At 42.1% G+C, this 71,613-nt stretch overlaps 4 protein-coding genes and 1 long non-coding RNA gene across 12 annotated transcripts; 4 read left to right on the top strand and 1 right to left on the bottom strand.

Moving 5' to 3' along the window:
• Positions 1–39,094: 39,094 nt before the first annotated feature.
• bloc1s3 (biogenesis of lysosomal organelles complex 1 subunit 3) lies at positions 39,095–40,267 on the bottom strand. Its single transcript, NM_001160596.2, is given in 2 exon segments — positions 39,095–39,832; positions 40,191–40,267. A coding segment is annotated over 1 exon segment (600 nt). The 5' UTR covers positions 39,820–39,832; positions 40,191–40,267; the 3' UTR covers positions 39,095–39,219.
• A 175-nt stretch (positions 40,268–40,442) lies between these two features.
• Positions 40,443–44,477, top strand: LOC110503580 (uncharacterized). Of its 2 annotated transcripts, none has more exons than XM_021581984.3 (4): positions 40,443–40,715; positions 41,654–42,123; positions 42,240–42,506; positions 42,715–44,477. In XM_021581984.3, exons 2-4 carry the CDS (start codon positions 41,712–41,714, stop codon positions 43,233–43,235), a joined length of 1,200 nt encoding a protein of 399 aa, XP_021437659.1. In that variant the 5' UTR covers positions 40,443–40,715; positions 41,654–41,711; the 3' UTR covers positions 43,236–44,477. The 2 variants fall into 2 exon arrangements, with proteins under 2 accessions (XP_021437659.1, XP_021437660.1); XM_021581985.3 differs by having other exon boundaries at positions 40,637–40,743.
• Positions 44,478–47,303: 2,826 nt separating this feature from the next.
• LOC110503446 (RRP15-like protein) lies at positions 47,304–48,782 on the top strand. The gene has a single exon (XM_036961775.2). It carries the CDS (start codon positions 47,451–47,453, stop codon positions 47,946–47,948), a length of 498 nt encoding a protein of 165 aa, XP_036817670.1. The 5' UTR covers positions 47,304–47,450; the 3' UTR covers positions 47,949–48,782.
• Positions 48,783–48,905: 123 nt separating this feature from the next.
• LOC110503578 (uncharacterized) lies at positions 48,906–57,771 on the top strand. 5 transcript variants are annotated; one of them, XR_016491294.1, is made up of 6 exons: positions 48,906–49,019; positions 49,277–49,366; positions 49,515–49,581; positions 49,787–49,834; positions 55,656–55,834; positions 56,007–57,771. It is a non-coding gene; the product is annotated as an uncharacterized LOC110503578 (long non-coding RNA). The 5 variants fall into 5 exon arrangements; XR_016491296.1 differs by having other exon boundaries at positions 48,928–49,023; XR_016491295.1 differs by lacking the exons at positions 55,656–55,834; positions 56,007–57,771 and having other exon boundaries at positions 49,519–49,581; positions 49,787–52,337.
• A 7,059-nt stretch (positions 57,772–64,830) lies between these two features.
• LOC110503577 (mRNA decay activator protein ZFP36L1-like) lies at positions 64,831–68,421 on the top strand. Of its 3 annotated transcripts, none has more exons than XM_021581978.3 (2): positions 64,831–65,031; positions 66,118–68,421. In XM_021581978.3, exons 1-2 carry the CDS (start codon positions 64,960–64,962, stop codon positions 67,243–67,245), a joined length of 1,200 nt encoding a protein of 399 aa, XP_021437653.1. In that variant the 5' UTR covers positions 64,831–64,959; the 3' UTR covers positions 67,246–68,421. The 3 variants fall into 3 exon arrangements, with proteins under 3 accessions (XP_021437653.1, XP_021437652.1, XP_021437657.1); XM_021581977.3 differs by having other exon boundaries at positions 64,853–65,031; positions 66,115–68,421; XM_021581982.3 differs by lacking the exon at positions 64,831–65,031 and adding an exon at positions 65,189–65,289.
• Positions 68,422–71,613: the final 3,192 nt, after the last annotated feature.

The following is a 71,613-nucleotide window of genomic DNA, read 5'->3' as shown; positions in this document are numbered from 1 at the left end:
CTGGTTGTCTAAGGAGTTCCTAAAACATTAAACAACACGAATTACAAATTTCATACTCATGTCAAAACACCCATAAAGCTAGCTAGCTAGATGGCTAATGTTAGCTAGTCAGCTAGCTTTCTAAAAAGCTATTTTTGTGAATTAACTTTATGAAAAAAAATGAATTAACTAACATATTCCTCTTAACTGCACGTTTTGCATGATTCATTATGACGTTAGAATTACTTGTATTTGCTTCCATCCTGGAATATTTGTGTTCCAGCTTTGGGTTGCATAGCATCAAATTCGTCATGGGAACCACTCGATATGATTGGTCATTGCCCAGCGCCGCTGGTGACTTGCATGAAGTTTGAAATGCTGAACTTTTTTGCTGCCTCCCACACCACGTTCATGCTGCCCAACGGTCCTCGCCCACTCCGCTTCTCACCACTTTCCTTCCATTGAAAATTAATGGGAAACAGTATTTCACCCCACGGTGCCGCCCTAAGTGTACATGGGCAGTAAGCCAAATAGGTTTTCACTGAAGCCTACACTTGGCCATCTAAACCATGGAGCAAATTAAAATAGGGGGTGCAAACGTATGTTTTTGCTCCTCCACTTTACTACACAAAAATTAAAATAAACCATTGGAACATTTTTACAATTTTCACTTATTTTTGAGCTAGTTTGTATTCAAAATAAATATATGACCATTTTATAAATGTTATAATTGCGTGATGATTGCATTTTGAAACCCTGTTCCCCCCATCACCTCAAGATGAATGGTTTTGACCCTTTAAGTCATTGTAGCCTGTACCTTCCCCTGTGAGAACCATGAAGCAAGGGCTGAATTGGCTTTGCTGTACAGCAGCCACTGAATGTAACCTGGTCTCCAAGCATTTCAAATTATTCTATACACAAATCTGAGACAACCCATTTAGTATATGTTAGGCGTATGTTGCACGTCACTACTTTACAATTCACATTTGAACGTAAACATTTATTTTTTATCAAAATGCATTTTTTGGTAGAAATGCCTTCTGGAACATATGAACTTTCATGTGCCTTAATAACAAACTTGTATTCCATCCATAAATATGAATACAATTGTAAGTTACGATCCTTGTTGGCTTAGCCAAAGAAAAAGTCAGGAACCTTCCCACTAGCCATGATCGTCTGAAATAATGGAAAATTGGACATGCCGGGAGATGAGTTTGGATTGGTCTGCAATGTGAGATGCTCAGTATGTGTTGACAGTCCTTTCTACTGCACCGTTTTTTAAAGATATAACGTTAGCCATCGAGAACTACAAAGGTTTTGCTACTTTTCTCAACAACATTGATGCCCTGAATTTAGCAGGGGCTATCGACAGATCAGTAGGAAAAAGTGATGGGCTGCTTTCTGCACACGCCACATTCAGTGTGAACCGGAGTGACTTGACATAAAGCTGGCCAAACAAGATGTAGCATCAAACAAAACCGAGTTAGATGTTTCCAGTCTGCTGCAAAGTGTTCATCCGTGTATATAGGTAAGAATCTAGCTACATTTTCCAGATAAGACTTTCAATTTTTTCAGAAAGTATTTTTTATTGCAAATTAAAATGTACTGTTAGTTAGCTAACAAACGTTAGCCTGCTGGTTAGCTAGCCAACGTTACATGTATGATCTGTGTAGTAATATTATTTGAATCAGAAATCCATTTGCAATGCTAGTTATAGCCTAATGTTAGCTAGCTATTGAACCTAGTTTGTTAGCTTTAGCTACCAGCAGATTCTTACTACAGCTATGACACTGTTTGTTTTAGATGTGGCTGGGGGGTGGTTATAGCATTTCCTTCACATGACCCATCAATTTAGACACGTGTGTTGGGTAAGGGTCATCTGTTTTGATATTGCTTCTATGCAAGTATGCAAGTACTATCAATGTACCGTTTACACCTTCTGTATCCTGTGCATGTGACAATTCAACTTCGATTTTATTTGATATAGTGTGTGTTTGCCACATGGCGTCACATGTGAATCTTTAAAGAGATGGGTGGGACTATGGCTTAAGTGGGTCTGAACGATGCCGAATGGGTGTAGACAAAAGCCAAAAGCGTTGGCCTCCCGAGTGGAGCAGCGGTCCAAGGCACTGCATCGCAGGGCTAGAGGCATCACTACAGACCCGGGCTGTATCAAAACTGACCATGATCGGGAGTTTCAGCGTTGGCCCAGAGTCGTCCGGGTTAGGGGAGGGTTTGGCCCGAGTAGGCCATCATTATATATTAGAATGTTTCTTAACTGACTTGTCTAGATAAAAACATATTGTTTTTAAGTCAGAGGCGCCATTTTCTCAAAAGTGGGGTTACAAGTTTATCAACTTTCAAAGCAGAATAACATTTCCCATTGTTCCTCAACTGCAGTGTATGATATATCATTTTCTAGATCTGAGTCTCTATTTTATCCAATGTAATAAACACTATTTCAAATTTTGCTACATAAGACCGAATCAAGGCGTTTGGTCACATATGTTACAAATTTGCTAAATGTACAGTTGAAGTCAGAAGTTTATATACACTTAGGTTGGAGTCATTAAAAACTCATTTTTCAACCACTCCACAAACTTCTTGTTAACAAACCATAGTTTTGGCAAGTCGGTTAGGACATCTACTTTGTGCATGACTGTCACGGCCATCAAAAGAAGTGGACCAAAGTGCAGCGTGGCATACCTTTTCTTTTATTTAAAAATGTACCGACCGACCGACCGACCGACCGACCGACCGACCGACCGACCGACCGACCGACCGACCGACCGACCGACCGACCGACCGACCGACCGACCGACCGACCGACCGACCGACCGACCGACCGACCGACCGACCGACCGACCCAGTTAACTACCCACACTGAAGGAGGGTAAAAAGGGCTACCTAAGTATGATTCCCAATCAGAGAAAATGATAGACAGCTGTCCCTGATTGAGATCCATACCCGGCCAAAACATAGAAATAAAGAAACCTAGAAAACAAAACATAGAATGCCCATCACACCCTGACCTAACCAAATAGAGAAATAAAACGGCTCTCAAAGGTCCGGGCATGACAATGACGCAAGTAATTTTTCCAACAATAGTTCACAAACAGATTATTTCACTTATAATTCACTATATCACAATTCCAGTGGGTCAGAAGTTTATATACACTAAGTTGGCTGTACCTTTAAACAGCTTGGAAAAATCCAGAAAATTATGTCATGGTTTTAGAAGCTTCTGATTGGCTGGTTGACATCATTTGAGTAAATTGGAGGTGCACCTGTGGATGTATTGCAAGGCCTACCTTCAAACTCACTGCCTCTTTGCTCGACATCATGGGGAAATCAAAAGATATCAGTCAAGACCTCAGAAAAAAATTGTAGACCTCCACATGTCTGGTTCATCCTTGGGAGCAATTTCCAAATGCCTGAAAGTAGCAGATTCATCTGTACATACAATAGTACGCAAGTATAAACACCATGGGACCGCGCAGCTGTCATATCGCTCAGGAAGGAGACACAGTCTGTCTCTTAGAGATGAATGTACTTTGGTGCGAAAGTGCAAATTAATCCCAGAACAACAGCAAAGGCCTTGTGAAGATGTTGGAGGAAACAGGCACAAAAGTATCTACAGTATATACACAGTAAAACGAGTCCTATATCGACATAACCCGAAAGGCCGCTCAGCAAGGAAGATGCCACTGCTCCAAAACCGCCTTAAAAAAGCCAGAATAAGGTTTGCCACTGCACATGGGGACAAAGATCGTACTTTTTGGAGAAACGTCCCCTGATCTGATGAAACAAAAACAGAACTGTTTGGCCATAATGACCATCGTTATGTTTGGAGGAAAAAGGGGAAGGCTTGCAAACCGAAGAACACCATTCCAACCGTGAAGCACAGGGGTGGCAGCATCATGTTGTGGGGGTGCATTGCTGCAGGAGGGACCTGTGCGCTTCACAAAATAGATGGCATCATGATGGAGGACAATTGTGGATATATTGAAGCAACATCTCAAGACACCAGTCAAGAAGTTAAAGCTTGGTAGCAAATGGGTCTTCCAAATGGACAATGACCCCAAGCATACTTCCAAAGTTGTGGCAAAATTAATTAAGGACAACAAAGTCAAGGTATTGGAGTGGCCATCACAAAGCCCTGACCTAAATCCTATCGAAAGTGTGTGGTCAGAACAGAAAAAGCATGTGTGAGCAAGGAGGACTACAAACATGACTCAGTTACACCAGCTCTGTCAGGCGGAATTGGCCCAAATTCACCCAACTTATTGTGGGAAGCTTGTGGAAGGCCACCCGAAACGTTTGACCCAAGTTAAACAATTTAAAGGCAATGCTACCAAATGCTAATTGAGTGTATGTAAACTTCTGACCCACCGGGAAATGTCATGAAAGCAATAATAGCTGACATAAATAATTTTCTCTGCTATTATTCTGACATTTCACATTCTTAAAATAAAGTTGTGATCCTAACTGACATAAGACAGGGAATTCTTACTAGGATTAAATGTCAGGAATTGTGATAAACTGAGTTTAAATGTATCTGGCTTAGGTGTATATAAACTTCCGACTTCAACTGTATGTTACAAATTCTAGCTAGGTGGCTAACGTTAGCTATCTGGCTAACATTAGCTAGGTTAGGGTTTAGAGTTAAGCTTAGGGTTAAGTTTAGGAGTTAGGTTAAAGGTTTAAGGTTAGGCTAAGAGTTAGATAAAAGGGTTAAGGTTATGGGAAGGGTTAGCTAAAAGGGTTAAGTTTAGTGGAAGGGTTAGCTAACATGTTAAGTAGTTGTAAAGAAGATAAAAGTAGTATGTAGTTGAAATTGTTGCTAATTTGCTAAAATGCTAAAGTTGTCCATGATGCAAGGTGAACTCGCAAACTTTGGGTTGCTAGATGTTTGCGTTATACGCCCATCCATCAACCACCATACTATCCTTTTTGTCCTAAGTAACCATCCTTGTTATGTAACCCAACCAAACGTAACATATACTAATAATTTGAATATCCTGGATTCACATTTACTATGTTATGTCTAGTCTATGAAACCAGACTGCGCAGCCGAAGACTGCCAGCAGCCTACCTACCAAAGGTTATATAGTGTCCATTACAATGTAGAAAAACACGTCTCTTATGGAAGATTACAACATTTGGGAGATAACAATAGATTACAAAGTCAAAGATACTCGATTGCATCTATGGCAAAGTTTTCCCTATGCTTATGACAAATCCAGAACCAGTTTAGCCAGTTAGCTAATCTTTTGAATATGTGGTAGCAAAAAAATAAACACCAACAATAGATAAAAATAGCTAGCTAGATATGAGCAAAATAGCTAGCTAAGGTTACCATGCTCTCTCGCAATCACCGCTGGTTTTATTTGACTGTTCACCGTTTCCTAATTGACATCATTTGGGTTTACTGGCTGAGATACATGATGATCCTGTGATTAAGAAAGGAGATGTTCAATGGCAGATGAACAGATGCTGTTCCGTCAGGTTGCTGAGAAAGCAAAAAAACAGCTGAGTCATTTAACAGACAGGAAAAAGCAAAGCATTAACACACACTGTACATACACTGCTCAAAAAATAAAGGGAGCACTAAAATAACACATCCTAGATCTGAATGAATGAAATATTCTTATTAAATACGTTTTTCTTTACATAGTTGAATGTGCTGACAACAAAATCACACAAAAATTATCAATGGAAATCAAATTTATCAACCCATGGAGGTCTGGATTTGGAGTCACACTCAAAATTAAAGTGGAAAACCACACTACAGGCTGATCCAACTTTGATGTAATGTCCTTAAAACAAGTCAAAATGAGGCTCAGTAGTGTGTGTGGCCTCCACGTGCCTGTATGACCTCCCTACAATGCCTGGGCATGCTGATGAGGTGGCGGATGGTCTCCTTAGAGATCTCCTCCCAGACCTGGACTAAAGCATCCTCCAACTCCTGGACAGTCTGTGGTGCAACGTGGCGTTGGTGGATTGAGCGAGACATGATGTCCCAGATGTGCTCAATTTGATTCAGGTCTGGGGAACGGGCGGGCCAGTCCATAGCATCAATGCCTTCCTCTTGCAGGAACTGCTGACACACTCCAGCCACATGAGGTCTAGCATTGTCTTGCATTAGGAGGAATCCAGGGCCAACCGCACCAGCATATGGTCTCACAAGGGGTCTGAGGATCTCATCTCGGTACCTAATGCCTGTCAGGCTACCTCTGACGAGCACATGGAGGGCTGTGCGGCCCCCCCAAAGAAATGCCACCCCACACCATGACTGACCCACCGCCAAACCGGTCATGCTGGATGATGTTGCAGGCAGCAGAACGTTCTCCGCGGCATCTCCAGACTCTGTCACGTCTGTCACGTGCTCAGTGTGAACCTGCTTTCATCTGTGAAGAGCACAGGGCGCCAGTGGCGAATTTGCCAATCTTGGTGTTCTCTGGCAAATGCCAAACGTCCTGCACGGTGTTGGGCTGTAAGCACAACCCCCACCTGTGGACGTCGGGCCCTCATACCACCCTCATGGAGTCTGTTTCTGACCGTTTGAGCAGACACATGCACATTTGTGGCCTGCTGGGGGTCATTTTGCAGGGCTCTGGCAGTGCTCCTCCTTGCACAAAGGCGGAGGTAGCAGTCCTGCTGCTGGGTTGTTGCCCCCCTACGGCCTCCTCCACATCTTCTGATGTACTGGCCTGTCTCCTGGTAGCGCCTCCATGCTCTGGACACTACGCTGACAGACACAGCAAACCTTCTTGCCACAGCTCGCATTGATGTGCCATCCTGGATGAGCTGCACTACCTGAGCCACTTGTGTGGGTTGTAGACTCCGTCTCATGCTACCACTAGAGTGAAAGAACCGCTAGCATTCAAAAGTGACCTAACCATCAGCCAGGAAGCACAGGAACTGAGAAGTGGTCTGTGGTAACCACCTGCAGAACCACTCCTTTATTGGGGGTGTCTTGCTAATTGCCTATAATTTCCACCTGTTGTCTATTCCATTTGCGCAACAGCATGTGACATTTATTGTCAATCAGTGTTGCTTCCTAAGTGGACAGTTCGATTTCACAGAAGTGTGATTGACTTGGAGTTACATTGTGTTGTTTAAGTGTTCCCTTTGTTTTTTTGAGCAGTGTAGTAAGCGTTCTTTGGGATATGAATGCCATGAAAAGATGGGCATCAGATCAGAGTTTTTTGGTCACCATCAATTCGAATAGTCAGCCTCAGGAGCAGGGCTGATATGACTTTTTGCAGCCTTTGACAGCTCCTCTGAAGCCAAAAGCCTGAGCACCAATTTTAATGGAGATCGTGTGGCAGGACTCCACATATCAATTTGGCATATCATTCTACAGTCTAGGTGAAATGGGAGAATGTACTGAAGAATGCATTGCACTTACATCATGGATAATTCTGTATGTTTCTGTTGTTTAAATGTAGTCTACTCCATCAAAACTGTTTATCTATTCCCCAAATGCACCATCCTTTTTACCAAGCACTTGACCCAAGCTTTAAAGACGGGATACTTTTTGGTGTTTTAAAAGCACTTTTCAATGGGTATAATTACCCAGAAAAGCCATATTAGACTCCAATCAGTATTCATTGCCCCACTTCAGGACCTCTATCTCTTTGTGTCACAGTCTGGAGAAATGGAGGTCAGAAGGACCTTCCCTCCTAAAGTTCCATAAGAGGTATATTGGGGAAATAGAGACTCTCAGCAGCAATTCTTTGGAAGCTGTAAGTTTAATAGCTACACCCTTTACCCTGTCAACAAGTGATGCCCATGTCCTGAGACAGTGTCCAAAGGCCCCATTTTATATCTCTGCCCCAAATGAGCCCATTATTTGTCATCAGCAGCTCATCCCGAGCTCTCACGCTGCAGAATGGTTCTCTGAAAGACGTTTTAATGGAGAGAATATGACAGGTCCGGACAATGCGCATCCACCAGCCTCATCCACCTCATTACTTAGCGTGTCCATAGTAATAAGGGTCTACCAGGACCGTGTATTTGGAGACCTTTCCTCGCTTTTGACAGTTCATTAGGCACATGCAAACAAATAGCACTGAACAGTGCCTGCTCAAGGTTAATGTGGCCATTTAGTCTGCACTAAGTATGGGCCTGATTAAATTATTGGTGACTTTTCAATCTAATTGTTTTTTTCAGCACCGAGGCCTTATCATTCTTCTGTTCTCCACTGTAATTATATGACAAACTTGTTTATTTCTTACCATACTTTTTCCTATATAAAGATACTGTAGATTAGGTGGGTGAACGGGGTTGGCTTGATGAAATAGTCATTCCAGTAAGGGCATTTAATGCTGAATGCAATAATCTGGGCTGAATACAACTGTTCTACTGCAGTAAATATTGTCTATAACACAACATAACACAGTGGTGGTGATGTACACAAACAGATATGTTGAAGCTGAACAAAAGCAGTAACCTATACAGTAAATTTCTCAGATAAAGTTAACAGAAAGCACTGCTTTTGTTTCGATAGCCAACAATGAAACGGTCATGTGCAAGTATAGCAGATCAGTACATTAAGATCCAGGGACACAAGAATCAATCAATCAAACCAATCAAATGTATTTATAAAGCCCTTCTTACATCAGCTGATGTCACAAAGTGCAGTACAGAAACCCAGCCTAAAAACCTAAACAGCAAGCAATGCAGGTGTAGAAGCACGGTGGCTAGGAAAAACTCCCTAGAAAGACCAGAAACTAGGAAGAAACCTAAAGGAACCAGGCTATGAGGGGTGGCCAGTCCTATTATGGCTGTGCAGGGTGGAGATTATAACAGAACATGGCCAAGATGTCCAAATGTTCATAGATGACCAGCAGGGTCAAATAATAATAATCACAGTGGTTGTCGAGGCTGCAACAGGTCAGCACCTCAGGAGTAAATGTCAGTTGGCTTTTCAGAGCCAATCATTCAGAGTATCTCTACTGCTCCTGCTGTTTCTAGAGAGTTGAAAACAGCGGGGTCTGGGACAGGTAGCACATCCGGTGAACAGGTCAGGGTTCCATAGCCGCAGGCAGAAAAGTTGAAACTGGAGCAGCAGGTGGACTGGGGACAGCAAGTAGTCATCAGGCCAGGTAGTCCTGCGGCATGGTCCTAGGACTCAGGTCCTATGAGAGAGAGAAAGAAGAAAGAGAGAGAAAAAGAGAGAGAGAGAATTAGAGAGAGCATACATAAATTCACACAGGACACCAGAAAAGAAAGGAAAAATACTCCTGATATAACAGACTGGCCCTAGCACCTCGACACATAAACTACTGCAGCATAAATACTGGAGACTGAGACAGGAGGGGTCGGGAGACACTGTGGCACCGGCAGACGATACCCCCGGACAGGGCCAAACAGGCAGGATATAACCCCACCCACTGCCAAAGCACAGCCCCCACACAACTAGGGATATACAGTATGCATCCACCAACTTACCATGTTGAGACAAGGCCGAGTATAGCCCACGAAGGTCTACCCCACGGCACAACACAAGGGGGGGGGCATTGACCCGGGACAGGAAGATCACGTCAGTGACTCAACCCACTCAAGTGACGCACCGCTCCTAGGGATGGCATGGAAGAGCACCAGTAAGCCAGTGACTCAGCCCCTGTAATAGGGTTAGAGGCAGAGAATCCCAGAGGAGAGAAGGGAACCAGCCAGGCAGAGACAGCAAGGGCAGTTCGTTGCTCCAGTGCCATTCCTTTCACCTTCACACTCTTGGGCCAGACTACACTCAATCATAGGACCTACTGAAGAGATGAGTCTTCAATAAAGACTTAAAGGTTGAGACCGAGTCTGTGTCTCTCACATGGATAGGCAGACCATTCCATAAAAATTGAGCTCTATAGGAGAAAGCCCTGCCTCCAGCTGTTTGCTTAGAAATTCTTGGGACAGTAAGGAGGCCTACGTCTTGTGACCATAGCGTACATGTAGGTATGTACAGCAGGTCCAAATCTGAAAAATAGGTAGGAGCAAGACCATGTAATGCTTTGTAGGTTAGCAGGTAAACCTTGAAATCAGCACTTGCCTTAAATGGAAGCCAGTGTAGAGAGGCTAGCACTGGAGTAATATGATCAAATTTATTGGTTCTAGTCAAGATTCTAGCAGCCGTGTTTAGCACTACCTGAAGTTTATTTAGTGCTTTATCCAGTTAGCCGGAAAGTAGAGCATTGCAGTAGTTTAACCTATAAGTGACAAAATCATGGAAACATTTTATTGCATCATTTTTGGACAGAAAGCTTCTGATTTTTGCAATGTTACGTGGATGGAAAAAAGCTGTCCTTGAAACAGTCTTGATATGTTCGTCAAAAGACAGATCAGGGTCCAGAGTAACACTGAGGTCCTTCACAGTTTTATTTGAGACCAATGTACAACTATCAAGATTAATTGTCAGATTCAACAGAAGATCTCTTTGTTTCTTGGGACCTAGAACAAGCATCTCTGTTTTGTCCGAGTTTAAAAGTAGAAAGTTTGCAGCCATCCACTTCCTTATGTCTGAAACACAGGCTTCTAGCGGGGGCAATTTGGGGCTTCACCATGTTTCATTGAAATGTACAGCTGTGTGTCATCCGCATAGCAGTGAAAGTTAACATTATGTTTTCGAATGACATCCCCAAGAGGTAAAATATATAGTGAAAACAATAGTGGTCCTAAAACGGAACCTTGAGGAACACCAACATTTACAGTTGATTTGTCAGAGGACAAACCATTCACAGAGACAAACTGATATCTTTCCGACAGATAAGGTCTAAACCAGGCCAGAACTTGTTCGTGTAGAACAATTTGCGTTTTCAATCTCACCAAAAGAATGCGGTGATCGATGGAATCAAAAGCAGCACTAAGGTCTAGGAGCACGAGGACAGATGCAGAGCCTCAGTCTGACACCATTAAAAGGTAATTTACCACCTTCACAAGTGCAGTCTCAGTGCTACGACGGGGTCTAAAACCAGACTGAAGCATTTCATATACTTTTTTTGTCTTCAGGAAGGCAGTGAGTTGCTGCGCAACAGCTTTTTGAGAGGAATTGGAGATTCGATATAGGCCGATAGTTTTTTTACATTTTACATGTGGAAAATGTCAAGGGGTGTGTATACTCTCTGAAGGCACTCATTGTGTATATATTATTTATTTTATTATTATGTATTTAAATGTTCTTTTTTTCTCTCTATTTTCCTTCTCTCTGCATTGTTGGGAAGAGCCCATAAGTAAGCATTTCACTTTTAGTCCACATGCGTTGTTTACAAAGCATGTGATTTGATTTGAGGTGGAACCGCAAAACAAAAATTTCCGCTATTGGTCAGAAATCAAGTCGAAATAGGGCTGACATTGTCTTCTGGTGGGGGCCTTTAAAGACTTGTTCCTTAGAGCTGATAGAGTTATTGATTACTTTCAGTTTAGCTGAGTTTATGATATGTTTCCTGTCAGGTGCCCATCCTGTTTGTCATTTTTCTTGTTAATACATAAATTGTTAATAATACATACATTGTTAATGTACATATTGTAGGCTACATACTTTTGGTGCCTTATTACCACTTTGCTCTTATCCTCACCCTGGGTATTGCACTGAATCTTCTGGTCTGCCTCAGTGGCCTCCTCCACTGCCTCAGAGTGAAACTTCACAATGAGGTAGGACCATTCTTGAGATTATATGATTATTACGAGTTCCATTCATTGCTGTTCTGGAAGTTAAGTTGAAGAGTGTTTTTCTGCTGAGTCAGGTATCTACCTACGTAAACGTCCAGCCATATGAACAGATAATGGGTAAATCTGAAATGTATGCAACATTGCGCTACCAGTGTACTTTGCATTTTGTATAGCAAGCATTCATTAAAGCCAACACCATTTGTCAAGTTGCAACAATACCCTAACTATTGTGTGATATAAAATACTAAAAAGCTAGTTTTTCCACACCATTGATCATAAAAAGTACACAGTTTTCAGATGAGTAAGATATTGAGTCCAAATGAAGCACTGCAACAGACAAGACTATGATGGTGATCATCTGTTTGTTTACTCAGTGATATTGATTACTCTGGTCTACAGGCCCTCAGGGAATTTGGTAGATCAAGAGTACCAGATGCAACCTAAACTATAGATCAAAGCATAAGCACATCAATTCCATAGCTAAAATAATTTGGACGCTATTTGGAGCACCTATAACATCTGCAAGCCTCGTTCCCTCAACACACACAACATAATATAACTATTTGTCAATGTACAACATGGTCTCAGATTTTGGCATAACATATGTGCAAAACCTTCCAAATGTGCCCTTCCTCTTGTCCCTAGATGTAGTTTGCAGGAATTAGCATGTGTAGAAGTGTCTGAAAAAAAGCCAAGCACCGACAGTTAATCTTGTTGATGGCTTCTTCTAGAAATCAATGCACATCTGTAAAGACCATCTGTGTTGGGAGGCTTATACTGTAAATACAAGATAACAAAACCCTCCGTTAGAACAAGGGCCTAGGAGAAGCATCCAGGAAAAGCTGTGGAAATACACACAAGAACCGGTACCTACATATCAGATGGTGTTTTGATAAGACATGGTGGTTGTTCTGAGTGAAGCCTGTGACATCTTTAGCTGTGATTGTACTGTCTGATTGTGCCCTTGTTTTCTGTGAGAGCAACTATTCTCCAGTGGGCTTAGAGAACATGACACATGCCTTTGTGCTCCTTCTCTAATAGACTTAGTATATTACCTTGGGGCTTCAGAGATGTTAGTCTTATTTTAGGTATAAGGGTAGGCTAAGACAGAATGGCACTGTAGTTAATTTCATTGTCTTATCCTCATAATTAAATAGAGAATCAAAATCACAAGATATGCAAACCAATGCAAAAAAGTGAAAGATAATTTATATATAATTGTAATTAGTTGTTATAAAAAATACCTGCATTCAGTGTGCATTTATGGTTATTTATGACTCAGTACTTTATGACATGCTTTAAAGGGATTATTACTTTATCTTGTATTTAAAAGCTAAACCATTTGGATGGTCTGTTTTGTGGGGATACAATGTAAATGTGTTTTATTAAGGCCATAATATTCAGGCTTTTAATAGGTGTTGAGTTGCTGGTTATTTGCGTTCCATTCAACAATCTGAAAATATGTTGTGAACTGATGCTTGAGTCTTATTTCATAAAATTGAATATAAACACATAATTTAGGCCTATGTGTGGTTGCCTCAGTCCTACTTAAACAACAACATTAACATCAAACAAGAAAGTGCAATGTACTCATTTTAGTTTTTAGTTCCATATAGCATTGTTCTCTTAGACACGTAATCAGAGTTCACTCTTTAAAGTTTGACAACCATGAAAGTAAAAATTACTGCACAGTTGCAGATTTGAGATACAATGCTGATATGCCACCTAGAAATATTGTTGTGCGTCTGTACACGAGGAGAACCCAGTGCTGCATGAAGTGATGTAGTATACAGTACATCGTTGTCGTGACTTGACTTTAACATTAATCTGAGGACTGTTATTTATATAATTAACTAACTGTTTAATTGTTACCCAATTAAATGAATCATGTAATTCACTCATTAGGATTTGGGGCACCACGAGAGTGGTTCTTTAAAGAGTTGCCATCTCCCGAATTAAACTCTAAAAGGTCTTTACCTAATCATAACCTTGTATCATATCACCATTCTGAACAGTCGTAACCTCCTTGCATCTGTAAAAATCAGAGGCTTACTTATGATTCAGTACTACACAAATTGGTTATTGGTTTAATTATTTGTTTGCTAGCTATTTAAATGGGAACACAGGATAAACACACATACTCCACCGATATTGACTGGAGATACGCTGAAAACATGTCCCTAGCAGAATGATAACAACATGAATACCTGTTAAAGAAGAGAAGGAGAGGGAGAGAGAGGGACAGAGACACTTAATGTTGCCACATTCATAAACTACTCTCACCAACAATAACCATATATTTTGCACACGAACAGCCGCTCGCTTTGAGCTAGAAATCATGAATGCATTTACTTGAAATGACTGGGTTCACCTGGGATCTCTCGGTGAATGGGCCAGCCTTGAAAAGTGGGTTGGGCCTTTTCACGGCACACAATTGTTCGAAATGGTTCAAACAACTATTCTCCTGTTGTCCTACTTCATAGTTGTCTGGTGTCCGGTGACCTGAACAGAACTACAGAGTTGATTTTCCTTCCATTCGCTCTTGAAGTTGTTTCTTTGAAGATAAGCTAGCCAACCAGTGGGGCGATGAGAGTAACATAATACAATGGTTTGACCAGAGCAACAGGATGGTACTACTTAAATTTTCTTTCAAAGATACCTTACTTAGGACACCTAAGAAGTTGTACCAGTGATGGGATGTGTGTTTATCATCTCCACCTTGTGTTGAGATTCAAAGTTCTAACCATTTTAAACGTGTAGCTGCCGCTTCACTCTTTTTCTACTTCAATGTGTTAATTTCTTAACCCATCATTTATACCTTTTGTTCGAAAGGGGCGGTCTCGGCCGGCTGGCACGCTCCCTGACCTCACTCTCGGGGCGGTGATTACTCACTGTGCAAAGTTATGGAAAACAATTATCTCTTATAACTTCTCAAATCACATCCCTCTCTTAACAAAAACACTTTCATCATTTTTCATATTACATGCACAATTGATAGTTTGGAAACTTCATATATGTCGTGTGTATACTTCCAACTTACAGTATTTCCTTTATAACATCCCAAAATAGCAAACAAAATGACATTAGTGTTCTGTAGTTCGCCTCTGACCATTCCCCACATTCTACGTTAGAAATAATGTTCCAGCATTCCCTTTTGAACGTGTTAGAGTTTCAGCGGGAAAAGGTCTGTTGAGACAAAACACAGTCCTTTGGTGAATTTGGCGAGAACAGGCCTGGATCTTCTCTATTGATTTACAACAGGATGTGAGTGTCAATCCCCACCAGTTCTTTCCTCTCTCCTCTACAGGTGAAAGGTGGTCTGTTTGAAGTTATTCATTGCAAACCTGATCTGAGATTTTTCGATTAGTCATGATATTACAATGTGTGGGCAATTTAACATATGTGACCAATCAGCTCAAATCGGTCTTATGTATCAAAATTTGAAATTGTGTTTTTTACATTGGATAAAAGTAGAGACCCAGAGCTACAAAATTATATATCATACACTACAACTGAGGAATAATGGGAAAGTAATTCTGCTTTGAATGTTGATAAACTTGTAAACTCACTTTTGAGAAAATGACCTTTGAATTTTTTGGTACTACTACTGGAGAGCCCTTCTTTGTTTACACCCATTCAGCATCGTTCACACCCTCTTAAGCTTTAGCCTCACCCATCTCCATTAAGGGTTGATCCGAGCGTTCTGTACTAACAACAGCAGTCAAGCACCCAAGCTAACTTGCTAGCTACTTCCAGACACAAATGAGAGAACAGCTCACTGAACTTTACTTGCCCTAGCAGAGCTGGTTAGGCTGTTATGTTATCCAGAGAGTTGGTGACTGCAACTGTGCTGTCAGACTGTCCATTCCTAAATTCAGAGAGTTTCGCTCTCAGAGCATTCAGAGAGCACACTGGTTGCTCTGGCCGATGAGTAGGGTTGATCCAAATGTTCTGACCTCACAACGGCAGTCAAGCACCCAAGCTAACTGGCTAACAATGGCTACCTTGCTAGCTACTTCCAGACACAATCGAGAAAACACCCCACTCTGACCATTTTCCCCTAGCAGAGCTGGTTAGGCTGTTTTCATGTTATCCAGAGAGTTGGTGACTGTAACTGGGCTGCTGGCAACAATTTAATTGCGTTTTTTTGCTGACATTTACCGACAACGGACATATTCAAAGGGTGTTGAGCATTCATAAATTCATCAGTTATTCTGCGCTCTGGCACACAGATTAGAGCGCTCTGAAATCAGAGTAGATGGCCAGACTGAATTTAAGAAAGCACCGAAATGGTTACTTTTGTAGTGGAGTCTTTTGTTAAGACATGTAGCTAGCTAGCTAGGTACTGAACCATAATCTCAACTCATGATGTTACTACCCTGCATGAATCTGCAGGTAGCTAACCAACCAGGTTCAATGTTAGCTAGCTAACATTAGGCTATAATTAGCCAAGTAAATGGCTCTGAGATAGGAATAAGATTATACACGAAACGCTAGCTAGTGAGCCAGCCAGCTAATGTTAGCTAGCTAACAGTACACTTTAACTTGAAATGAAACCACTTCCTCTCAAAATTAGAAACATGTCATATCTGAAAATGTAGCTAGCTAGACTATCTTACCCGTATATATCGTGGATGGACGCGTCTCCTGTCAGATGCCATGATTGCCCTTAGTTTGAAGATGTAGTCCAGAGAGGTGTTTTCTCCATCTCCTTAGCTATCATACAGATTTCAAAACTCGGTCCTCCAGAAAGTGGAGAGCAACACTTATGCAGTTTTACTACGCAATACAGTTCTATTACCTAGACATACTGACCAGCTCAAATAGACAGAAGCGTAATATATATCAGACCAATCCAAACTCATCTCTCGGCATGTCTAGCTCACTCATCTCAGCCAATCATTGCTAGCGGGAAGGTTGCCTTTCTTTTTCTGTGGCTAAACCAACTAGGCTCATAATTTAACAATTGTATTAGTATTTACAGATGGCTTACAAATTTGTTATTAAGGCACATTTTTGCCAAAAAACACATTTCGATTAAAAAAATTAAGAAAATCTCCTGTGAAGTAGTGACCCGTGACAAACGCCTAGTTTCCTGAAATGGGTCACATATGTCAACATGAGGTGAAATCTGAAACATTTAAATCATCAATTCCAATTCTACTGCAAACATTCCAATGTCCGCCAACAGAGTACTCTGCAACCTTAGTAACAGACACACACTCTATTCCAGGGTTCTTCGTAACATGATGGATGTGATTTCCCCCTACTCCAAAGGTAGCGCCCCCAACAGAATGTCTTCATCAGAGACTAACACAAACTCCCCTTTGGCCTCCTCTCTTCAACACAGCCAGGGGGCTCAGATCTGGGATTAGACTCCAGCGCGCCGGGGCTATAAGTGTTTGCATTATCTGGAGGGTTCCGTATGTCACTCAGCTGCTCTGAGAACAGTCCCCTCACCCCCAGGGAGCTGAGCGTGATTAAAACTGAACCTGTCACTGGGGCGGTTCTGCAGGCGGAGGGTGAGGAGGCGAGAATGGGAAGTGTGGTCCCCCCTGGTGGATTACTGATTAGAGAATCATTTTAAGAATTTAAAATGTATATTATTGTTGGAGGCTGCCTCTACTCTGTTGCCTGGCAGCACCGTTTGCAGGAGAGTGCTTCAAAGGGTTTCGCAGCATAGAGGCTTTTGATGAGGGCAGCCCCTGCGCTCGTCTCATCTCAACCGCTCACAGTGTCTCATCCCCCCTTCCCTCTTTCCCTCCCCTAACCCCCTGTAACTGACAGGAAGCTGACCTAATTAAGACAGGCTCCTGCAAATAAAAAAAACTCTCATTCCAACCAGCCTTTGTTTTGGCCTGTAGTTTAACTTTTATTTAGAACCTATTTGTCAGACAATATAGGTAGTGAATGATTAGTGTGCATCATCACGTCCTAATAGAGAATTGCTGGCTTCGTTCTTGTGTCTTTTCAGGTTACGTTAGATCAGGTTGGTTAAACAAGGTTTGGGGTTGTGCAAGGGTGGAGATGGATGGGCGTGTGGGAGGGATGGAGACAATCAAGGGGTTAGGGGTATGCGAAGCGGCTTCACTTTTGTGTAAAATTTACACTAACTTTCAAAAGTTTGGGGCCATTTAGAAATTACCTTGTTTTTGAAAGAAAATCAGTTTTTTTGTCCATTAAAATAACATCAAATTGATCAGAAATACAGTGTAGACATTGTTAATGTTGTAAATCACTATTGCAGCTGGAAACTGACAATTTTATTTATGGAATATCTACATAGGCATAAAGAGGCTGATTATCAGCAACCATTGCTCCTGTGTTCCAATGGCACGTTGTGCTAGCTAATCCAAGTTGATCATTTTAAAAGGCTAATTGATCATTAGAAAACACTTGCAATTATGTTAGCACAGCTGAAAACTGATGTTCTGATTAAAGAAGCAATAAAACTGGCCTTCTTTAGACGAGTTGAGTATCTGGAGCATCAGCATTTGTGGGTTTGATTACAGGCTCAAAATGTCCAGAAACAAAGAACTTTCTTCTGAAACTCGTCAGTCTATTCTTGTTCCAAGAAATTAAGGCTATTCCATGTGAGAAATTGCCAAGAAACTGAAGATCTCGTACAACACTGCATCCTACTCCCTTCACAGAACAGCGCAAACTGTCTCTAACCAGAATAGAAAGAGGACTGGGAGGCCCCGGTGCACAACTGAGCAAGAGGACAAGTACATTGGAGTGTCTAGTTTGAGAAACAGACGCCTCACAAGTCCTCAACTGGCAGCTTCGTTAAAAAGTACCAGCAAAACACCAGTCTCAAAGTCAACAGTGAAAAGGTGACTCCGGGATGCTGGCCTTCTAGGCAGAGTTGCAAAGGAAAAGCCATATCTCAGACTGGCCAATAAAAAGAAAAGATGACGATGGGCAAAAGAACACAGAATCTGGACAAAGGAACTCTGCCTAGAAGGCCAGCATCCCGGAGTCACCTCTTCACTGTTCTTTTCTTTAAAAAACAAGGTAATTTCTATGTGACCCCAAACTTTTGAATGGTACTGTATATAAATAAAAACAAGATCAGGAAGTGGTGGGGGTGACATAATTGACACCACCCTGCCGTGCATCTGGCCCACCCCATAGCTGTGGTGATAATTAGCAGGTGACTCAACACTACCCTGCGGCGATGACGTGGGACTCACAAGGCGTTGGAGATATGGTGTCAATCTTTCATTTTCCCCTCACTTTAATAGACCTGTAGAAAGTTTCTCAAGACTTTTCTAGACATTAGCAAACTATGCATGTGTCTGCATAGGGAGTCTGTGAGTGACAAAGCCTGAGCCTCGGTGGACTACGCTGAAGTATTTATGTACAGGTGCTGTAGTTCTGAGTCTGCCCCTGGGATAATATTGTTATGTACAGTTTCAGGAAAAGTATGTTTCTCAGGGCCTGGGGGACTAGGGAATGTCAATGAGGGACTGGCAACTTCTCAACATGGAAATTGATCCACAGCTGTAGGTAGTAGACTGAAAGCTCCCAGTTGATCTGGCTCCACATCGTGATTGAGTCTGTGTATGTGCATTTCTGTCACTCGCGTTTCTGCATTTCTCCCTTTTTCTACCTCCTCCTCTTTCCCGTTTTCCATCGGTTTTCAGGAATCGGTACCATGGCCGGTAATATGTTGAATGATGTAGTTAGTAGTTATATTTCAATACCTCTGTATCTTGCTGTGGGGCACCAACTATACATCAGTAAGTCTTGTAAGTCAAGCATGTTTGGGGTTTTAGGCTGGGTTTCTGTATAAGCGCTTCTGATGTATAAACATCTGAGGATATAACAATGGCTTAATAAATACATTTGATCTGATTTTAAATATGTCCCGTTATAACCTCACAGTTCTTTGTTCATGTTGTTTTATTAATTATTCATTTGAGTTCGACCTTTCTCTGCTCACCAACACATTTTCTTTGAAGAAAGAAATATGTTCTGGTCCATGGAATGTTTTCGTCTTCATTATACCTCATTGTGGTGTAATTAAGCAGGAGCTTGATACATTCTGATTAGCCAACAATGCATGGTTATAGTATACTTTGTTATGCTAACAGACCATATCTGGAAGTACAAACATGCTTGCTGCTTTCCCACAGTGCAGATGTGTACACAAGCACAGGCATATTACCTCTATTGTAGGAGAGTTAATTAGAACGCTTTAGTTCAGAAGCAGTCTCAGCAGTTTGAAGTTGAAAGGAAAACAACACGGCACCAGATTGTATAGAGATCAACGTGTTTTAGTCATGGGTAAACTCATGACTAAAACGCACAACAAAAGCAATAAGGATCACTACTGCAGACTGCATTCTCAAGATAATATACTACAGTCTGAGACAATGTGACAGTGTCAGATATGACAAGCCATCCAATAAGTGACTGATATATGTAAACGTGCCCTACTCCCATCAGGGAGGCAGGTAGCCTAGCGGTTAAAGCATTGGGCCAGTAACTGAGGTGTCGCTGGTTTGAATCCCTGAAAAATCTGGCACATAACCCTAATTGCTCCTGTAAGTCTCTCTGGATAAGTGTCTGCTAAATGTAACAATACAATTTCGATAGGCTCCTGTTGAAGAATACAAGGTATAAATGTGTAATCCTACTTTGGCCTGAATATGTGAATGACTGACACGGGGCCTCTCTACTGTATACTGTATGTCACCTCCTCTCATGCTTGTTGTCAGCTCAATGAACACCTTGTCTGGCCTCAGCCTGCCATTTCCTGACGTGCTGTTCATTCTAATCATCTAGCCTACACCTCTTCCTCTCTTAAAGGAGGAGAGGAGGTGACACATGAGGATCAGTCAGGCGAGGCAAGGAAGTGAATCCAGATCTACACCAGATGGATCCTGACAGGGGCATCACTGTGCCATCTGCAGAGTCTACAGTATATCTCCATGATGTGACCTGTTTGTGCCGGAGGCAAGGCAGCACAAGCAACAACAAAAAAAGGTACTGAAAGGGGAATTCTTCCTTTCAGGAGAATTCTTTACAATACCAAATACGGAAAGGCTACAATTGAAGCTGACCCCTTTAGATGGGTTATAAGTGAGGCTGACACAGGGTTAAATGGGTTTCGGTCACTGGAAATGGCCAGTAGAATTGCTGTTTTTGTCCCAGATGTTGAATTCTACCATTTTAATCTGGGAAAGAAATATTAGGCCACCAATGTAAAATCATCAGATATTTTCTTTGTAATACACTGTTTTGTGATATTATGAAGAGGGACAAACTGTTAATTTCTGAGTCCATTCACTGAATTCAAATAAAACTGTGTGATAGAATGGTATTATGGGTTCTTGCTAGCTTTCCAATTGGCAGTGCCTTACAATGTCGCAAGGGAATGTTAGAGCATCAGCCATCTGCCATTGAAGTAAGTGTGCCTTCGAGGTTGTGCCTGAAGCCTGCAGAGTACTGACACTTTGCCTCAGTAGCAGCATACCGTGTGGAAGTCTGGCGCCAGAGTCAATGCTGTCTGTACAGTGGAGCTCAGTGCCATAAACCATCACCGTGCCCTATAATGAGGGAAATGGACAGGGGAAATGGACACCTCATTAGTCCACGTCCTGCATCATTAATTTGAGCTTTTTGCCGGACTGAGATGAATATCACGAATTAGCGTCACTAAAGCGTTGCTGTTATTCTCCATCACTGTGTACACCGGACCCTAATTGAATCTAAAGGGGACGTCTAGGGCCCATTTAATTGCGGGGAGATGTTAAGAGAGTTATCATCAAGCAGGTCTACATTAGTTTTTTTTATGTTATCTTTATGTCTATCTTTTTTCAAAAGAGGGATTAAGCTGAGGCTTACTGTGCCACTGCTTTTACAGTCAAGCGATTTCAGCGCAGGGTGATGAATGACTAGACTGATTTCAATGGCGAGAGGGACCATCACACATGATCAGAATTTATGGGTCTGCATTTTAAATTAGATGTTTTTTCTTCATTTCATTGAGCACACTGCTCCTGTGATTTAAACTCTTGACACATTTCCTGGCATAGAGGATGTACAATTGAACATGTCAATAGGCTTTTGAACGTTGGAGTGCTGAAACATAGTCAAATGAATTGTTGAAAATAAGTAGCTCTAAAATGTAAATAATGAGACATGTCACCCAAAAACATGTTTAGATTTATACTGTGTTAAGTTTTATTTTAAACATTTACATTTTTGTCATTTAGCAGACACTCTTATCCCGAGCAATTAGGGTTAAGGACCTTGCTCAAAAGGCACAGACAGATGTTTCACCTAGTCGGCTTGGGGATTCGAACCAGCAACCGTTTGGTTATTGGCCCAATGCTCTTAAATGCTAGGCTACCTGCCACCCAAGAAACCAAGCAACCACCACCAAGCAACAACATTTTTATTTGGAAATGACAGAGCATAATAAAAGTGAACCAAACATCACATTCTGTTTACAGTTAAGAGAAAAATGAGTAATTTCCTTGAGTTATAATGTGCTGTAAATGTCAAAACCATTATGGCCATTTTACAGTACATTTTCTACAAATAAATAGCAGGTTCCACGCCCCAGGCATGATCGATGGTTTCTCTGTTTAATGCCACACACCAGTGTGAGAAGTATTGAGTACCTGTGTGGGTGTCAGGAAAGACAAAGCTTTCACAGCCAAGACCAAGTGAAACCTTGGCACCAATTGTTCATGAAAGCGGGCGAGTTCATATGGAGCAGACAATCATCTCCATTTCTTTCAAAAAACAATCAGGAAGGCAGGAACAACCTGCCTTTTGTGTTATAAAAGCTAATGCTTGATTAGCTTTGACACAAATAGCAAGTTTCTATCCAGGTTGGGTTTGGTTTAATATCAGTTTGTGTAGAATGGTTTCTGGCAACATTCAGGACTCTTCTTTCTGACTCCACTGTCATGGAGTGAAGTCTTACAGTGAATTCTTCAAAGCTTTGGTTTGTGAGATCCTTTCCTCAGGGGTAGTAGAGCAAACGGCAACTACATGTTGTTATCTAACTTTTATAGGTGCCTTGTCTTAGATTGCAAGGATCAATATAAGGGCATGGCTCCATTTCTGAGTATTTTATCAAGAGGCGGGTTGTACAATTCTAATCTGATGCTTATCAATTTCATACAAAAGATGTCTGGTTATCTAATGCTATATGAGTGTATATACAGCAGAAGTCTCACACAGATTACATTCCACTTACCACAGATAGAAATCTCAAGAGGCGCTCCTCTTCCTTAAAGCACCAGGTTGTTTCCATGGTGATAGAGCTGTCCCATGAAATCATGGCTGGGTGAAGAAGACAGGTCAATGGTGCCTGTGGCATTTCAACAAGCACCCAGCATCAGTCTCACACACCTGTGCTGCTTGGAGGATGAGTAGGTCACCCAATTGGACAATGACTTGAAGAGGGTTCGCTTTGCATATAGCTCTCTAATGCTAGACCAAGTCCTGCAAAGGCCAATAAAGTGAGTTGAACTCCTTTATGTAACATATCAGTGGGAAAATGAGTGTGTCATATTTGCAATGCAAAAGCTGTCTTTTGTGCAATGGCATGACAGTATGTTGACCTTGGGTGTCTTTCGTGGGCCACCCAAAAGTACACAGAAAGCCTCTGTGAGGTTTGTTGCAAAGTTAGACAATGCGTTATATCTTTTTTCTCTCTAACCTAAAAATGCTACAATAAAATGGGTGATATATGATTCTCATCTCTCTGTTTTTTGTGTGTCAGTATGCTGCAGGGAAGCCATATTTTTCTCCCTAACTGTGGTCATTCCAGCTTGGTCAGGTATATTTTCACTGCACTCATCTCCCCTGCCGCAGAGAGTTTCCTTTCGTTTGACCTCTCTGACTCCTCTTTTACCCCACTGTTGCCATAACAACTGTCCCACTGCGATTACTAGGCATGAGCAAGGTGCCCCGCCTGAGAAGGAGCCAGACGCAGCATCTCCAGACAGAAGTTCCCAGCGAAAGACACGCATCATTTGTATGACTTCTTCTCTTATGGGGATATTCTGGCTTGAGCCCAAGCCAGATAAGGAGTCTAAATTGGAATAAAGGTGTAGCTTAATGTGTCCCCAGGTATAGAGATAATGTGGATGTGATTGATCCTGGCAGTCTTACAAGTCTGCACATATCAAGGTGATGGATTGGCAGCTCTCTGTCATGAGCTTTCCAAACACCATCACATTGGCCATGTAAGCTGACCTCTGTTTAATCGAGTAGCTTGATAGTTCAATTGAGTTTAAACTGGTTTTGTTTTGTGTGTGGTGTGAATAGTGCTGACAGTTACTGTGCAGCGGGGTCACGTCACATCCTCTTTGATATGTCAAGGTAATTGGTTTTCTCCAAATACTTAAGTGGAAAACAAAAAAAATTAGTTTGAAGCATCATAACACCGTGTTACCCGGTATTGAAAGATAAAAGTCAGTCAGAATATGTTTTTGCCAATCTCATATTCAAACACTCACTAAGCACATATGCAATATGAAGGTGATTTGACTTCATGAGTAGGGTTGCAAAGATACTGGTAATTTACCAAAGTTACCGGAATCTTCAGTAATTTTGGTAATTAACAGAAAATCTATGGAAACGTTGGTAATTTATAACTTTTAAAACATGTTTTCAAATATAGTTTAAAAAATATATATATCAGTGTCCATTTTTCCCATACGTTTCTAGTCGATAGACCATATAGTTCAAGAGGAAATAATCTAATTAATGAAAAAATAGCATCTAATCAAAAATTGTATTATTATCAATTACCTCTGCAACTCTCCCAACTATTGACATAACCCAGAAATGTTCCATACGCACAAAAAGCTTATTTGTTTCAAATGTTGTGCACAAATGTATCTATATCCCTCTTAGTGAGCATTTCTCCTTTGCCAAATCATCCATCCACCTGACAGGTGTGGCATATCAAGGAGCTGATTAAACAGCTGATTAAACAGCATGATCATTACACCTTGTGCTGGGGACAATAAAAAGGTCACTCTAAAATGTGCTGTTTTGTCACACAACACAATGCCACAGATGTCTCAAGTTTTGAGGGAGTTTGCAATTGGCATGCTGACTGCAGGATTGTCCACCAGAGTTGTTGCCATTGAATATGATGCTAATTTCTCTACCATAAGCCGCCTCCAACAGGCTTTTAGAGAATTTGGCAGTACATCCAACTGGCCTCACATCCACACACCACGCATACCACGCCAGCCCAGGACCTCCACATCAGGCTTATTCACCTGCGGGATCGTCTTAGAGCAGCCACCCGGACAGCTGATGAAATTGTGGGTTTGCACAACTGAAGTGTTTCTGCACAAACTGTCTAAGGGAAGCTCATCTGCATGCTTGTTTGGCGTCGTAAACGACTTCAGTGGGCAAATATTCACCTTTGATGGCCGCTGGCACACTGGAGAAGTGTGCTCTTTAAGGATGAATTGCAGGTTCAAGTGTACAGGGCAGGGCAGATGGCAGTTTGCTGATGTGAACAGAGTGCCCGATGGTATGGGCAGGCATAAGCTACAGATAAAAAACACAATTGCATTTTATTGATACCGTGATGAGATCCTAAGGCCTATTGTTATGCCGTTAATCCGCTGCCATCACATCGTTTCAGAAAGATAATGCGCGGCCCCATGTTGCAAGGATCTGTACACAATTTCTGGAAGCTGAAAATGTCCTAGTTTTTCCATGGCCTGCATACACACCAGACATGTCTCCCATTGAGCATGTTTGGGATGCTCTGGATCGACGTGTACGACAGCGTGCATCAACCTCGCAGAGCCATTCATGAGGAGTAGAACATAATTTCACAGGCCACAATCAACAGTCTGATCGAATTCTATGCGAAGGAGATGTGCCGTGCTGCATGAGGCAAATGGTAGTTACACCAAATACTGACTGGTTTTCTGATCAATGCACCTACCTTTTTTGTAAGGTATCTGTGACCAACAGATGCACATCTGTATTCCCAATTGACTGATTTCCTTATATGAACTGTAAATCAGGAAAATCATTGAAATTGTTGCATATTGCGTTTATATTTTTGTTCAGTGTATTTCACACATGATAAGGCCAAAGAGAGGGCCAGAGATAATTACAGGCATCTATGATAATCTTAAGTACCCAAAAGGGCCACTGGATGTGTTGTGATGGATGACATAAAATCCTTGAAATATACCAAAATTCTGGTAGTCTACTGGTAATCTTCCGGTAACATACCCTTCCTTTGCAAATTGCGTCAATATTTATCAGCAATTGCATAACAAGGCAGGATTCTCCATGATATTCTGATGAATGTTTATTCAATTCAACGTTCTTACAATATGATGTATTTCAAAAGCAGCTATTTTGATTTGTAGACCAGTGCCACATACTGCACGTTGGAGTTTTGTTAGATGTTTGCCACTGCAGCAAGCATCACGTGGTCATTGGTCAGGATGCTGTTTCAAAGGATTGCATCATACGCTTTGTTCATCAATACTTAATTGTAGTGCATACCTCACCAAACACACCCCTGAGATGGCCCACCAAGAAACCAACGCTGGTTGTCTCTCTGGATAATGCATTACATAACAATGACTTCGATGGGAGATATGCATCATATGATAACTTTCTCCAACAGTGCACTTAAAAGGGCCAATCTGGAGTTGCTGCATACATTTTTGGTATGTTAAATTAATAATATATAGACATTGATTCTTGAAGAATACCATATCAGAATACTCCAAAGTCAATGTAAGCAAACACTTTTTGTAAGACATGGTTAAAACTATCATTTTAATCTCATGGATGGTCAGTCCTTACAGCCATAGCTCTGTGTAGGAATTTGAGAGTGGCTCTATTTCTCAAGCCCCATCCCTCAGCTGTTAACCGAAACAAGTAGCGGGGTGCCCACTTTGTTATTGTTTGCAATCCGGATTGGCCCTTTAAACTCAAAATCAATCTTATCTATACTACCCTTGACCTACCCATTTTCTTACATAACGTGTTATGTGCCGTTGAACATGATATACAGCCGATAAGAGGAATGACTCCCTTTTTCTCTAACTTTGATTGCTTGCTGTAATCGTGATTTATTTCACCACAACTTTGTCCTAGGTTAACCACTTGTATTTGTGTTTGCCATTTGATCCTGTTAAAATAGAGACTGTAATATAGCAGCTCCAAAATACTGTTTTAATGCACTTATACGAAGGCAGTGGAGCTATCACCATGCTTTTCCTATTATAAAGCAGTGCCTGTGTACGTAACCTCCGCATTGGGATTGATTGTGTTTCTAGCTCCCCAGCGGTTCCTGCATGCTAATTGTCACGTCAAGACGGTTACAAAATCCACCATTTCAGCAAGTCATGGTTCACTTCAGATTTCCCTCCTCTGTACAATGTGGGCACCCATAGCAACAGACCAGAGAAGGCATTGACAGGTCAAGAGAGCCCCCTACAGGCAAAAGGGAGAATAAGCACACACGTTTCTGAGTGAAATCAGAATCTGACCATGGAGCTGAAGCCTTAACTCCTGATAGGCTAATACTGTAGAGATATGCATTGTCAAACTGAAATGGTTGAGATTGGAAAGCCATACCTTTGCTTATGAGAGGCTGGGTGTGTATTTGATAGAATGATTGTACATAAGTTAATTGAGCTATTTGAATGTGATACAGATTGTCTCTTCAATACATGTAGAAACTCTACATGTAATTAAAATTCATAAAAACAGTGTGTTTAGGGGTGATGTAATTCCTATCATGTATAATCCATGCAAATACTATCTTCACATTTTGGATAACACAGTGTGGGTATATGGAGCAGGTTAATCAATTGGCAAATATACTGTAAGCTAGAAGAAATGTATCGGTTGCATCAACGGTCCCCCAGAGATATGTTCACTTGTAGTTCATATTGACCAGGGCAGATGTAGAATCACACATCATAAACAGTATGTACAGTTTATTATACCATACATTTTAACAAGATGATTGATTGATATTGTCACAATACACAACAACTCCATAATATTTAGCTGAATCACATTGATTGCGAGATCTAGTTGGTATGGGAATACAACGCCTCCTGAAAAATGTCCACCTGTTGTAAGCTATTCGTGTGACTTGTTTGCATTTGAAAACAAAATGCACAAAATATACAGTTGAAGTCAGAAGTTTACATACACTTAGGTTGGAGTCATTAAAATTCATTTTTCATCCACTCCACAAATTTCTAGTTAGCAAACTATAGTTTTGGCAAGTCAGTTAGGACATCTACTTTGTGCATGACGCAAGTCATTTTTCCAACAATTGTTTACAGACAGATTATTTCACTTATAATTCACTGTATCACAATTCCAGTGGGTCAGAAGTTTACAACAACTAAGTTGACTGTAACTTTAAACAGCTTGGGAAATTCCAGAAAATGATGCCATGGCTTTAGAACCTTCTGATAGGCTAATTGACAATTGGAGGTGTACCTGTGGATGTATTTCAAGGCCTACCTTCAAACTCAGTGGCTCTTTGCTTGACATCATGGAAAAATCAAAAGATATCAGCCAAGACCACAGAAAAAAAATTATAGACCTCCACAAGTCTCGTTCGTCCTTGGGAGCAATTTCCAAACGCCTGAAGGTACTACGTTCATCTGTACAAACAATAGTACGCAACTATAAACACCATGGGACCACGCAGCCGTCATACCGCTCAGGTAGGAGACGTACTTTGGTGCAAAAAGTTAAATCAATCCCAGAACAACAGCAAAGGACCTTGTGAATATGCTGGAGGAAACAGATACAAAATTATCTATATCCACAGTAAAACGAGTCCTATATCGACAACCTGAAAGGCCGCTCAGCAAGGAAGAAGCCACTGCTCCAAAACCGCCTTAAATAAGCCAGGCTACAGCTTGCAACTGCACATGGGGACAAAGATCGTACTTTTTGGAGAAATGTCCTCTGGTCTGATGAAACAAAAATAGAACTGCATGGCCATAATGACCATCGATATGTTTGGACGAAAAAGGGGGAGGCTTGCAAGCCGAAGAACACCATCCCAACCGTGAAGCACAGGGGTGGCAGCATCATGTTGTGGGGGTGCTTTGCTGCAGGACGGGCCGGTGCACTTCACAAAATAGATGGCATCATGAGGAGCAAAATTATGTGGATATATTAAAGCAACATCCCAAGACATCAGTTAAAGCTTGGTCGCAAATGGGTCTTCCAAATGGACAATGACCCCAAGCATACTTTGCAAGCAAAGTTGTGGCAAAATGGCTTAAGGACAACAAAGTCAAGGCATTGGAGTAGCCATCACAAAGCCCTGACCTCAATTCTAAAGAACATTTGTGAGCAGAACTGAAAAATCATGTGTGAGCAAGGAGGCCTACAAACCTGACTCAGTTACACCAGCTCTGTCAGGAGGAATGGGACAAAATTCACTCAACTTATTGTTAAAAGTTAAACCATTTAAAGGCAGTGCTACCAAATACTAATTGAGTGTATGTAAACTTCTGACCCACTGGGAATGTGATGAAAGAAACAAAAGCTGAAATAAATCTCTCTCCACTCTTATTCTGACATTTCACATTCTTAAAATAAAGTGGTGATCCTAACTGACCAAAGACAGGGAAGTTAAACCATTTAAAGGCAGTGCTACCAAATACTAATTGAGTGTATGTAAACTTCTGACCCACTGGGAATGTGATGAAAGAAACAAAAGCTGAAATAAATCTCTCTCCACTCTTATTCTGACATTTCACATTCTTAAAATAAAGTGGTGATCCTAACTGACCAAAGACAGGGAATTTTTAATAGGATTAAATGTCAGGAATGATGAAAAGCTGAGTTTAAATGTATTTGGCTAAAGTGTATGTGCCACTAACACACTTTTAAAGATATACACTACCGTTCAAATGTTTGGGGTCACTTAGAAATCTCCTTGTTTTTAAAGATTTTTTTTGTCCATTAATAGAACATGGCAGCTTCATTAAATAGTACCCGCAAAACACCAGTCTCAACGTCAACAGTGAAGAGGCGACTTCGGGATGCTGGCCTTTGAGGCAGAGTTCCAATGTCCAGTGTCTTTTGCCCATATTCATCTTTTCTTTTTATTGGCCAGTCTGAGATATGGCTTTTTCTTTGCAACTCTGCCTAGAAGGCCAGCATCCCGGAGGTGCCTCTTCTTTGTTGACGTTGAGATTGGTGTTTTGCGGGTACTATTTAATGAAGCTGCCAGTTGAGGACTTGTGAGGCGTCTGTTTCTCAAACTAGACACTCTAATGTCCTTGTCCTCTTGCTCAGTTGTGCACCGGGGCCTCCCAGTCCTCTTTCTATTCTGGGTAGAGACAGTTTGCGCTGTTCTGTGAAGGGAGTAGTACACAGCGTTGTACGAGATCTTCAGTTTTTTGCCAATTTCTTACATAGAATAGCCTTAATTTCTCAGAACAAGAATAGACTGATGAGTTTCAGAAGAAAGTTATTTGTTTCTTGCCATTTTGAGCCTGTAATCAAACCCACAAATGCTGATGCTCCAGATACTCAACTAGTCTAAAGAAGGCCAGTTTTATTGTTTCTTTAATTAGAACAAAAGTTATCAGCTGTGCTAACATAATTGCAAAAGTGTTTTCTAATGATTAATTAGCCTTTGAAAATGAGAAACTTGGATTAGCTAACACAACGTGCCATTGGAACACAGGAGTGATGGTTGCTGATAATGGGCCTCTGTATGCCTATGTATATATTCCATAAAACGTCTGGTGTTTTATAGTCATTTACAAGATTAACAATGTCTACACTGTATTTCCGATCAATGTTATGTTATTTTAAATGGACAAAAATGTGCTTTTCTTTTTAAAACAAGGACAAGTGACCATAGTGACCCCAAACTTTTGAATGGTAGTGTACATTCATCTATCGTGCATTAAAAACCTCATTCATTTTCGTTGCATATTTATTTTCTCATTCATTGTTAAAAAAAATAAAATCTATTTACCAGTGTGATGGCATTGGTGCGACGGCAGATCATGGAGGAACTGTGCTAGGGGCCACACTGCTCGTTAGCAGTCCTCCTATCTGATTCTCATGAACTTTTCTTTCCCCTGCAAAGTGCCAGTAATGGAATTTAAATTCGTTTCCCAGCTGAATTAATTCACCAGCGATGAATGCATACTTCTGAAGGCAATGTTTGCAGATGGAGGCTGGGAACTAGGGTTGTAAAGGGAGCGTATATTATCGGTTTACTTTCCATGTTTACCAGTAAACTTAAGGAATTTTGGTATCTTTCGAGGATTTTATGTAATCTAGCACAGACACCTAGCGACTCTTTTGAGTACTTTAGAGTATCACAGGTGTCTGTAATTATCTCTGACCCTCTCACGTGTAAACTGTAGGAAATATTTAAATAAGATTTTTTTAAATTTTATATATGGAATGACAAAGCTGTAAAACATTATCCTAAATATAAACCATCAACTTAGTGAATACCATTGGTGTTAATATGAGGGTTTCAATATGACATATTCTTTATATAGTTTTTACAAAGTAAATAGTTGGACGAGTTGCAGAGGCAATTGAAAATAATGCCATTGTTGATTAGATGCTTTTTTTCATTAATTTGTTTATTTCCTCTTGAACCATGTGGTTTACACTACCACTCGAAAGTTTTAGAACACCTACTCATTCAAGGGTTTTTCTTTATTTTTACTATATTCTACATTGCAAAATAGTGAAGACATCAAAACTATGGAACACATTTGGAAACAAGGTATAACTGAAAAAGTGTTAAACAAATCAAAATACATTTTAGATTTAAGATTCTTCTAAGTAGCCACCCTTTGCCTCAATACCAAGTGTGCAAAGCTGTCATCATCTCAACCAGCTTCATGAGGTAGTCACCTGGAATGCATTTCAATTAACAGGTGTGCCTTCTTAAAAGTTAATTTGTGGAATTTACTTCCTTCTTAATGCGTTTGAGCCAATCAGTTGTGTTGTGACAAGGTAGGGAGGGAAGATAGCCATATTGGTAAAAGACCAAGTCCATATTATGGCAAGAACAGCTCAAATTAGCAAACAGAAACGACAGTCCATCATTACTTTAAGAGATGAAGGTCGGTCAATACAGAACATTTCAAGAAAGTGTATTCAAGGGCAGTAGCAAAAACCATCAAGTGCTATGATGAAGCTGGATCTCATGAGGACTGCCACAGAAATGGAAGTCCCAGAGTTACCTCTGCTGCAGAGGATATGTTCATCAGAAATTGCAGCCCAAATAATTGCTTCACAGAGTTCAAGTGATTGAACAGTTGATGTTGAGATGTGTCTGAGGCTTGATTCACTTCATGGTCAAATTTCTGCAAATAAACTACTACTAAAGGACACCAATAAGAAGAAGAGACTTGCTTGGGCCAAGCAACACGAGCAATGGACATTAGACCGGTGGAAATTTGTCTCCAAATTGGAGATTTTTGGTTCCAACCGCCGTGTCTTTTTGAGACGTGGTGTGGGTGAACATATGATCTCTGCATGTGTATTTCTCACCGTAAAGCATGGAGGAGGTGGTGTTATGGTGTGGGGGTGCTTTGCTGGTGACACTGTCTGTGATTTATTTAGAATTGAAGGCACACTTAACCAGCATGGCTACCACAGCATTCTGCAGCGATACGACATCCCATCTGGTTTTGGGCTAAAAGGGACTATTATTTGTTTTTCAACAGGACAATGAACCAACACAACTCCAGGCTGTGTAAGGGCTGATACACCAAGAAGGAGAATGAATGAGTGCTGCATCAAATGACCTGGCCTCCACATTCCCCGACCTCAACCAAATTGAGGTGGTTTGGGATGAGTCGAGCCGCAGAGTGAAGGAACAGATATACAACATGAATACTATATATGAATCCATGTTTTAAAAGTTATTCAAGTATAAATTACCAAAGTCATGATAGATTGCCATAGATTTTCTGTTAATTACCAAAATTACTGGATTCCGGTAACTTTGGCAAATTACCCATAGCTTTGCTACCCTACTGAGAACACATTGCAGGCATGATGCAACATGTGAACAAGTGTATGTAGAGAAGGGAAATTAAATTGGGCAGCTCAAAGAGCGATGGCATGTTTTTCATCTCACAGATATACCAGAAACCAGTTGATCAAATTTGTCAAAGGCAGTTAGTTGCACGCTGCTGCATAAATTCTCCATACCTACTGTCATATGTTAAAGTTTGATATAATTTGTAATGCAATGCATGATAAGTGTGGGCAAATGTATGGGTGTATGGTAAATATACACTCAGTGGACAGTTTATTAGGTACACCCATCTAGTACCAAACCCCCCTTTGCCTCTAGAACAGCCTGAATTATTCGGGCATGGAAACGTAGCTCAATTGGTATCAAGGGACCTAACGTGTGCCAGGAAGACATTCCCCACACCATTACACCACTGCCACCAGCCTGTACCGTTGACACCAGTGGGCCATGGACTCATGCTGCTTATGACAAATCCTGACCCGCCTGTTAGCTTGCATGATTCATGCCATTCTCCTTCTTCCACAGCACTGCTGCTGAATGGATGCTTTTTGAGATACTGGATCCGCTGCACCTGGTACTGACAATCATACCATGCTCAAAGTTGCTTAGGTCACTCGTTTTGCACATTCTAACATTCTAACAAACAGTAACTGAATGCCTCGATGCCTGTCCACCTGCTTTATATAGCAAGCCATGGCAACATGACTCACTGTCTGTAGGAGCGAACCATTTTCGTGAACCGGGTGGTGTACCTAATAAATTGACATGCAGACCTATGTGTGTCTCTCTTCACATGGAATGTGAAGGTGTCACATGTATCACAATGTACATTCTATATTTGACTCACAGAGTCCATAGTGGTCTACAGCCGACAGACATACTGAATTCTGTATCATGATGGAGTTACGAGTCTATGGATTGGGGTACTGGGATTGTGTTCTTGCTTTCATTGGGAAAACACACAGAAGGAGATCATACTTTCTGTAATAGGTGGGGTTGGTACCGGGTAGCTCTCACTCGGGAAGCCAAAGTCCATTAGACCAAGAGGGAACCCCCGTGGGCAGAGCAATTGGTCTCTGGCAGAGCTATCAAGCGTGACATTTCCATGCATGGTTGACAAGGATAGTGTGCAGATGTCAAAGCTATTTGAAGCTTTGCCAGAGTGTGGATATAATAAGGAAGGACATGAGGATCAGAGAGAGCAAAGCAAAGAAGACCAGTCGACGTCTAGCATTCGTGAAGCACTCCTGTCCCGTTACCTAAGGCCAAGAATCGTATAGATGTATGGTAATTGTTATGAATATTAATGCGTGGGGATGGAGTCATTAATATACCTATTATAAACTTACACATATTGTAATTTCCTTTGTTTAGAATTGTTTAGAATTAAACATTGCTTTATGGGCCATGGCCATTGTAGTAAGACTCAAAACTCAAAGTCATCTGGAAAATTCCACACAATTCTGACTTTCATTCACATATGATCTGATAATGTGTCGGGTATATAGTATGGTAGGTTAAACAGCACTAGTGTTATTGGTTTCTACAGAGGGTCAGTCTGTATGTTGACTTCAATGTAGTGAGACCCACACAGACACGGTAAGACTGAGCTGTACTTTCTTTTGAGGGCAAATGTCTAATCCAATGTTAATACGTAGATATGGAGGTAATGTTTTGTAAAACTAGCTGATAGGTTATACTCAATAGAAAGGTCATTGGAAAGTGCTGTCTGGTTTTATTCATTAACCAAATATTGACATTTTATTTGTACTTCTGTTCCAAGACTAAGGCAAAGACAACAAGCAGGTTGATTTGTGTGGGAGGGTGTGTTAACTTTCATTAAAGTAAAAATCTGTCATTATATAACTGGTAGTATTTGAGGCAATTATTGTTGCGCAAACTCATGCTCTAAGTTATCGATACAACCAAAGGTTAATTTATGGAGCAGCCAAGTTCTTCAGCTTACTGACATGATTGAATAGAACTTTTGGCTAACCCTGAATGTGCTCATTGAACTGCTGTACAACACAAAATATTTATTGAAAAGCTGTCTTAAATGTTGACTTCAATGTAGTGAGACCCACACAGACACGGTAAGACTGAGTTGTACTTTCTTTTGAGGGCAAATGTCTAATCCAATGTTAATACGTAGATATGGAGGTAATGTTTTGTAAAACTAGCTGATAGGTTATACTCAATAGAAAGGTCATTGGAAAGTGCTGTCTGGTTTTATTCATTAACCAAATATTGACATTTTATTTGTACTTCTGTTCCAAGACTAAGGCAAAAACAACAAGCAGGTTGATTTGTGTGGGAGGGTGTGTTAACTTTCATTACAGTAAAAATCTGTCATTATATACAGTGGGGCAAAAAAGTATTTAGTCAGCCACCAATTGTGCAAGTTCTCCCACTTAAAAAGATGAGAGAGGCCTGTAATTTTCATCATAGGTACACTTCAACTATGACAGACAAAATGAGAAAAAAAAAATCCAGAAAATCACATTGTAGGATTTTTTATGAATATATTTGCAAATGATGGTGGAAAATAATTATTTGGTCAATAACAAAAGTTTATCTCAAAATGTTGTTTTATACCCTTTGTTGGCAATGACAGAGGTCAAACGTTTTCTGTAAGTCTTCACAAGGTTTTCACACACTGTTGCTGGTATTTTGGCCCATTCCTCCATGCAGATCTCCTCTAGAGCAGTGATGTTTTGGGGCTGCTGCTGGGCAACACGGACTTTCAACTCCCTCCAAAGATTTTCTATGGGGTTGAGATCTGGAGACTGGCTAGGCCACTCCAGGACCTTGAAATGCTTCTTACGAAGCCACTCCTTCGTTGCTTGGGCGGTGTGTTTGGGATCATTGTCATGCTGAAAGACCCAGCCACATTTCATGTTCAATGCCCTTGCTGATGGAAGGAGGTTTTCACTCAAAATCTCACGATACATGGCCCCATTCATTCTTTCCTTTACACGGATCAGTCGTCCTGGTCCCTTTGCAGAAAAACAGTCCCAAAGCATGATGTTTCCACCCCCATGCTTCACAGTAGGTATGGTGTTCTTTGTCCTCCAAACACGACGAGTTGAGTTTTTACCAAAAAGTTATATTTTGGTTTCATCTGACCATATGACATTCTCCCAATCTTCTTCTGGATCATCCAAATGCTCTCTAGCAAACTTCAGACGGGCCTGGACATGTACTGGCTTAAGCAGGGGGACACATCTAGCACTGCAGGATTTGAGTCCCTGGTGACTTTTGGCTAACCCTGAATGTGCTCATTGAACTGCTGAAAAACACAAAATATTTGTTGAAAAGCTGTCTTAAATGTTTATGATTCTGTTCATTCCTCTCATTACATTTTGGTAATTTACTCTGTATGACTTTGGCCAGTGTCGGAAAGTCCAGCATTTAACACATTATTGTCGAATAACTAATGAAACATCTCTAAAAACAACATCAATACATAACCATCTCTAACAATTTCCTATGAAATTACTAAATTCTTGGGGGGGGAAAAAATTCAGCCAGTATTTTATTGACACTGCAGAATAATAACCAACCGTTACTGATAATTGGATTTAGATCGGTTGCAGTGATCATGAATCGAAATTATATTGTCATACCGTACTAATGTTATACCATATGAATGTTATAACCTGTTTTATTCCCTCAGAATTTACAAAGTATTGGAACCATAGACAAATGGATGGACAAGGTAAGTGGAAAGTTAGTAAATGTATCGGACATTTAGTCATTTAGGGATACAGCTAATAACAGCTTCTATTGATTGCCATGTCTACCTCTACATTGGTCAAACAAAAAGGTGCCCTGTTGGATGATGCCTAGGCATATGGACTGTCCAGGGCATTATTCAAGGTGGCACCTCCGGGCCATCGTAGGTCTGTTCTCCCAGTGCCCCAGCCGCACTGAAACTCTACTGAAGAAGATCAAGAGTAAGTTTAACACTTAGGTTGAGTTCACATGACTTTAGTTGTTTTGTTTTTTCTAAAAATATAATTGTGTTGCTCTTTCTACATTCGCAGTTTACATGAACAGAGAGGCAGAGTGGAGAGACCAGAAGCACAAGCTGAAGAGACCTCCTCCAGAGTGGATTAGCTATTTGGCCCTCCTCCTCTCCATCAGCTTCTTCCGTCCCGTGTGGGAGGGAGGAAGAGGAGCGCTTCAGTGCCTGACACTTTGCAGGCAGTGATAAACTCTGGGCTGGGTTGGCGATCCGCCTCTTCAAGGGCATCCAGGATGCCTTTGGGGAACTTCCCCTGGGCCTCTATAGAGTCACCCAGCATCCCTACCCAAAGAAAGTCACGAGCAAAGGTGATGAGGTCAATTGGAAAGCCATAAAGATGCTCTGCCTCCCCCTCTGGGTTGTAGTCCTAGCCACTGTAATTTCCAGCATTGGCACATGTACCCTGCTCTACTTTTATGGCTTTGAGCTCCAAACAAATGGCACACGCAGTTGGGTCAATGTGCTGGAATCGATGGCCATAGCAACACTGGGGCCTCCCGCAGTCTTCGCCCTGAGGACTATTCTGCAGACATCTAAGCACCTGCTCTACACCATGGGCAGCAGCATCCAGCACCAGATGAACAGCTCGGCCATCAGCGACCAGATGGGCTTCATGAACAAGGTGAGGAAGGAGGTGGGCTTCATGGTGGAAATCACCCACTTCATGGAGGTGTTCGAGGGGAGGAGGATCCGTGTGGTGCTGGAGATCACCCACCTGGACCGCTGCGGCCCAGACAGGGTGGTCAGCACCTTGGCGGGGGAGAATGTCCCGTTTGTGTCCATCCTAGCTGTGGACCCCGGAGTGGTGGTGGGCTGTGTGGAGAGCACCATGTGGATCTGTGGGCTGACATCCAGCGGGTACGACTTTGTAAGCAAGATGGTCACCCTGCCCTTCTCAGTGCCTGAGATGTCCCCAGACTCCAAATGCAGAGCTTTTAAAACCCTCGCTGACAGCTATCTAGAGCCTAACTGGGAATGTTTTAAGAGAGGAAAACATAGAGCTGGGAATTTCTCTGCATTTGAAAAAGGCAGGCTTGATGACAGCCTTGTGCCCTTCATTGGAAAGGGCAAAAGTGAGACTGAGCTACTAGAAAATGGCATCCATTGGGAAATCTGGGCCATTAAAATCAAAGCGCTAACAAATGAGGCATTACACGCCATATATACCAAATACAGCCCTCATGTTTATCTTATGGGAAACCATGGGCATATGAGAAGGATAATAAACTCTGTAAGGTTGACAGTCATCGTCATGGATGCTATGAATTACAGGGGCTTCTCCAAAGCTAAAGACCTTGCTGCCTGGGTGGTGATGGCCAACCTCTGGCCCTGCCGCCTGGGCTGGATCCTGCAATGCTCAGAGGACCGCCAGCAGAGGGCTGACACTGATGGCACTGATGGTGACATCAACCAATACTGTGATCAACCAGGCCAAGACCTTGTTCAGTGAGACCAGTCTGGAGCTCCACATGCTCAGAGATCGTCTGGAGACCGTTCTAGAGCAGGATGGAGACCCCGAGCTGTTTGAGAGGTTCCTGAAGAGGGGTAGTCCCATGCATGCCATCGCCAATGATGGAACTTCCCACACACCAGAATATTTTCCCATGAACCACCGTTGGCCCATTAGAACAAGTAAATGACGACCAACAACGTCTAATGACACCATTTAACAATATATGTCAATGTGTCTCAATGTCATGTCTGCATTGTTCTCTATATGGAGAAGCTGAACATTCCAGTGAAATATCAGCAGCTGCGGACAGAGAATCAACTCGAAGGAGCGTCTCTGGTGTATGGGCGCAGCAGTGAGATCAGACATGCCCTTCAGATGACCTTGGGAGAATGGATTACTTTCAGCTCACACTTCCTGGAAGCCAAGCCAGATGTTCAACCTCACGCGACATGACAGTGACTGCAAAAGCATTGACTGATCAAACCCTCTGGATTCAAAATGATCTTTCATTTTATAACATTTTTTATATCTTTGGGAAGACTACACTGTATAGGGATGGAATGCATCTTAAAAGTTTTGAAACTGTTCAACGTTCCCTGAAGTAGAAGCCTATTGCAGTTCAATGACTGACTTGTGAATACAGCAATGCACAATGAATGTCCTAGGATTCATTTTGTTCATACATGAGGATTCTGTAGCTACTTCAACTCTAGGCCTCGACAAAATTGACCACAGCAGTCCCGTCACTTGCGATGTTTTGCTTACACCACAAAAGTGGGCGCTTCGGGAAAATACATTGCTTAACGAGACGTTGTGAATGTGACCAGCTAAATACTTTCTGCTATGATCAAGATCAATAAGCATCCTTTGCGATGACCAACTACAATGAATAAGCCATCGGAATGTAAATCAGAACAACATGGGAGCAGCAATAGTATAACAGCATGCATCATTTATTCACCTAATGCAAGTGCCTTTTACAAATAACAATACTCCAGGCCGTTGTTTAGCCTACATAAGACATATGAAAGCATTTAACAAGGAACATCATAAGGAAGATCATTGGCCGGGAATAGGGGTAGTGGGAGAGGAGGGGATGGTAATATCGGGGAGAAGGTAACAGCTGGTGATAATGTCCATTTTCTCTGAGACAGACTTGAGGTCCTCCAGAATGAGTCGGATGCTGTGGGAGGCGTTGATGATGCCGTTCTGGGAGACGGTCAGGTGGGTCGTGGCCATGCGGATCTCCTTTGTGGCATTACCATACACCTGTTTGATGGTCTGGGACACATCCGTGCACAGACGTGCATTGCTCTCCTGTAATTTCTGCTGGAGTAAAGTGTTGTAGTAGAGCCCACTGTGTTCGGGCTGAGAAACAACCCTCTCCTCTACCACGGACTGAATGTCAGAGTTGTCTCTGATCACAAGCAGGGGAGTTAAGTCCTTGCGTAATATTTGTGGGTTTTCAGAGCTTGCAGCAGTGACACATTTCCGTGCTTTCTCAACCTCCCCCTCGCTGTCAGTCTCGGATGCTTCCCCTGGTACCTTTTGCCCTCCGGCTGTTGAATGTGGAGAGAGGGAGGTGATGTATACCTCATCATCTGAGTCGGTCTCTGACGCCTCTCCTTGCACCACTATCTGGTATTTGTCACTTGCCATTACACCACACCACCTAAATAAACAAGAGAACAGTGAAGGCCTACAGTAGGAAGTAGAAACTGCTCCCCATCTTACGGGGAGGCATAGTTTCAATGTTACAGGGGGGCATGTTCTGATGTTTAATGGAACTGCTATGATGATTCCTGTCTGCCCATTGGAATGTGCCTCCCCCCACATTTGAGCGCTAGAGATGATACGCAACGAAATGCATCCCCCACCCCTGTTGAATAACATTATGTTATAGAGTTGAACTCAATTTAACTCATTGACATGTTATGTAAATCAATCTACGTAAAATCAATTCACCAAATCGAATATAGATAGCTAGCCTGCTATTATTCGAAAAATGTATGTAAAACAAATTCTCATACCTCCACAGTCCTGTAAAAAAGGAATCACATGAGCACACGGAAGTAGCCGGAAATCGCTCACTCACGGGGGTTGGCCCACACTAAGTACTGCACAAATTCACAAATTACAACCAGATGTCAGTTAAATCCGTTCGAATTGAACATTTAGATGATGTGTAGATCTGAGAATTTGCGCAGCTCCTCACACAGACTCACCCTCTTGAGTATGCGGTAAGATTTTAGACCAATCACAGTAGAGATCGAAGGACATGTGACATTGGGAACGTCGATCATAAACACTCATTGGCCGTGTTCGAGAGCATCAAATTCGTGCTGTATCATGGGTAAATAGTGACTGATTGACGGATCTACAAATAATAATGAGTGGTTATTTATGAGGCACGGTGATTTGTAGATCAATCAGTCGGCAGTTTCCTCCACAGTCGGCTGCAATTTCGAACAAGACCATTGATGTCAACAAACCCCATGTGATCGTGCGACGCGAGCAAGCTTCCTCGACGCAGCGTAAAATATATCGAGATGAAGGTATGAAGTGCAATCTGTAGCAGTAACAGTAAGCGCTATTTTATGGTTATTAACTTAGAACAATGGTTTGTGTCTGAAAAAAATGTTGGCCGCAGAGTTCTGTAGGAAATTACATTCTTCATCGTCAGCATTCGCCGGTGATGGCCACTGTAACCACCCAGCTGAGTCCACGGCCACTGTCAGCAATTGGCACACACACTGCACCTGTCAACTAGCCAGTGATAGCTAGTTAGGTTGTCAGTGGTCAGACTGTTGCTAACCACTTAGTTAGTTTTAAATGAATCTCTGTATGGTGTGGTTGTCAGTAATATCCAGAATCAATTTTATTTCAAGTAATTCACTGTTGTACGAAAAGGGAAGACTATTATTGCATATGTATTTATTTTTTGGGGTAGAGGAAAGCGTTATACAGTACTCCTGTTTGGCTGCATAAATTCACATTGTAAGCGTACTACTTACTGAGCTCATCATGTCTCATCTGAGTGGAATTGACGTGGGAAAGTCGTGATTTGCTGTTGGGTGAACTTCAAAGGGACTGGAGAAGAAACTGTCACTGTAATCTTGTGTGAATGTTGTAATGAACATCTCTGGAGTGGTTTATGTCACAATTTATTCCTTTCATTTATATCCAGTATCTATTTTGGATGCTGTCGTGACTTATTTATTCTCCCATAGTGAGGTTGTCCTATACCTTTGATTAAAAACACCAATGTTCCCTTCTTGAATACAACTTTATTATTATGCAACATGGATGCTGCTCTTTGATGCATATTGCTACAAAATGTAATTTGAGTAGAAAGTCTTAATATTTATTTCAGGGTCATTTTATCATAATCATTCGACTACCCCTCAGTCTACCTCTAATGTATAGAAATTACATTAGCCTATGGTGTAGTACTTCAACCTCTCTCCATGTGTTCTTGTTTACTTCCAACCAGGAGGAGCCCAAGGGGCTGCTACCAGCACAGGTACACCCAGTGAGAAGAGGCAGAGACCATGGACCTGAGTGAGAGGAGGCCCAACAAGTGGTGGACAGAGTCGGACACCTTCGCCATGCTGGCCCTCATCGAGCAGCTGGACCTGGTGCATGAGCTGGATAAGAAGCGCCAGCGCAACGACTCGCACTTCCGCCGCCTGCGCTACAGCCTGGCCAAGCGGGATATCCACTTCACTGTCAACCAGATACGCAACCGCTGGAAGAGCCTAAAGCACAAGTACCGCAAGATCAAGATGGCAGGATACCGTAGCCCTGCTGCACGCCTGTCCGCCATCGAGTCATTCCGTTACTTCCGTATGCTGGACCGCATGCTGGCCAGGAGGGCCCGGGTGGGGGCCCCAGAGCAAGGCACTGCAGATGGACACAATATGGTGGTGTTGACCCACTCGGACCTGGAGGATCATACTGATGGTACTACTTTCTGGCTTTAGGATTTTTATACCTTTAATATTTTCCATTGAAGAATTGTAAAGAAGTGTTTGCTTTGCATTGGCCTGCGCTGCTCACTCTTCTCTCTTTCTTCCCAGGTGATGTTGCTCAGCCTGACTCTGTGGCCCCTTGGCAGGAGAGCCTGGCTCCAGCTCTAGAGGGAGAAGGAGACAAGACTAACGCCATCCCAGAAGAGGCCAACATCAGCACTTCGGGCTGGGCCCTGAAGTCAGAAGAGATTATGACTTTGGGTCTATCTGGAGAGTATCTTTACCCAGTGAAGAGTGAGCCACACTCAGTACCCTCTTTACATGATGGGGAGGAAGCTAGTGACCCCACTAGCTGCAGTCCAGAAGAACAAACTGGTGAATGCTTTTACAACTGATGAGTTTAGAGTGGCTACATGACCACCTATATTCTATGTCAATAATGTGATCTTTGTAACTAATATCATGTCATGAATATGTTGGAATTTTACTTTGTATTCATGAATTGTTTAGAGCTTTGGATAATAGATATTACAGCAGTAACCTAAAACAAATGCAAGTTGTCCTGCTGTTCATTTCTCTACAGGCACTTGTGAGGACACCAGCACCCTGATCCTCCAGCAGCTCACGATCCTGAACCATCAGCTAGGGGAACAGCTCGCTGAGCAAAGGGCCTTCCACTGCAGCATGCTGGGTATGATGGACCGACAGATAGAGGTCCTGGAGCAGCTCTCTAACTTCTCCACAGACCGCCAGGTCAAGACCGAACCCGACGACAGTGACACTCCTATCAGCCAGCAGGTCCACAACTCCCTGGTGCGCATCCTTAGAGGAGTGGAACAGGTCCAAACCCAGGGACACCAGCCGTGCTCATGCAAGGCCTCCCCCTCACAGCCTACATCTCCCTCCTGGACGGTCTCTCTGTTGGAGATCCACAAAGGATCACCCTCCAGGGATGGAAACTCAACTAGTGACACATCCAACCCTCAGCCCTCAGACCATGGGCGGCCTGAACCTCAAGGACCATCCCCCTCAGAGCAGCTTTCCCCTTCCCAACAGAAGGGTGATCTGCTTAACGGACTCTCAAACAAGTGCCAGCACAAGTGAGTGTTCTTGTAGCTTCATAGTGGAATGTACAGTAGTGGAACGTACAGTGCTCTGACAGAGGAGAGCATACACTCTTAGAAAAAAAGGGTTCCAAAAGGGTTCTTCAGCTGTCCCCATAGGAGAACCCTTTTAGGTTCCAGGTAGAACCCTTTTAGGTTCCAGGTAGAACTCTGTGAAAAGGGTTCTTCAAAGGGTTATCCAATGGGGACAGCCAAAGAACCCTTTTAGGTTGTAAATATAACCTTTTTTTTTGGAGAAGAAAAATAATGGGTGCTTACATTTATGAATGAGGGACTTGTCCTTTTGAGAATGTCTTAGAATAAAAATTGTTTTTTATTTTTTTACAACTTCCCTCTTTTGTTTAATTTTGTCATGTCCAAATGTTTTAATGTGCAGAAGTAAATCATCTGATGTTTTAATCAAGATAATTTTGACCAACCGTAGCGCAGAGGTTTATTTAATATAGTCAAGAAGAGAAATTCCAACTTGCCAGTTATCATCCACTGAGACATGCTAGAATCCCCAAATGATGTTGAAATGTATGTTTCCGTACTAGGAAAAAGCACACTTTCATGAGGATGTAATGGTGTTTGATGAACTCATGCAAATTTATGTGGAAGCTGGGAAAGCAAAGTCTTCATCCAAATGTATCCTCTTCCCTAAATGTTCCCTTTCCTAAGCATATAGGATATTTTGTGTAACTACATTTCTACTATGAAAACTTGTTTAGAAAAGGGCCTTTGTCGAACTCGATTTGCACAGCTGTTTGCATAGTACTGGATACACACGGCTGCTTTAATTTAGGCCTGTTTTACTTGCTTTAGCTTTGCTGAAGATGAGAGGTACTGTAGTGTGTAAGTGCAATATGGTAATGAAGTCTACATTTTGCAATCTCACAAGAGACTTATTCATCCAACATGTTTATTTAGATTTTGAGATCGCTTCATTTGTGTCCTGGAATTGTATTACCACATATTGGCAGTACTGCAATTAGGCATGTTTTGCTTGTAATGTGTTACCTGGCTGCAATTTAAGACGGACCATGTATTCAAACTCTCAATTTACTTAAAAATAGGGTATCATCAAGATACTGTAGACTTGCACACAGAGAATATTGTTTTGTATTTTTCTCAACTATTTACAAAACTGGAAATGCTGTATTAATACTGTATGCTTATAATATAACTTAAAGGTCCAATGCAGCTGTTTTTATCTCAAGATTAAATCATTTCTGGGTAAGAATTTAGTACCTTACTGTGATTGTTTTAAATTAAAATGGTCAAAAGAAACAGCAATAGCTTCTTAGCAAAGGGCAATTTCTTAAGCAATCATTTTTGCTTGGAATGTCTGGGAGTGGTCTGAGTGGGGAGGGCAAAACTGAAAATGAGATGTTATTGGCAGAGAGGTTTGGATTCAGTACGCTTTTACAATCTGGAACATTCAATTGAATGACAACGATGCTGTACTGAACGACCAGTCGAAAAACGGGGAGGGGTTGGGGTACGCTGTCAACATGGCCACTGCCCATTAAATACGTCACTCATTGCTTCAAGCCACACCTCACCATACCCACCAAATGGGAACAAACGGTCAAAGTCTGTTCAAGAATGTTTTAGGGAAATGTGTCGTTCAGTACAAGCCGTTCAGCAACTTAGCAAACGTTCAAGTTAACTGAACGCACCTTTAGTCTATGAACTAATTTCAGTGGTGGAAAAAGTACCCAATAAAAGTAAAGATACCTTAACTGAAAATGACTCAAGTGAAAGTCACTCAGTAAAATACTACTTGAGTAAAAGTCTAAAAGTATTTGGTTTCAAAGTACTTAAGCATCAAAGTAAATGTAATTTATATCAAGAAAAAGTTGAAATATTTTCAAATTCCTTATATTATGCAACTGGTTTGCATAATATAAGGAATTTGAAAATATTTCAACTTTTTTTTTTTAATCATTTAAACATTTTTTTTTTACAGATAGCCAGGGGCACATTCCAACCCTCAGACTTCATTTACAAACTAAGCGTTTGCGTTTAGTGAGTCCGCCAGATCAGAGACACTAGCGGTGACCAGGGATGTTCTCTTGATAAGTGTGTTTATTGGACCATGATGGTGTCCTGCTAAGCATTCAACATGTCATTTTGTGTGTCAGGGAAAATGGATGGTGGAAAAAGCAGTGAAGTAAAAGTTGTCAAAAATATAAATAGTAAAGGACAGATACCTCAAACTACTTAAGTAGTACTTTAAAACTTTAAACTATTTTTACTTCAGAACTTTACACCACTGACTAATTTATCGCATGGTGATGTCACCATTGAAGGACAAAACTCCATCTCACCAAAACAGGCTGAAATTTCAGGCGTCCTTTTCAAAGAGCTATTACACTAAAATGTCATTATCATAATTTTCTCATATTCACATTATTATGCCAACCTCATAGTGTAGAAATATACGGTGCATTTGTAAAGTATTCAGACCCCTTACCTTTTTCCACATTTTGTTATGTTACGGCCTTATTTAAAAATTGATCAAATTAATTGTTTTCCTCATCAATCTACACACAATACCACATTATGACAAAGTGAAAACAGGTTTTTAGAAATTTTTGCAAATGTATTACCCATAAATAACAGATACCTTATTCACATAAGAATTCACACCCTTTGCTATGAGACTTGAAATTGAGCTCAGGTGCTTCCTGTTTTCATTGATCATCCTGATGATGTTTCTACAACTTGATTGGTGTCCACCTGTTGTAAATTCAATTGTTTGGAAAGGCACACACATGTCTATATCAGGTCCCATAGTTGTCAGAGCTAACCAAGCCATGAGGTTGAAGGAATTGTCCATAGAATACCAGAGACAGGATTGTGTCAAGGCACAGATCTGGGGAAGAGTACCAAAAAATGTCTGCAGCATTGAAGGTCCCCAAGAACACAGTGGCCTCCATCATTCTGAAATGGAAGAAGTTTGGAACAACCAAGACTCTTCCTAGAGCTGGCCGCCCGGCCAAATTGAGCAATCGGGGGAGAAGGGCCTTGGTCAGGGAGTTGTCCAAGAACACGATGGTCACTCTGACAGAGCTCCAGTGCCTCTGGATATGGGAGAACCTTCCAGAAGGACAAACATCTCTAGCACTCCACCAATCAGGCCTTTATGGTAGAGTGGACAGATAGAATCCACTCATCAGTAAAATGCACATGACAGCCCTCTTGGAGTTTGCTCCAAGGCACCTGAAGCTTCTCAGACCATGAGAAACAAGCTTCTCTGGTCTGTTGAAACCAAGATTTAACTCTTTGGCCTGAATGCCAAGCGTCATGTCTGGAGGAAACCTGGCACCATTCTGATGGTGAAGCATGGTGGTGGCAGAATCATGCTGTGTGGATGTGTTTCAGAGGCAGGGACTGGGAGACTAGTAAGGATCGAGGGAAAGATGAACGAAGCAAAGTACAGAGAGATCCTTAATGAAAACCTGCTTCAGAGCGCTGAGGACCTTAGGCTGGGGTGAAGGTTCACCATCCAACAGGACAACACCCTAAGCACAATGCAGGAGTGGCTTCAGGACAAGTCTCTGAATGTCTTTGAACGCGATCAAACATCTCTGGAGAGATCTGAAAAATAGCTGTGCAGCAACGCTCCACATCTAACCTGACAGACCTTGAGAGGATCTGCAGAGAAGATTGGGAGAAACTCTCCAAATACAGGTGTGCCATGCTTGTAGCGTCATACCCAAGAAGACGCAAGGCTGTAAATCACTGCCAAAAGTGAGTAAAGGGTCTGAATACTTATGTGAATGTGATATTTCAGTTTTTTGTTTGTAGTAAATTTGCCAAAATATCTAAACCTGTGTTTACTTGGTCAATATCTGGTGTTGTGTGTAGATTAATGACGAAAAAAAAGATTTTATCAATTTTAGAATAAGGCTGTAACGTTATAATATGTGGAAAAAGTCAAGGGGTCTGAATACAATGAATATAAGACACAGGTAAATCACATGTCTGACCTCACTGGGAATTTAAGACAATGTTCCACCTCTCTCCAAAAGTCATTTTAATACATGACTTCCAGCTTTAATCACAATTTGTATTAAGTCCATTGATATTGAGTTATATAGTGTAACGTATTTGATGCACCTTGACATTAAACCTAGTCCAAATGAGTACAACACAAAGAGGCATACTCATGATAATAGTCTTATTTATGGACTAAACGTCTGTGAACATGTCATTGATACTATTGCAAAGAAGAAGAATAAAGGAGAAGAAGAAACAGACTGATAAAAAGCGAGCATGGGAGATGATGTGTCGAGCGAAACCAGACTTTGTAAAAGACAGAGAGAATGAGAGGAACCTGCAGAGAGTTGCTACCAGGGGAGTAGTACAACTGTTCAACGCTGTGAGGAATCACCAGAAAATGGTGGATGAGAAGGTGAAGGAGGCGGGCGGCTCGGAGAGGAAGAAGGCCAAGGTCCTCTACTCTGTCTCCAAGAAAGACTTCATCAACGTGCTGCGGGGCACAGAGGGGGGCAGCGAGGTCGTCACCAAGACAGAGAGACAGACGACTGGCAGGGAGGCAGAAGAGAAGCCAGCTTGGAGCGTGCTGAGAGACGACTTCATGACAGGAGCCTCCATGAAGGACTGGGACAAGGAGAGCAACGAGGAGGGGGAAGAGGAGGAGGCACCAGGGGGTGCAGAGGACTACAACAGCGAGTCGGACTGAGCAGACAGGCCCATCTGTAGGCAGCCCTACCAGGCCCAAAGACCCCTCTTTTGAATTTTCTATATGGAACCAGGAGCTGAAGAAAGACTGTGGTCAAGGTCCTGTTCTGGCACACAATTATTTGCGGCAGGATCCCTAGTTTGTTTAATGCTGGTACTCTCTGGCTTGTAAATGTACCACTGAACATTTTTCTGTCCGAACTCTGTTGTATATATACCTTTTTTTTGTTGCATGTCCCTCAATAAAAAGCCAGTTCATAAAAAATTAAAAAATAAACTATTGCATTTTTAAAAGTGAAGAATTGTACATGGAATGTAATAGAAGGACTGTTTTTTTTATATATATTAATTGCAAATCTCATTAGCAACTTTAGCCATTTTGGAATTAGAAATGCATGTTGCCATGTCCAACGTGGGCCTACTTCAAAAGGAAAATATGATGCACATTTACTTCAAATGCAATTTTTTTTTGCAGGACAATTATTTGTGCGCCCTTTTTCAGACTCAGATATTCCAAGATCTCCAAACTGTTTTGTAGTCTACTCTAATAATGCTAAGCAATACCAGAGGCCTGAATATATGTTTTATCATAGCATTGAAGCGGTAACAAAAGGTAGCCTAAAACGAGAAGATATTCAACAAAACATAAATGGTTTATTTTTACGTTTTGTGAAAATGTGAATTAGAGAGTGAAACATTTGCGTTAGAGAATTAAACCTGTCAATTTAAAAGGAAATGCATTGAGATTATGTGACACTTAAAATATGAATTTGAGAATTTCACATGAATTTGGAAGGGTGTGAGCTGGATGAAGAAAATAACTGTTTGCATTGTTGTCCTAGTGACTATATTAATAAATTAAGAGTTTCTGATCATTTTTTCTTCTGAAGTTAACACTAAATAAAAATGTTTAGCCTTTTCACTTGTTATCAGTCATCCAAACCAACTATTTGTGTCTTTCGACACGCCTAAGCAAAGTTGTGCCTCCTTCGCAGGTTCCGTAATCAGGAAGTAACGCTTTGTTTACATCGTGGGCAAGTTAGGGGAAAATACCTCAAACCAGAGCTGTACAGTAGGTATTCTGTTGGATTTACATGCGTTACCAATATATGATCATGTTGATTGCACATAGATAGCAAATGAGTTTGTAACTTAGAAGAAAGCATTGCCCGCAGTATCAAGCACTAATTTAGCTAACGTTAGCTACAGTAGCTGGATGTTGTCCCCCAATGTACCAGGATCATTTAGCTAGCATGTTGTGTTCGTTTGTCAGTTCAGCTAGAGAACCTTGCCTAGGTTTTTGTATTAAGAGTAACATTTTAATTTCAGACATGGCCGACGACGTACTCTGCGTTCCTACACCTAGAGATGGTGTCCCATATTTACAGAGACCAAGCCTCAAGAGGGGAAATGGACAAGGTAACGTTAGGTTAAGCTCGTAACGTCACACAAGACATCCACCCGACATACACATGAACAATTGTTTGAAAGATTGGTCATCATCAAACGGTGTGTTTGTTGTATCCATTATTGTCACATCGAACTATTTATGTTTTCTTTCCACAAGATAGGGCCTCTTGTGTGTTCACTCTGGAAGGCATGGGCTTCAGAGTAGGACACGGGCTTAGAGAAAGGTAGGACAACAGTTTTCACTATTGCATATGCCCAGTTATACTTCAGTTTGACCTAAGTTCCACCTTTAAGTACTTTAGTATGAGTTTACCTGACTGAAATGTTGTTACCTAAATGGCATGCTCAATATACAGCACCAGTCAAAAGTTGGAACACACCTACTCATTCCAGGGTTTTTCTTTATTTTTGCTGTTTTCTACCATGCAGAATAATAGTGAAGACATCAAAACTATGAAAGAACACACATGGAATCAGGTAGTAACCAAAAAAGTGATTTTCATATTTATCCCATGTCGTTTCATTGGCTCTTTGTTGACTGTATATGCTAAAGCAACAACACATAGTTGTGGGCAAAATAACATATATTTTTTTGCCACTAGAGGGTAGTCTCTGCAAAATACTCTTCTGACAGCAAGCAGGTGAATTGTGTCAGTGCATTTTCCTTTGAAAAGAGAGCCCAGTTGAACATTATAGCAGTGATATCCAGCTCTCAAGTTGACTCTGTTATTATCTTGGGATATGATCTGTCTGCCCTACCCTGCATCAAAAGCAATACATTTAAGACCTGGATTGAAGATGATGTTTGTACAAAATTATACTTTAAAGGGGCACTCTGCAGTTGCTACATTTTTGTACTTGTGAATGATATGTACCTATTGATTATTTAAGAATATGATTTATAAATGCCTCAGTGCTTAGTTCAACTGTTGTACCCCTTACAGAACACAAAATATAAGATTATTTTACCCCAATGTTTGTAAATAAAGTAAACGTAAACAAACACTATATAGCCTTAACTTGGTTAAAAACTATAATTTGGTATGGTCAGTCCTTGCATCCATAGCTTTATCTATGATTTTCAGAGTGGTTCCATTTCTCCAGCCCATCCCGCAGCTTTTTACCAAAACGAGCTGAGAGTACACTTTGTTATTATTACAACTACTGATTGCCGCTTTAAAACACTATTTGATCTAGTTTGGTACTTCCTGAAAACAGGAAGTTACCTCATCTCTTACTGTTCCATGAGAATGTTTTATGGATTGAAATGCATAATTCTGTTCTGTTTACGATCAGTGCCTCAGGCTCTAGAAAGGCTCTGTGTTCAGCTTTCAACATTTCAAAGGGAGAGCCACCTACAGCCAAAACCTCTGTTTTGTATGAAATTGTGCTTACATTTTTTTTAGGCAAGTCAGTATAGAAAAATGATTTACTATGACAGCCTACCCCGGGCAAACCCTAACCCAGACGATGCTGGGCCAATTGTATGCTGCTATATGGGACGCCCAATCAAGGCCCGTTGTGATACAGCCTGGAATCGAACCAGAGTCTGTAGTGGCGCCTCTAGCAGTGCAGTGCCTTAGAACACTGCGCCACTCGGGAGCCCCAACAGGACATGATTGATCTATTTGGCACAAAACTTTGTGATGGTCAAAATGGCATATTGTTAAGTACAGAGCAACAGAATTAGCCTAGGTTAGATAAATCCTCTTCTAGTTTTTTACTTGTCCGGGGACTTTTAAGAGGAAGGAGGATGTATGTAGGCTATGTGACTGGAGTGTGTCCCAGATATCCATTCCCTTGTGATCTTGGCTTCATTCGTTTTGACATCAAGCAGAATATTTTACAGTACAAAGCCTTTAAATATTCAACATGGAAACCTCTCCCTACCTCTGATGATAGGTTTTATACCCTTTTCAAAGACCCTGTCCTCTTCCTGATTTTGACATATCAGTCAAGTCAGGTTTATTAGTGCTCTCTTAAAACCAGCTTTATTAGACTGACACATCTGTTATGTAATTCTCTGTAAGATTTTGGCTTTGGTTCACGTTACTTGGAAATGTCTTGCCTTGGCCTTTTTAAGGAAAGGCATTCTTAGGATAAAGGGATTTGTCAGTACCTCCAAAACCAAAACTTGTATTGCTCCCCTCAACATAGCCAAAGGTCGATCATTCCTTCACCTTAACGCGTCTTAAATCGCCGTATCCAAGCACATAGTTCCACCGCGCCACACCGGCGCCTTCGCTTAAACGCCTTTTTTTTCCCCCTTTGATGGAAAGAAACAAATACAGAATGCTTTGGCTTTAAACTAAGATACACAAAGGAGAACGTAGGGCAAGACTACCCGGCGTGAGCCATTCACCGGCTCTCTTTGTGGAGAACTTTTACTTTGCCACAGGGAGAAGTAAATAAATGCTCTGAGCCAGATCTCCAGCTGTCTCACTTCTCCTTTCTAAAGCCATAAAAAAAAAGAGAGGCTGGAGCGAGGCAGTGTCTACTCCTCCATTCTAAAGCAGAGAATTAACTATGACCAACTTCAAACGCCCCGTCTGGTCTGAATGTATGTTCAAGTCAACATCCTCCACAGTTCCACCTCTTCATTTCTTGTCCTTCCATTCCTTTATTTTCCGTCTGATGCAGTTCTGTTTTATTTTTTTTTGGGGGGGGGGGTTTCCCCAAGCATAACCACCTGTGCTGGAGCGCTTTCTTCCCTCAAATGTTTTTTTTTTCTTTTCTTTTCTTCCTGTGTTGTGTACTGTTTCTGTTTTATATTTCTACCATATAGAGTTGGTTGTAGTGAATGTATTTCTGTTTTTTTTTTTTTTTTTTTTTTTTCTTTCAGGAAACCGGTTCAAAGACCTATGCAATTTTTACTACCATGGTTGTTGTACTATGCGTACCTGTACTTTAATAGCTGTTATGGTCTTTAATTGTATGTTTTTTTCCCCTCCAAATAAAGATCATTTTTTGAACTCTTCAATATATTCGTCATGCCCACTGTGAAAGAAGTGGCACACTGTCTTGTGATGTAGAAGTTAGACTGATTCAACATGCAGAAAGATAGGAGGCTGGCAGTGAGCCGAGTGTAATACACAGTGACCCTCCATTGTCTGTATGGCTTTGTAATATTTTCAGAATTAACTTCTGTAATGTTTGCAACACTGATACCGAACTCTTCTTTTCTGACCATGAAAGGGAGTCATGAGAGAAGTGAAAGGAAAACATAAAAAAAGAAAGGGAAGATTATATGAATTGCTAAAAAATTAAAAAAATTTAAAAAAACATTGCGCGTGTAACATTTACACAAGTCAGAGGGACAGAGATGATCTGGCTGACAGCATAAGGATCCTCTTCTCCAAACTCCAGTAAAATGGAGCTGTGTGGCGTTCCCAGGCCTTCCCTGCATCGCAATGTAATCAATAAAGTTATACAAGAGGGGAAAAGGGGACTCTTTGGTTGTCCCACCACCCCTCCTGCACCCCCCCCAAGACCCAGCCTGTGGAAAACACTCTCCTCATCATTCTCCTTTTCTCCTTCCTTTCTCCTCCCCCTCCTTCATCAGTAACCTCTTCACACACACACACACACTCATTTATCATTCGAATTTGGATGATTTAATCTAAGTATGGGAACCGGAGCCCTGAAAACCGTGTGCAGCTGGGGAGTGAATGAGTGAACAACGTACTTCTGACACAAAAGCAGCCCCCCTTCCTACGCCCACTGCCCCATAGTTGCAGGCTTTACTGATTTGTGCTGCTGTCACAAGTTCTCTCAAGATTCCACTCTTTGCTCATGGCAAAAGAGAGATGCAGAGAATACTTTTTTTGTTGATGCTCATAGCTATGTTATTACACATCTCTCTGAATTCAGTGTATTTGTGTCTAATGATATTTCTTAGATTTTCTCTTCCAGTCACTATACTGACAGTAAAACAAGATGAGTTGCATCTTGATTCAATTAATCAACTGTAAATATTTAACAAATACTCATATCAAAATGTTGAAAGCTACATCAGAGAGGCTAATTTTGCAAGAGTAGTTTACGGTATGCAGAAAGATTTCTGTTCTTCAAACAGCTTAACTGTGTTATCCTGTTTGCAGCGTAGAGGGCTATATAACCCCCATCATTGCTCCAGGTTTACCTCAAACTGTTTGACATTTGCGCTCTCCAAATTACTTTCCACCCATTGTTTCTCCATTAAATCTTCCAGAAGGTTGGAATGAGAGAATGGGTGGTGGGTGAGTATGGGGTCCATATCTCCAGGAAAGTAACAATAACTTTTAATTTACCACTCTTTCCTCAAAAGGGAAGATATGACCATTTCTTTGTGGGTGAGAGAGGAAATCTAGCTACAATACCAGGACGTCTGGGGAACTTTTTTCTCTTTTGCCGTTAGTGAAAGGATTACATTTTTTTTTGTACGAGCTTGTGGCTAATCACTTCCCCCAGATAAAGCCCCTCTCTTGATTAATAGACAGGCAGAGGGGGGGGGGGGGTTACCTGAGAAAAGCTTCGGAAAAGGTTGTGCGGGCTGGGGTTAGTGTGGCAGTTCACTAATCAAAGGGTTCTGTTGCCGTTACAAAAACCTGCCCAGCCAAAGCCTGTGTTGTCAGACATCACTTCAGGCTATTCAAATGGGTAGATTGGTCTCTAGATTATTTGGGAATTACATTTCTAAATTCAGTTAAAACAGTATTAACCAATCCCAACACGGATCCCCCCCCCCCCCCCCCCCACAACAAATCTTGATCACCTGATGCATTTTGGGCCAACCAGTCACATGTAGGCTACTAAACCGACTCAAGCTAATGGGATTGTTTTGCCTTTACACAAGCTGAAAAGCTAATCGTGCCACTGCTAGGAATTGACAGAAAAAAGTTGTTTAGAATCACATTGTTTTCCTGAATCTTAGCTCTCGCACTATAAAGCTGTAGTCTTCGTCGTCATGAGCCACACGGGTTTGTTTACGTTGAACTGGGGTGGGGTCGCGTTCGAATCCCCCGGATTAAAGAGCACCTTTCTTTCAAATAAACCTTATAAGCGCCACTTTCTCAACTCCCGGACTGCAGTCACACACACACACACACACACACACCCTCCCTGACCTGACTCCGGTGCCAAGGTAATGCAGGCAGACCTTGTGGGTTTTGGGTTTCACAGAGCTCAGGGCTAACTTATTGGATTGTTTGGACAAATCAGACACTTTCCTTTGTCACACTTGTTTTCGTCCTTCAGGAAGACAATGCCCCAAATGCCAATGGCTAAGAAAGCTATGTCCAACTGGTATTTCATTAGAATGCCCATTTGGAACCTTCACAATTAGTTTAGCCTGCATGTATGCTGTGCTGTTGGGGAGGGGTGTCTCAAAGCATTTGCAATGGTGACTTTTGAGGTTTGCCATTACTGGCTTCGAGGAGGCTATGTTGTTAACTGTTCGTTAAACACAAAGGCTGACAACAAAACAAACGGTCTACCTCACCATTCCCCACCACAACCTAATGAATTGTCTAATCCTTGGGACCAAATCTATTTACTATACCTACATGACTAGATATAACATTCGTTAAAGCTCTTAGTGGTTGAGAGTAAATTAACAGCTACCTGGACTTTCTGCTTTTCATCCTCTACCTACTTGTCAACACGAATTGAATGTGAGATTGTGTTGTATGTACGTGTACATAGCATTTTAATCAATCACCTCACCAAACCTACATGTACATATTACCTCAATCAATCGCCCCAACTATCTGACTCGGTACCGGTACTCCTTGCATATGGGGCGGCAGGTAGCCTAGTGGTTAGATCGTTGGACTAGTAACCGAAAGGTTGCAAGATCAGATCCATAGCTGACAAGGTAAAAATCTGGCGTTCTGCCCCTGAACAACCCACTGTTCCTAGGCCGTCATTGAAAATAAGAATTTGTTCTTAACTGACTTACCTAGTTAAATAAAGGTAAAAAAAAAAAAATATTGTCTATAAATAGGCTCGTTATTTTATTGGGTCACTATTTTCTTATCTATTTGTTAATTTTGTTGTTTTTTTAACTGCATCGCTGGGAAAGGGCTCGTAAGTAAGCATTTCATGGGAAAGTCTACACTTGCTGTATTCGGCACATGTGAAAAATACAATTTGATTTGAAGTACTGTTAGTGTAATAGAATGTACAGGATGTATAGTATACTATATCTGGCCTCAGTGTGTCTGCAGCTTGAAAACATTCTATAGTGTCTTGTTAAATTCTCATTCTATTTGTTGCCTAACTTGCCAGTTCTGACCTACAGTATATTGATTTTCCACAGGCCATAGACACCATGGTTCACTGCGACAGGCCCTCACCAGAGTACTCACTGGGTCATGAGGGCTATGGGGGCACATGCTGCCCTCGGGATCAAACCTTTAGGCGGACAGATTAAAAAGGAGAGATTGGGTGGTTCTGCCCTCTCACCTTCCAAACCAGCTCATCATGACAGAAATGCAGGTGTGTGGGCTTGCTCAACCTTTAAAATCAACAGTTTGATTTAAATCACAAGAATAAATATTTGTGTATAACCACCAAATATGTCATTTTTTCTCTCTGCCTAATACAAAGTTATCGCACGGCTGTATGCATTTCATTTGCTTCAACATTGTCATTTGTGTTTTGTTTGCAGAGCAGCACAACAGACACCTTCCCTGTCTCTTCTCATCTCAGAACTGACACAGTCCTCAGTAGAAAGCCACATCCCCTAAACCCATAGAAGAGTTACTCTTGCTTATCCTTCAATGTTTACCTAATGAAATGTCGTGTCAGTGGTAATCCGGGCATTTGTGGCCAGTCGACCCCCATCGAGTCCTTCACAGCTGTCTCACCCTATGTCATCGCTGCTGGGATCCAATGGGCTAGCCCCCAAAAATAATGACCCCTTTGTCCAACCCCTTTACCTCCTCCTCTACCCCAACCCTCCCACCTCCACCCATTTGGCCTCTCCCCGGTCACAGAGCATTTGTTTGCCTGTCTTTGGCTCTAATGGATGCCTTATTGCCTTCCATCTCTCTCTGGCCTTGTACCTTTGCCCCTTTTGTGCGGGAGCACCACAGCACTTTTTTGTGTTTAATTGAATCAACAGAATAGCTGTTACAAGGAACGGAATGGCAGGGTGGGGGAAGTCCAAGGGTGGAGAAGAGGCCACCTGTGCGGTACCTGCTGAGCGTGCCTGATGGGTGTCAGGGCCTCTGCGTTGGGCTAAATTAAGCCTGTGTGTATTTTGCTAACTCTAATGGGACCCAGATGGATAGAGGAGGCTGACTGTTTTTCTAGTGTAGGGTGAGCAAGGAGAAAGATCCACTGGTGAACTCATTACCATGACCCGAGTAAGTTTTTTCCCCTCCTTCTGGCCACACTGATTAACCCTGGGTTATGAAGGTAAACATAGAAAATATGTGACCGAATTACGATCTGTATTTGTCATTAGGAGTAATTAAGGGATAGAATACAATCGAACAATCTGTTTTTGAGTGTTAATGGAAAGTTTTTCCTTTGTGAAAGCAGTATTACAACCCTTCAGTAGCAGCACTTCACATTATGCTTTGGGAAATTAAGCATATCATGACATACTCACCAACATGAAACAACATGAAATTTGTCCAATTTGTGCGGCTCCTATAAAAATATTTTTCCCATAGGGTCGGCCTTACTTGGCTTTAACAGTGAGGGGATACGGAACCAAACAACAATCTCAACAACAGTTGGCCAATAAAGCAACCTAAACAGACATCGACTCAAACAGACACGGCTGAGAGACCATAATACCATGATTTTCATGAAGGCCTGGCAGAAACCTGGAAGTTGGGAAATGGTTAGCCAGCTAGCGGCCTGTTGATGCCTAATCATCTCAACATGTTCTGACCCAGAGCCCATCTGCCTTACCTCTGCCTGGGGGGTAGCTGGAGGTTTGGGTGGAGCGCACACCTCCCCCACCTCCCTCCTTCCCATCCGCCTCTCTTTCCATACCCTCAGGATTCACAAATCAGCCCAGTAACCATATTATTTGTCAAGTGGCCTTAAGGAGGAACAAACAACAGAGCCTAAAGAGAGGGTGAGGTGTGGGACTGTTTTAGATTTTGGAGTTGTTCAAATGGTGACCTACGTAGTGCTGGGGGTAGAGCAACACAGGATTGTGGGGGAGGGGATCTGTCTCTTTTTCTAAGCATCCCCTCAGCCATACATTTTGTATATAGGCTTTTTTTAGAAATTGTTATTGCGGGAAAGTAATGCTGACGGAATACAAAACTGTGGTGCTCTGCGGAAAAGTACTAACAAGGAAATTCCCTCGGTCTGAGATGCAGATAAAGAAATATAACTCACTCTGTCTCTCTCACTAATGACTATAATAAATGGTCAAACGTCTTTATGAAAGAACAGTTTGTGTTCTCTCATGGCAGTGTGACATCTGATTCCTGCCCCAGCCCCCATGTGATTGTACCGATAACAGGGAACTCTGAAATGTCATATCACTCTAACCTGGTTTTCTCCCCCATCCATTTCCACTCTGAACCAGCCAAGCCATTTTGCTCCCCCGTGGAAGGACATTATATTCCAAAACAATACCAAGCACTAAGAGGTAGTTTTAGAAAAGCTTTACAATTGGGAGCGATGGGTGATGGGGACCGCACAAAAATGGTGTCCCTGCCGTTTAGGATTAACTTGCATATCTATATCTCATACATTCCATCGGTACATCCGGCATTCTTTCCGGTTGACTGACAGTAATAGTATTCCATTTCAAGACTCATACTAATACCTTATCACAACGGAAATTGATGAACATTTTATGGTAAACAAATCTTTGTAAACCATCTAATCCGTATTGATTATATTCCTACAAAAAAAGAGAGGAAAAATCCAAGACGCCCAACTAGCTACTTTTACAAAAAAAAAAAAAAAAAAACGGCATTTCATTTGATACAACCCCGTTTCCTTCAGAGGTGAATACAGGTAACTGCCAAAACAAAGGACAAACAAACATAAAATGTCTTAATAGGGCTTTAGGCCACCATGGGTCGCCAGAACAGCTTCAATGCGCCTTGGCATAGATTCTACAAGTGTCTGGAACTCTACTGGAGGGATGTGACGCCATTCTCAAACAAGGAAATAACATCACATGTTATTTTGTTGATGGTGGTGGAAAACGGTGTCTCAGGCGCCGCTCCAGAATCTCCCATAGGTGTCCAATTGGGTTGAGATCTGGTGACTAAACTGACACACACACACACACCCTTTAACCCCACTATGCTTCTTTGAGACCCCTCTTTCAAAGTCTCTGACATTTTTTCTTCTAGCCATGGAAGCCAAAATAATGGGCAACTGGGCATTTTTATGCATGACCCTAAGCATGATGGGATGTTAATCGCACCTCTCTGATTCAGAGGGGTTGGGTTAAATGCGGAAGACACATTTCGGTTGAATGCATATCAGTTGTGCAACTGACTAGGTACCAGGTACCCCCTTTCCCTAATTGACTCGGGAACCACACCTGTGTGGAAGCACCTGCTTTCAATGTACTTTGCATCCCTCAAGTACTCGAAGGGTTTCCTTTATTTTGACAGTTCCCTGTACATTTAGAGTCATTAACAACTTTTGTTCTTTACCATTTCTTTACAATTCTATACCATCTATTTCCCTCATTGAGCATGAGCCTCAGCACGGTACTGTAGCTGGATTATTTCCGTTAGAAGAGGAGCCCCTCTACAGAGCAGTGGTGGTGGAGGTGGACTCTTTGTTCACGTGACGGATAATCACAATCACTGTGCTCAGGCATGCACAGCCAGTCGCTCCTCAGCGGGCAGGTCAGCCCTAATTAGAGCAAGTCCTAAAGTTTGTTATGATTGGACGGCCGTGGTGAAAGCGAAGGAGCGGGATACTGAAAGAGAGGGGGAGGGGAGGGGAGGGGGAGGGGGCTTGTTCACTGCGAGCAGATGTTCAGCAGCATCCAAATAACTCCCGGGGCCTTCAGAAAATCCCTCACCGGCATAGCTGTGCAGCACCCTCGAGCCTCATTCAATGGGGTTTTGTACAGCAGGACGTGTTTTAAAAAAAACTTTCTTTCTCTCCCTCCCTCCCTCCACCCCTTCCTCCCCTCTCCCATCACATTTCCATGCTTTTGAATGGCCATTAAAGAGTGGCCATAAAGGGGGCCAGCAGGGGCAGCCTTTGAAAGCGTATCTGCCTGATGTGAGGTAAGATAGGGCCCCCGGCAGGGAGCGGGACAGAGCGGACGGCGTGTGGAACACAAGGGCCTTCCTGTGGGTTCAGCGCTGGAAAATAGAAAACAGGCCCTCTGAGAAATGAAGAAAAGCACCGTCTCCCCTCTCATATCCAAAGATTAAAATAAAAGATTTTTCCACTCTCACCTCCATTCTCCCATGAGTAAGGGGTTTGTGGCTAGGTTGTTGCAGCTGGTGTATGTCAACATATTAAAGCCAAGGCTCAAATGATATACTGACTCCTCAGAGTAAATGAAAATGTCCACAAAAATGAAGAGGTCAGGTCAGTATTGTCACTAAATGATTTTCAGTGATCTAAAAAGCATCACTTGATTAAAACGTTGCTCTAAATGCTCTGAAATCATACTCTATTAGATATTTATACATTTTCCTGCCATTACTGCAGATTGTGTGTTTGTTCCAATGCGTTGTGGGAAAGTGTTTCATGCCCTTTCTGGTCCTTTTGCTATACTAGGCCTTTAACAACCGAGCTGACCCCTTGGATCGAGTTGCCAAGTACATGCCATTTGGACCCCTCACCATGACCTGCCATTCCCTAATGCTCTTTCAAAAACTTCACTTTTGTGAAGAGAGCATGCTGAGTAGTTTAAGGCCCAAATGCCTCATGTGGTTTTGCAATTATATCTGGCTAAACAAATCCAGTGAGAAGGACCATCAGAAATCAATCTTCCTCCATCCTCCCTTGTGCTTTATCTCATTGCCTGCACTGGATGGCACATCCTCTAACAACAAACCAGAGTGATTCTTGATAACTCATCCATAACCCCTGGGCAAACTTTGGAGTATTGCCAAACGTTCATTATCTTGTATATGGTTGTGGTTTTCTGGAGACCCGATCTGTCGGTCGAGCCGTTTGTTTGTGTCGGGGTAACCAGACTCCTCTCTGCTCCAGGGCTGTGGCTGATTAAAGTACCCCCCCCCCCCCCCCCCCCCCCCCCCACCGACCCATATCCCCTCAGCCTGTTCAGTGTTATACACTCTCATGCTCACAAACATAGACACAAACACACACCAACACCTTGGCAAGAGAGGTTGTGGTGGGGAGGGTTTTTACCTGTCATTCTGTCCTGACAGAGTGAATACCTCCCCTCGGGATGAGAGGTTGTTTTGGCTTGTCTTAAGTAGAGGTGTATCACCTGCTATTGGCATCCCCTCAGGATCTCTCTGGCAGTTAACACTATCCACGGTTAACGCTGTGCACTACTCTCTTACAGAAGAATATAGGTCTTTAGACACACCGCTAACATTACAATCTATAAAATACTACAGTTGGTTATCATCAAATCTTTGGCATAGCCATTTACAGTATTTTTACCAAATCCGACATAGAAACCACTGTTCACTCACAGCATTATGCTACAGTATTTTAACTATCGCTTTGGCTACCTGAGCACAAGCTGGCTCTCCGGTGTTCAGGCACAGATCTATGGTGTCAAACAGTGGACATCAGTGTGTGTGACACGTTATAACACGCAGTGGGGTTCATCACCTGCAAATGAAATCCCAACAGATTTGCATTGAAGAGGACAAACAAACGGGGCGACCCGCTGTCACAGGGCTGTGTGCAAATGGCCCAGAGCCGAAGATCATGGGAGCTAGCCTGAAAGAGTAGGCTACAGGTGGTACGCCTCTGATTCCAGGCCCAGACTGTTGTTGTTTGTCTCATTAGCAATGAAGTAGGACTATGACTTGAAATAGGCCTCACAGACCAATATGAAGGAGACACATCAAAATGCCTAGGGACGCACTAGACAGAGCTGCCAGAGTATAGAACTGGTTGAGGGACTGTCATGTCCAACATACTTGGTACAGAATATTCAAGATTTCCAGAAACATACTTAAGTAATAAGGCCCGAGGGGGTATGGTATATGGCCAATATACCACGGCTAAGGGCTGTTCTTATGCACGACGCACCGCAGAGTGGTGTATTGGCTATATACTATACCCCCTCAGGCCTTATTGCATAAGTATGTTCCTGGAAATCTTGAATATTCTGTACCAATTAAGTTGGACATGACAGTCCCTCAGTCAATATACCCCGACTAATGGCTGTATCCAGGCACTCCGTGGTGCGTTGTGCCTAAGAACAGCCCTTAGCCATGGTATATTGGCTATATACCAGAAATCCCAGAGGTGACATTTTACTATTATAAACTGGTTAACAACATAATGACAACAGTAAACAAGTAGCTTTGCGTCATACCTGTGATATATTTAAGCAATAAGGACCGAGGGGTTGTGGTATATGGTCAATACACCACAGCTAAGGGCTGTTCTTAAGCATGATGCAATGTGGAGTGCCTAGATATAGCCTTTAGCCGTGGTATATTGCTGTGGTATAACATGGCTTTCAGCCAATCAGCATTCAGGGTTTGAACCACCCAGTTTAAAATGTCTGATATACCACGGCTGTCAGCCAATCAACATCCATGACCCAAACTTCCCAGTTTATAAAGAGGAAAAACCTGGCCATTTTGCATCACAACTGTGGAAATTCTTTTTTAGAGTAGATGAATCATGTGTATTGGTGGGTATTACACTTGAAATATGTTTTATTTAACCTTTATCTAACTAGGCAAGTCAGTGAAGAACACGTTCTTATTTACAATGACGGCCAAACCCTAATCACATCCCACAGGTATGCTCTCTCTCTCACACACACTCACACACACACACACACACACACCACCATCAGAAGAGTTTTGGGACTGGGCTCTTCAGTGCCTCCTGACACTCTTCCCCCTAAAACAATCACACCTTACCCCCAATACCCCTCCCCCAGTCCCTTCCAGTCAAACCACTCCCCTTCACATCTTCAATGGGGGAGGAAGGCATTGTTAGCCCAAAAACATCTTACTCATTATGCACTAAAGCCCTATTAACCAAGCTGACCTAAAAGAGACAAGGATGCACATCCACCTCTTCTCCCTGCCTTCTCTTCCTAGCCACACAAAACTCACCCACTCCCCCTGCTTTTGGACAACATTGCATCAAACATAGAAGCCCTTAATGCTCCGCTTAAACTCACAGATTGATGTTTACCACACTCGAATGGTCTTTAGACCAGACGGTTTGGAGGTCTTGTCTGTGAGGTGTTTGCATTTGTCATGGTCCACATTTGTCATGACATTTGTCTTGGTCCACACAATCTATTCTACAGCTAGCACAGTGGTCAGGGCTGTTCCCTCAGGGCTGTTCCTATGTTTTTTGGTCCTCCTCCTTTTAATGGAAACCAGAGTCATGGGTTATTTCACTGTGATTATAGAACAGCAACTTCATTTCTGAACGGTTAAAATATTGCAGAATCACAATTTTCGTCCGTTTCCTATTCTTTGCATTTGGCTCCCGAATTTGAAAACAGTCGTTCTTCTTCGTCTTACCACTTTAATAAAGCATTACATTAAATTATTGTAATGAGGTTTGATTTCTTAATTGTTGTGACATTCATTTTCAGTTTTTACAATTGATACTGGGGGGGGGGGGGGGGGGGGGGGGTGGATAGAGGAGCCTGTTTTGAACTCTGCTATAGTTTCCTTCATCTCACAAAGAGGACCTTTGATTAAAATGTGCTGCTGTTTCGAGAGGGCACAAACCATTGAGCTTTGGGCATAACCAGAACAAAGCTTTTCTTTCGGCATTGTCCTGTGCTCAAGTTATGTTACTGAAAGACCTTAAGTGCATGGACATAAGACCTAAGTCAGCTTGTTCACAAGTGCCCTTGTGTCTCCAAAAGCCCCTTTGGCCTAACTTAACCCTCTGTCTACCCCCTATTCCTCCTCCTCAGTCTGTTCTCCTTTCCCTCAACAAGGTGCGATGCTCATTATAGAAAAAGGGGACCATAATGTGAACTAACAAGTTGTCACTGACTACATACTGAGAGAGATTGGGACAATGGGATAAGACTGCAATTGATAGAATCCTGCAACAGTTTCTTAGTGTTGAACATCCAAGATCGCATACTATGTGTCTGCCAAACATCCCCAGGACCATCTCGACTCACGCTGCGTCTGGTAGGTTTTTAGTCTGCCGTCCCTGACCGCGCTACCTCTAAACCAACGTCCCCAATGCTGGCTGCATGTGTGACTACGTCCCCCCTGCCTGCCTTCCATCACCTCCAGGCATCATTGGCTTTAATGTCTGTATCTCTGGCCTGGGGGTGAAAACATTCAACACCTTCCACCTCTGAAATCAAAGGCCTTTCTCCAGGAGGCCTGTCGTCTCTGTATGTTTGAGCTCCAGTGGCTGATGCTACTGGTGGGCTCTGCCTGGTCTAGCCAACACTCGTTTATCTGACCAGGACCATAACTCCCCCGTGATCATGACATCAAGGTACTTCAAGATCCTCCTCCATATGGACACACACTCACAACGGGTTTGATGTTTTAATTTGGTGAGCCTTGAGGATGAAACTATATATTGATATGTAGTATGAGATTTCCATAAGTTAATCATGTGGGCTACAGACTCCACAATTGAGAAGGTTTGTGACTATAGCATGGGGCTCCTGAGTGGCGCAGGGGTCTAAGGCACTGCATCTCAGTGCAAGAGGCGTTATTAAAGTCCCTGGTTTGAATCCAGGCTGTATCACATCCGGCCGTGATTGGGAGTTTCATAGGGCGGTGCACAATTGGCCCAGCTTCGTCCGGGTTTGGCCGGGGTAGGCTGTCATTTTAAATAAGAATTTGTTCTTAACTGACTTGCCTAGTTAAATAACGGTTTAAAAAGCATTGCCATGCTGGCCAATGTGGCCATGCATTTGAATGAGCATGTTATGGACACAACTTGTGTTGGATTCATTACATGTGTTCTTGGATGGTGTGCAGAATGATGATATTTTACATGAGGTTCTGTTGCTCATTGCAATGCACTGACATTGGTTTGAATTGCTACATTTCTATTGCATCCTATCATCTGCTCATTTACAATTTATATGAGGAGAAAAGCGCACCAACTTCATCATCTTGTCCAATTTGACCGTTAATAATTATGTGCTTCTGGCTTCATCAAACTGCAACATATATCTGGCGTCTTCACTCAAATTCCAAACGTATTCACTCAAAATCCAAAATGGATTGTACGGGAGAAATGTTATGTTGTCCAATATTGATGTTCATCAAAATGTTATTTGTTGTTGTGATGTGCTGTTTTGCCTGACTGGTATGCATCCAACTACTCGGCTGCACGGTGGGCCATGCAGAGGGATGCGAGTTGGTGCGGGGGTGTGGCTATCGTATACAGTGTAGCGTTAAAACCACACGTGGACCAACAGTTTGCAGTTCGTACAGGAAACTTTGAAAAGTTTGACAACTGGAGCTAACATACTTCCCCGTGTGTCCAAGATGGAACCCCATCTCAAGAAAATGCCATACGCGCTTAATACATTTCTTGATTTGGAAGAGGTTATGTGCAAGGTAATTTTTATGATTTTTATACCATTAAAAATAGCTACTTAGCTAGCAAGTCTATGTTGCACAAATCAACGGATGCCTTTTAAATTCTCAAAATCCTGCATTCTATATCCATAATTAGTTCAACTTGCCAACCAGTCGATTTCGAATGAATACCGGTAGTGAGTGAATTTGCAATGCTGCATTTTGGAACTGCAATATGGAGCCATTTGTTTTCATTTTGCAAGTTCAGTCCTCAGCTAGTGGTGTGGTACATTTTGGGTTCGTGATATCATGATGTTAGCTAGCTATGTTAGACGCAAATTGTCTGCCATATTTTCTAACTTAAAAATCAATGCATATAGTCGTGCAACTGCTAGTGACGCTGAGAAATTGCATCTTGTCATTAATTGACGTGCGTAAAGAACTTGTTTCACTAGAAATGACTCAACTATTGTTGGTTAACGTGTTAACACTAGCTCGATTGCTCTTCAACTAAACATTCGTTTCCAACATACAATTGAAGCTTTCAGTGCACAAGCTAAACGTGGAGTACCGATTTTATCCATGTGTAGATTAACCAACGTGCATTTCAATTAGTTTTTGTGCGCGCTTCAAAATGGTATTCGCTAGCTATAGTAACGATATTCTGCTAACTGAATCCAAGCAACTAGCTAGAGGTAAAAGCAAAACCGAGAAGTTGCATTAGCCTAAGTCACCCACAGTAGCCTTTCTTGCACATTTAACAATTGGCCATTTGCGAAGTAAATCTTACAGCACCTAACTAGATGGTCGACTGAGTTGAACTATGCTGTTTCTTTGGGCATTTGAAAGTATAATCCTTGCAAAGTTTAACATGCTAATGTTAGGCCTTTGGACAGAATAGAACAGTCTCAGTTGATTGACTGTGCTAAGTTTCCCTTGGTTTTTGCTATTTCCTGTCATTGTTTTTATGTAGAAGTGGGTCCTCCAGATGAAGTTAACATGAGATGCTGTTCTTGGCTTAACATGGTTTGTTGTCTAAAGAAAACTAGTCATCTTTTTGTTTTGAAAATGTAGATGCATAAGTTGTTTTTTTTCCTCCCCTTTTTCTTACTGTCTATTCAGCAGCTTCTGAGCCTGGACCTCCGGGATGCATCCAAGCAGTCAACATTCCCAGTGAGACCTGTTGGTTACAATAAGCCCTGGACCCCATGTTCCCTCTCTGCATCTAGCTCTGCCCTCTCTACTCACTCCACAGAAAGTGCAACCATGACCTCCAGCCACTGGGGGCAGAACACAGAGGCCTCACTCCCATCAAGATTGAAGATGTCATTCTGGGCTGAGCGCTCGGTCAGCATGGTGGAGCCCAGCACGTGCACCCTGGGCTGGGCCTCTACAGAGCCTAAACAGCCCCCAGCCTCCCCTACTGGTGGCCCTGTCTCTGGGTCTCCCACCTCCTCACGCTATAAGACTGAACTCTGCCGCACCTTTGCTGAGAGTGGCATCTGTAAGTATGGGGGGAAGTGCCAGTTTGCCCACGGCTTTGATGAGATGCGTGACCTCAACAGACACCCCAGGTACAAGACGGAGCCTTGTCGCACCTTCCACACCATTGGCTTCTGTCCTTACGGCATCCGCTGCCACTTTGTTCATAACAATGAGGACGACCTGGGCCCTGGTCCTGCCAGACCTGGGCCTGGTCCTCAAACCCCCCGAACTAGACGACCCCCTCTACTTAGGCAGAGCTTCAGCTTCGGAGGCTTCCCCTCCACCCCTCCACAGCCCCTGGAGCACTCCCTCCCCCACCCCTTCCTCCTTGTGCCTTCAGTCTCCCCTCCCACCTCAGCTGACATAACCGACCTGCTCTCCCACGCCTTCTCTGAGGTGGGCTGTGTCTTTGAGCCGGCCCATGAACTCCAGTCTCAGTTTCTTCCCTCTCCTGACTCAGGCTGTTCCCTCTGTGGGCTGTCCCCTGTGCCTTCCCCCTCCCAGAACCCCTGTACCTTATCAGAGGGCTGCAGCCTGCAGCAGAGCCAGAGTCCCCCCTGTGGGCCTGCTCTCAGGGCCAGGAGCCTCTCCTATACCTCCCTGTCTGACCACGAGGGTGGGTGTGGCAGCTCAGCCAGCAGCCTCAGTGGGTCTGACTCCTCTGGTCCAGATGGGTCTGGTCGGCGGCTGCCTATCTTCAGCCAGCTCTCAGTGCCTGACGAGGGCTTCAGCAGCGAGTTCTGCAGCGGCACTAGCTTTTTCCTCTAGGTAGGACTTGCGTTTTTTTTTTTTTTAAGAACCATGACTGCATACTATTGTGTACCTAATGTATTTTTACGGGCAGATGCTTGACGCAGAAATGTGCTTCAGTTAAGCTCAAGTGAAATTAAGCTGTACAATTTTGAGGTACAAGTTGACAACAAGGCAAGGTGCATTGCACTGACTATTTTGGAGAGAGAAAAAATAGTGTAATCATTGTTATTGCCCCAGGAAATCCTCCATTCCTGCCACCTGCAGTTGTAAGAAGTGAACTAGTCATGTAAATGACCGTTTGAGAAGCAATTAATGAATCTTAGAATGTTAAAGAGGAAAAAAAAAAGCCAAAGACAAGGACACAATGCATCTCTGCCAAGTTAGATTTACCCCTATGAATGTTGGTTGACTATTGTGATATTTGTTTCTTTATTGTACACTGTTCTGACTGGGCTTAAGAAATGGACCTTTCCAAAAACCCACCTTCGTTTTTTTTAATGACTTCAGTGCCTGTAAACTTTTATAGTTTTTTTTTTTTTTCTTTTTATGTTGTTGAAAACTGCAATTTTCATTGTTAGTTGCAGGGGGACCTTGGATTTTTTTTTTCTTCTCTTTTAGATCAAAGCTTAAATTGGTTTCCTAACTTTACTTAGCAAGGTGGCTTGTGGGAATGAATAATTGTTTCCTCACTTGTTTCTGTAATCTCTGCAAATGTTTGAAGTTGTATGTAGACGTTCTGAAGACGCACCGAGAGTGTATGTCCCTTGTGTGGTAGACTCTGCACGTAATCCCCGATGAGCAGAAAAATACATGTGCATGGCAAAGTGATATGATTCAACTGGGTTGCCGTTGGAATCCGATTCTATTGCGTTGGACCTAAACGGCACCTGGTTCAGTAGATTGAATCGTAGTGTCTTTCTAGAAGTCCTTGGGGAGATCTAATGGTAGATGGTTTGTATCTGAGATGTTTTGGTAGTTGGTTCTGAGAGTGGGTGCTTTTTTCTTTTTTTGCATTCCATTGTATTTAAATACCTTTTTGACCAACATGTTTCAAGCTTGTTTAGTGATAATGGAGAATCTTTAGTAAATTAAGTTTAATTTATTTTAATGTATTTATAGAACTTTTGGAGTTTGTATTAAGTTTAATATATTTTTGTTGTTGTACTGGAAATAAACTTTTTTTAAACATTGTTTAATCTTACATTAATTGTATTTCCTCTGCCTTCAAGGTGGTTGGGGGAATCTGCCCACAATGGTGGCATCTGTGAAATGCAGCACTACATTTACAAAGACTGAATTTGTCATGGAGCCGTCGTTGTTTTTGCATAATATCGACCAAATTCCCAAATGAACATCAGCCTCTTCAAATTCTGCTGAGTCGCACCAAATAACTTGTGTATAGCACACTGAGAAACTTTTGGTTTGTTTGCCGACAGCATCATGTCGCGCTAACCTAGTTGCTACACTGATTTTCTATGGAACTTTTGTTTCAATGTAAAATAGCTCAATAGAAACACGACCCACAGATTAATCTGTTGGCTACTGTAACTGGACTACTCTTCTATAGTTAGTCCTTTTGTTATTCAGAGTGTGTGGGGAGTTCTGTGTGTGTATAGGGTGGGGGGTGGCCAAGCGGATCAGATTTCATATGGAGATAAGATGGCTTTTGTTTCATCCCTAATCTTTACACCCCTCTGCTCACTCCCTTGCATAGCAACAAAACTGAATGCCTTCAGATGACAGCTGACGCCTGGCCAAACCACTGCTGTGGCGTTTGCGGGGCTGCTATTTTTAAAGATGACAAAAAGCTAATAGTTGCTCAATGTGAAACAGAGTGACACACACTCTTTACTTGAGTTACTCTAGGAGCAGTTAGGCTTCCTTTTCACAATGACTTTAAATGACCATGTCGAATGATATCCAATAAGTGTTCCCCAACTTTAATAGGTTGATCAGTTGCCCTCTATCTCCAGTGAGCTTCATGGGTCATCGCAACGACAAAAAAGAATCGGAGCACAATTAAAAAGTATTTAAAAGTCAACCCACAGCACCGTTAGTGGTTCGCGGTTCAGTAATGAGAAACTGATAGTTCATCATTCCCTTGTCAGCGTGACAATGGGATGGGGTGGCTTCCATTGAGGAAGGCGTAGCCGGGAATGGGTTAAAAATGTTGCCTGTTCTCCATTGTTGGACGGGGGATTCTCCCACGTCGAGCCCAGTGAGTTTGTACAAAGACGGGCGCATTCTCACACAGCCGCGGATCATCTGGTGGACGGAGCAGATGGCTACGTTCACGGGTAACCACGGGTCAAACATATGCTCCTGGATAGAAAGGAATATATTTTAGAGGGAGGGAGGAGAGGTTAATGTGTCCATGCCTCTCAGCACTAGGTAGGGTGGGGGGAAAAAGTCCTAAACATGAATTAATACAGAAAGTTTTCCAGTGGCTCACCCCGAAAGGCCTGGTGTATCCTTGTGGATGCTGCTGTTTTTTTTTGTTGTTGCTGGGAAAAGTTATTTTCTGTTACTGCTACTTTACTTGTGGTGTTTCATTGCGGGAAAAGCCTCCTGGTCACAATAGCTTGTAACGTTACTCGGCACCCTATTGACGTGCTCAGAAAGTGAGCTGAAACGTCTGCATAGTTCCAAGCCATGGAAGCGCTTCACCTGTTATATTTTTACTCAAGACTATTTTCCACTGTTCTCAGCATGTCTGTGTTATTTTTAGTGCTGCATTGATATTGATTACTACATTGTTGAGTTCGGAGCTTGCAAGAAAGGCATTTCACTGTACTTTTTCAAATGTATTTTATTCTTCTTTGCACATAAAATAGCAGTAAGGATGTTCGCCACCAGAGGTCAGTAAAAGGCTTGTTTAGTCTGATCTACACTGCTACTGATTCTGCTGTGCCTTGGGCCTTGAAGAGAAAATCAACTGCATCTAGGGGTCAGCATTTACATGTTCACCAATGCAAAGCATACACTTACTGTTGTGTATATATAATTGATATATGATAATTTGCTCACGGCTGGTCGTGGTTCAGTGAACTTTACATGCCCACATAGGTATGTTTTTGATTTATGGGGATTTTTGCACATGGATAGTATTTCTGTTATCTCTTGATCTGTTTATGGCACATTCTGAAATTATTTAAATATCTAAAAGGGAATTATTTTAGTAAAGCATGTTGAAAGAATATATAATGTTGAAATTACTCACAACCCAACACTTTTGTACGTGCTCTCTAGAGTCGCACAGTTCCCCTTTATAACAGTACATACGCTCCACCAATGGAATTCACCTTTGGGTAAAGCACGACTGGTACTAAAGCAACACCCGGACTCTGACTTTTAGCCATATATGTATTTTTTGCTACTTCCTGTCACTTCCCATCACATGATTGGTCAGTATGGTGGCGGTTAATGATCCTCTGAGCCCTGTCCAGTTGGTGCCAGCCTGGTGCTCACAGACCCCATTGCCTTAGTTTCACTTCCTCTTCCTGCTCTGCTCACTTCCCCTCACGGACACGCACCACAGGCTCACAAAAGAGGAAGTGGCCTAGGTCATCGCCATAGCTCAGCCAAAGATGGTGGAAAAATGAAGATAGTTCACTCAGGTCGTATCCCTGCAAAAAAATGTCAGTTCCTGTCTTCTTAAAGGGTGTCTCTCCCATAGACCCCAAACGCGATAGCAGCTGGGTCTGGTCTACTTAGTTCATTGACTTCCATTGAAACAGAAAAAATGAGGGAGTGGGATATCTCGCTTTGTCTTCCGTCTCTGGCTCAGCTATTTGCAATGCCTTGGTTTTATAGACCAAGAGGATATACAGGCTTCGCAGCGAAATGCTGTTTTAGACCATCAGTCAACACACTGTAGTCATGGCTGGAGGTTAGAGTCGTCTACCTCTTTCTGAGTTGTCCTTTTGTGTTATTCCTGTATTCCCAATCAAATACCAGAGGCACCTCCCAAGTTAGTTTGTGTACCGGATGTCAATAAGTGTGGCCTTTTTCTGCACCTCGAAAATAATGTAACAGGGTAGGAACCAAAGTTAGGTCAGTGTTTCCCCTGGGACCCTAATTAGTGGTAAACAAATCATGCCTTAGACCACTTCAGGTGAGAGCTTTCAACTGAATGTCAAATGTAGAGAATGTGTTGATGTACAAGTCCATTATTTGAATGAGGGCAACCATTTGAGAGAGGAAATATTTGTGGTGTGGTCAATTGTACTGAGAAGGAATGGGTTGAATTTGGTTATCAGTGTTTATTTAAGTTTGACAAATTCACAAATGTTTATTTAAAATGTATGCCAATGCAGTCTTTGGAGAGACTCAGATGGGGGTCCCAGCAGTGGTTTGAATCCAACTTCTCAATATCAAATCAGT

The sequence above is a fragment of the Oncorhynchus mykiss genome, chromosome 24, assembly GCF_057628025.1.
Source record: "Oncorhynchus mykiss isolate SJ-2025 chromosome 24, ASM5762802v1, whole genome shotgun sequence".
In the NCBI taxonomy this organism is placed as follows: Eukaryota; Metazoa; Chordata; class Actinopteri; order Salmoniformes; family Salmonidae; genus Oncorhynchus; species Oncorhynchus mykiss.
The sequence above is the reverse complement of the archived record's forward strand: the minus strand, read 5'-3'. Positions and strand labels throughout refer to the sequence as shown.

What these genes read in the sequence shown, in the direction of transcription:
- LOC110503580 (XM_021581984.3), top strand. Translation starts at nt 41,712, where the DNA reads ATGGACCTGAGTGAGAGGAGGCCCAACAAGTGGTGGACAGAGTCGGAC. An exon ending in CCTGGAGGATCATACTGATG is followed by an intron (nt 42,124 to 42,239) that starts GTACTACTTTCT and finishes CTTTCTTCCCAG; the next exon opens with GTGATGTTGCTCAGCCTGAC. An exon ending in CAGTCCAGAAGAACAAACTG is followed by an intron (nt 42,507 to 42,714) that starts GTGAATGCTTTT and finishes ATTTCTCTACAG; the next exon opens with GCACTTGTGAGGACACCAGC.
- LOC110503446 (XM_036961775.2), top strand. Translation starts at nt 47,451, where the DNA reads ATGTCATTGATACTATTGCAAAGAAGAAGAATAAAGGAGAAGAAGAAA.
- LOC110503577 (XM_021581977.3), top strand. Translation starts at nt 64,960, where the DNA reads ATGGAACCCCATCTCAAGAAAATGCCATACGCGCTTAATACATTTCTT. An exon ending in TGGAAGAGGTTATGTGCAAG is followed by an intron (nt 65,032 to 66,114) that starts GTAATTTTTATG and finishes CTGTCTATTCAG; the next exon opens with CAGCTTCTGAGCCTGGACCT.